We start from the raw sequence: 71,859 nt of genomic DNA on the forward strand, positions 1-71,859 counted from the left end.
AGGGGGCAGCACCTCTAATAGGATCCTTCCAAATTCTGGCTATATTACCAGAGTTCAAGGTCACTTTCCTCCCTTCCAAATACACTTCCTTTACTTTCATAATAGCTTTCCAAATGAGGGAATCCGCAAACTTACTTTTCACCGAGGGGATCGTGTCATTTTTGAAATATTTAGCACGAATCACTTCCTGCCAAAGCCCTTGATGGGTTTCCAATTTCCACCACCATTTGGTGAGTAGGCTGATATTTTGTCTATGCATATCGTTAACTCCCAGACCCCCTTTGTTTTTGGATCTATAGATTCTAGACCACTTTACCAAGTGGTATCTTTTCCGACCATCAGTCTCCTGCCAAAAGAACTTTTTTCTGTGTTTATCTAACTTGTCAATCACTTTCTTAGACAGCATGAACATAGACATGTAATAGAATATGATGCTCGTAAGAGAAGAGTTGAGTAAAGTCAGTCTCCCCCCAGAAGATGCTGCATTCCCAATCCAAGATTCACAACATTTGAGGAACTTATCATCCACAAAATCCCAGTCTAATGCACGAAGAGTGGAGTAACTCACAGGAACCCCTAGATATTTCATAGGAAAATGCCCAATTTGGCAGTTAAAGAGCTCTGAGTAAAAGGTAAGTATGTCATCATCACCCCCTATGCATAAGACTTCACTTTTAAGGAAATTTATCTTAAGCCCTGACATGAGTTCAAATATATAAAGCAAGAGTTTCAAGTTGACTGCAGCTTCCTTGTCATGCTCAAAGCAGATGACAGTATCATCTGCATACTGGAGGATAGCAACACCCCCATTGATCAAGTCTGGAGCGAGACCTGTCAACATTTTTTCTTTCTGTGCATTAAGGATCATTTTCGATAGGGCTTCAACAGCCATATTGAACAAGAAAGGCGAGTGCGGATCCCCTTGTCGCACTCCCTTGCAGCTTTGGAAGTAGGGGCCATTTTCGTTGTTCAACTTGATGTTAATGGTCCCATTCTTAAGGATACTATGAATCCAGCCACACCACACAGGGCCAAAACCTCTATTTTTATGGCATTCAAGGAGGAAATCCCAATTGATTTTATCATAGGCTTTTTTGAAATCGAGTTTCAGCACCACACCAACTTTTTTCTTACGCTGCGTATGATGCAGAATCTCATGAAGGGTCAAAATACCGTCCATAATGTACAATAGTTAGTACAAAGTTGAGTCGTCTATTTTGGAACGGAGGGAGTAGTAGGCTGCATTGCTAAGTAGGTAATACAAGGGAAGAACAGGTGTACACTCATATAAAAGGCAGCTGATGGTGCATTAGGTTGATACCATGTTCTAATTAAGACAGCAAACTATAGTTCCACTTCCACCACAGGTGATATAACCTAGAGTCAAACTGTTTCTTGCTTACACGGAACAAGTCAAGGCACAGAAAAATTCACAAGACAAATGACCAAAGGGTAAACAGAAACAATTATTTATCAGAAGCTCACTATCCCCAAAGTTGAAATGAGATTTATTGGTGGCTTAGGCTGGTCGTAATGGTAGTATCATAGCTAGTATCATGCATGTCAACTAGACTATTTTGCTGAGGTGGCATAGAATTAAATAAAGAAAGAGAGTGTTGAGTATCATATCATGATATTGTATCATATTAAATGCTATGCTACTATGTGTCATGCATAGCAATAAATAAGGTTAGTTATGATACTAGTATATGATACTATACATTACGGAGGTAGTATCATAGCTTAGTATCATGTGCATGATACTAAGGTATGATACTACCCATTACAAGCAGCCTTAGAATGATTGTTGCAAGGTCAGTTGAGAATCTGGGACATTTATGGTGTAGCTGGAGAGAAGTTGGATGATTGTGAAAGGACGGCCAGTGACAAGAACTGTTGTCGGAAAACTATTGTGCTGCTTCACGGAACCTGTTAAACATTGTATAGTTGTGGCGTGTGTGTTGTAATCTTGTTAGGATAGGTTAGGTATTGAGATAAGATCCTAGTAGTTAGTTTAAAGCGATCTATCTCTACCTAACCTAAACCCTAACTTATCCTGTACTCCTATCGCCGCCACACCCTGGCTATATTAACATGCAGCGTGCCCCTGCAGATGCATGCGCTTCAGCACCTCTTTCTACATGGTATACAGAGCCTAATTCTTCCATACGTCTAGATCATGTCTTCCTCCTCTTCCTCCCACGCCATGGCCATGCCCTCCCTCGCCTCCCTCGGCCACACCATCACCGAAAAGCTTACCCGCGAAAATTTTCTGGTGTGGAAGGCTCAAGTGCTCCCGCATGTCAAGGCCGCGGCGATGACAGGCTATCTTGACGGCTCGATCAAGGAGCCCGCCGCTGTCATCGTCACCGAGAAGGACAACGCTGGGAAGAAGGAGATCACCGAGGCGCCCAACCCAGAACACGCGATCTGGGTCACTCAAGATCAACAGGTGCTTACCTTCTTGCTCGCCTCTCTATCCCGCGAGGTTTTGATGCAGGTGTCCAACCACACCACCGCCGCGGGAGTCTGGCAAGCCCTGGTGGAAAGCTTTTCTGCCTAGTCCCGGGCGCGCCAGATACAACTCCGTTCTGCGATCGGGAACGCACGCAAGGGCGACCTCTCCACTGCCGCCTACTTCACCAAGATGAAGGGGCTCGCCGACGAGCTCACTGCTGCAGGAAAACCGCTTGATGAAGACGACATCGTGGAGGGTCTCATGCATGAGCCAGACTACAGCGGCTTCGTCACCGCCATCTCCACGCGCGCCATCACCGATCAACCGATCGGCCTCAGCGAGCTCTTCTCACTACTGCTCGCCGCTGAGTCTCGGATCGCCGCCCAGCACGTCGCCTACACCGCCCACCACTCCGTCAACCTCGCCGCCAAGGGTGGTCGAGGTGGCTACGGCGGCAGACGCGGCGGTCAGGGTGGTGGACGCGGCGGCTATAACGGGGGCAACTACAACGACAACTCGGGCGGCGGTGCGCCGCGCCAGCAAGGTGGTGACCGCGGTGAACGCGGTGACCGCGAGCGCTGCCAAATCTGCAAGGAGGACGGCCACGCTGCGTGGGCTGCAAGAAACGCTACGACAAAGGCTACAACAACAACGTACGCAACCCCGCAGGTGGAGGTGGTGGCGGCGGACACGGCGGCGGTGGGCGCGGTGGCGGCGGCAGCAGCGGCAATTCTCGCTCCGCCAACTCTGCCCACTCCTATGGTGTAGATACTAATTGGTATCTTGACACCGGCACCACTGATCACGTCACCGAGGAGTTGGAAAAACTAGCTGTTCGAGATCGCTACACCGGCACCGACCAAATCCACACAGCAAGTGGGCAAGGTATGGACATAGAACACATTGGTCATTCGGTATTATCCACTCCCTCCGGTTCCCTACAGTTAAACAACATACTTCATGCTCCTAGTGCCGACCAGAGCCTACTTTCAGCTTATAATCTTATGCGAGATAATGATGTTTTCATTGAACTTCACCCTGCTTTCTTTCTTGTCAAGGATCAGGCTACCCGGAGAACTATCCTTCAAAACAAGAGTAGGTGGGGGTTGTTCCCCGTGACCGGACGGCAGAGTGCTCCCCAACGCCAAGTCCTTGCTGCCATCAAACCATCTACGTCTCGATGGCATAAACGCCTAGGGCACCCAGCTCTTCCGGTAGTTCAAAAGATTCTTCGCGACTTCAATCTTCCCGTTTCAAATAAACAAGATCACCTCCTAGTGTGTGATGCATGTCAACTGGCCAAGAGCCATCAGTTACCTTATTCTCGTTCAACTAGTGAGTCCACAGCTCCTTTAGAGCTTATTTTTTCAGATGTTTGGGGTCCTGGACCCGTCTCTGTAGGAAGATAGAAATACTATGTCAGTTTTATTGATGATTTTAGCAAGTTTAGCTGGATATATTTGCTCAAAAATAAATCTGATGTCTTCGAAAAATTCCGTCTTTTCCAAGCTCATGTTGAACGTCTGTTTGATCGTAAGATCATTGCCATGCAAACCGATTGGGTGGGGAGTACCAACGGTTGAACTCTTTTTTTGAACACATTGGCATCACACACCACGTTTCTTGCCCACATGCTCATCAACAGAACGGCTCCGCGGAGCGGAAACATAGACACATCGTAGAAGTCGGCCTTTCTTTGCTTGCTCATGCATTTATGCCACTCAAGTTTTGGGATGAAGCATTCCTCACTGCGGTCTACCTTATAAATCGCATCCCAAGTAGAGTTATCAAGAACCAAACTCCTCTAGAACGACTATTTGGCACCAAGCCCAACTACTCCTTCCTTCGTATCTTTGGGTGTGCCGTTTGGCCAAACTTGCGTCCTTTCAACAAGCATAAGCTTGAGTTTAGGTCCAAACAATGTGCCTTCCTAGGGTACAATACTCTCCATAAGGGCTACAAGTGTCTTGATATCTCCTCCGGTCGTGTTTATGTTTCACGTGACGGTGTCTTTGATGAGCAAGTCTTTCCCTTTGCAAGTCTCCACTCCAACGCCGGCGCCCAACTCCGCAAAGAATTGCTTCTTCTACCCTCTCATCTCCTGCCATCTCCTAACTTTGCTCACGGGGGAGCTGGTTTTGCTGCTGAAAATGTGTCCGTGTCTAATGCTAATGCCCATGCTGAAAGTGTGCAGGAAACAGGCCAACCAAACGGTGAAGATTTTGGTGAAAATTCCTATGATTTTATGCAGGAAATGACAATTTGCATGCAGCCACAGAGGATCTCTCGGTGGCCTCGGGATCAGCCGCGCCAGGCGAATCGGCCGTGGGATCGGAGCCTGCAGCAGCCGCAGGCGAATCCACTGCGGGATCAGCGCCTGTCGTGCCAGGCGAATCCACGCCGGATTCCGCGTCCACTGGCGGGCGCCCTGATTCGCTGCCTCCGCGTGGGCCTGCGTTGGATGGCGTGCGGTCCCCGGGCGGACCGACCAGGCGTGGCCCCCGTGCCTCCCACGAGGCGGGGCGTGTGGCTCCCGGCGCTGCCCATGAGGCGGGCCCCGGCGCGGCGCGGTTCCCTTCCACTCACGTGGCCAACTCCGAACTGCCAAGTGGCAGCGTGCCCATGGCTGCCGCACCAGATCCTCCTGGTTCGCTGCAAACAGAGGATTCGGGATCTTCTACTGCTGTGTCTGCGTCTGACTCTGTTGTTTCCTCTACACAAAATCGCCTCCAACTACAGCAAGCTCGACCAGCTCCACCTCCTCCTGCCCGATCGCATACTCGGTCCCAGAGTGGTATTGCGAAACCCAAGGTATATAACGATGGTTGTGTTCGTTGGGGCTCTTTCTGTGCCACAGGTGAACCGAAGAACCTTCATGATGCTCTTGATGACCCCAAGTGGAAGCAGGCCATGGAAGAAGAATTTTCAGCTCTTGTAGCAAACAGGACATGGCACTTGGTGGCTCCGGTCAAAGGGAGAAACGTGATTGACTGCAAATGGGTGTACAAGGTAAAACGCAAATCTGATGGCACGATAGACAGGTCTAAGGCACGTCTTGTAGCCAAAGGATTTAAGCAAAGGTATGGCATTGATTATGAGGATACCTTTAGCCCTGTGGTAAAAGCTGCTACTATTCGCTTGATCCTTTCTGTTGCAATATCTAGCAATTGGTGCATACGACAACTAGACGTAAAGAATGCGTTTTTGCATGGTGTTCTGGAAGAAGAAGTATATATGAAGCAGCCTCCTGGGTATGAAAGTTCAGCTTTACCACGACATGTTTGCAAGCTTGATAAAGCAATCTATGGTCTGAAACAAACACCTAGAGCGTGGTATTATCGTTTGTACTCCAAGTTACAGTCCCTTGGTTTTGCTGCATCCAAAGGAGATACCTCATTGTTCTTTTATCATCGGCATGGAGTCACTATTTTTATGCTTATTTATGTTGATGATATTATCGTCACCAGCTCCTCCTCTCGAGCAGTTGAAGCTCTCCTTCAGGATCTCCGCATGGATTTTGCGCTCAGGGATTTGGGCGACCTTCATTTTTTCCTTGGCATTGAGGTAAAACGTGTGGGCAGTGGCATCCTTTTATCTCAAGAAAAATATGTGCATGACATCCTTGAGCGAGTGGGCATGAAATGCTGTAAACCTTCTCCAACTCCACTGTCTACATCAGAAAAGTTGTCTCTCCATGATGGACAGGCGCTTGGGGCTGAAGACTCAACCAGGTACAGAAGTGTTGTAGGAGCATTGCAGTATTTGACTTTAACCAGACCAGACATTTGTTTTTCAGTAAGCAAGGTTTGTCAGTTCTTGCATGCACCTACCAGTACTCATTGGACAACAGTTAAGCGAATACTTCGTTACCTCCAAGCAACTAAGAGTCATGGTCTCAAACTTGCTAAGTCAGATTCCACACTCGTCGGTGCTTTCTCAGATGCAGACTGGGCAGGTTGTCCTGATGATCGGCGATCCACTGGAGGCTTTGCGGTTTTCTTTGGAGGTAACCTGATTTCTTGGAGTGCACACAAACAAGCTACTGTGTCACGGTCAAGTACAGAAGCTGAGTATAAGGCCCTAGCAAATGCCACTGCTGATATCATTTGGGTGCAGAATTTACTGACAGAGTTGGGTATTCGTCATTCACCTGCAGCTTCTCTTTGGTGTGACAACCTTGGAGCTACCTATCTCTCTGCCAATCCTGTTTTTCATGCAAGGACAAAGCATATTGAGATCGATTATCACTTTGTTCGTGAGAGAGTTGCAAACAAGCTTTTAAACATTCGGTTTGTGCCTACTGGTGATCAAGTGGCAGATGGCTTTACCAAGCCATTATCATTGCGGCAGCTGGAGGCCTTTCGACACAATCTCAACTTGGATAGTTGTGATTGAGGGGGAGTGTTAAACATTGTATAGTTGTGGCGTGTGTGTTGTAATCTTGTTAGGATAGTTTAGGTATTGAGATAAGATCCTAGTAGTTAGTTTAAAGCGATCTATCTCTACCTAACCTAAACCCTAACTTATCCTGTACTCCTATCGCCGCCACACCCTGGCTATATTAACGTGCAGCGCGCCCCTGCAGATGCATGCGCTTCAGCACCTCTTTCGACAGAACCTAGTTTCTCTAGTACTTGCAGATGCGAGTGGACGGACCCAGCTGTTCAGTGCAGTTTCAGTCTTCTCTAGAAGAATACTACCACAACTCCCCACCAAAAAACAAAACCTAAAAAAAATACTACTACAACTCCTGGAAGGAGACAGATATAATCATGTCCAATTCTCGCTATAGTGGCGAGCTTTAGTCTCCATAAGACCTACCTAACCAGATGCAATAGATGCATGGAGAAAACAGAATTATAACATGACACCTCATTGGCAAGTTGACTATTATGATGCAATATGGAAGCATTCGATTTAACTAGCAGTGCTCCAAGGTATCCTAGAAGTCAGGTGCAGCTTGCAAGTCAGCCAAGATGCAAATCTGCCAATTCTCATTGTCAGCTACAACAAAAGGGTGCAAACAGGAAACACACTAAAAAAATGAGTATTAAGAAGACCACTAGATCAAGAGGTAAGATCAGTTCTTCGGTTCAAGAAAGAGGTACAATGCATATATAGATTGCAAAAAATTGAGTACTGAGAAGACCACTATATATAAATGGAATAAAATACTTAAAACGCAGAGTACAATGGCCTGGTAATTTTAGCATCAACACAAGCAGCAGTCACTTCATCCCGGAAGGAAAGGGTATCGAAACAAGCATAGGTTCAATGCAACCACATAACACTCACTTCTGATCATAACATTTTATACATCAACAGTTCAACACAAAAAGAAGAAGTCACCATGCTCATAGACACTGCAGCTCACGAGGATACGAAAACCAGGACGTTAAGAAGCACCACCTCACTCAACAACCATCAGATGGAAGGGATGAAAGGGGAACCATTCACAGCATAACCTTCTAGTGCCTTGAAGAAATCATGAGGAACAAGAGTTTGCTTCAGCCGTTGATCCCAGGAATGGCAGCTCCGTAATGTAGAAACCAGTTTGCCATCAGTGTCAATGTAAAACATCGAACGACCAAAACAGACCAGCAAGAGCGCGTTACCACCATCACCCGAAACAACGTCCAGAAACCAACCACCAGCAGGACCTTCAGGCCTCCCCCTGATTCTCGCGATCGGCAATCGAACCCGGTACTTCAAGTCCCAAGCCTCACTTTCGTAGTTGTGTAGCACCCATATGTCAACAACTTGGCCGGTGGTCATGCTGTTACAGGTATAGATGCCAAGCATGCCATCCATCTCAAAGATGTATGACTTGGTGGGAACAAGTGGAGCACGCATCTGCCGAAACGACTCGGCTATGGTGTCGAATACTACCAGTTTGCTTCCAGTGTCCTCCTCCGATGGGTTGCGATAAAACACTCGGTACCAGTGCAGGCAATCACGCAGCCGGACAGGTACACCGGCTTCAAAGATCGCCGACGCTAGCTTGGTCTCGGAGCCGCACCCGACGTGCCTCGGTGGCTGGTGGGAGCCCAGCGCAAGGACATAGAAGCCAGTTCGGTCGGTAGGCGTGTCCCACTGCGTCGTCTCGTGCTTCCTCCCTTGCAGTAGCAGCCGGTACTCGCGGGTAGGGCGGTGCGGGTACATCCCCAGGATGTTGAAGTCCAGCAGTAGGCCGGGGGAGGCCATCTCACGCGTGGTGGGGTTGCAGACGGAGAGGCCCGTGCGAGAGGCATTCAAAATGCTATGCCTGGTTGAGAGGAGGAGGAGGCCGTCGCAGCAGGCCTCCAGTTGGTAGGGACGGTCAAACCGGACGACGGTGTCGAGCTGGGCGGCCTGGTGGTCGAGGAGGAGGATGTCTTGCTTCCTGTCGCCGCCGATGTACTCACAGTGGGAGAAGATGGAGAGGGCGGGCTGGCGGGCATGGTGGGCGAGGAGGAAGGGGCGGGTGGAGGTGGCGCTGCGCCAGCCGCGGCGGACGGCGCGGCAGCGGAGGAGGGACTTGGGGTCCAGGCGGACCAAGATCTCCCAGAGGACGATGGCATCTGGGAGTTGGCGGAGGAGAGGAGCCTCTCCTGCTGCCGCCGCCATGGTCGCCGGCTGGGACTTGCGCTGCTGCCGTCGCGCGGAGGGGGTCGATATTTTATTTTTGAGGGATCGATAATGGCTAGGAATGTAGGACGTCGGCATGTGGGAGTCGGACCTCATGATCGATAGTGACTAGGTAGATGTTGTCAATACCTATGATGAAATCTAGCTGTTCCTCAATTAATTATGAAAAAAGTCTATTTTACTCCCTCGAAGAAAATGAATTGTTCGCATAACCCCTTGAACTTTTTTTTAGTTCACTTAACCCCCCGATCTATTCAATACCGTTCAAAAATAGTCTTGGACGGATTTTCTTGGGTGGTTTGCTGACGTAGACACTGTCAAAATGGTTTGTTGACCAATGAGGCCTTGTGGTTAGGTGAACAACACAGCCTGCGTTCAGTTCATGCCGATGGTGCTGTCGTTCTTCGGCCGCGCGGCTAGCGCCTCGTCCTCGTGTTGAAATCTTGTCCAAGAGGTTCACCTCGCTCAGCTATACATTCCTAGAAAATGAATTTCTTCAGGTCGCCGCAAATCACCGTCGCCCATGTCTTCTTCCTTGCCTCAGGCATCGACCACCGCCATCTCGATCTCTTCCTCTGGTGAGCCCCGATTCTCCTCCTCTTCTTCTCGAGCACCATCGTGCTCCCCTGAAGCTAATCGCCCCCTTCATCTGGAGCAGCGTGTCCTCAGGGACCTCTTCCCGCATGGCCAAGCTCTGGCGCCCGCTGTAGTTATTTGTTCGCGTGGCCAGCGCCTCCTCCTCGATGTGAAACCTTGTGTGAGAGTTTCGCCTTGATCCATTACACATTCCTGCCAAAGGAATTAGTTTGAATAGCTGTAAATCGCCCTTGCTCATGTCTTCTTCCCCGCCCCCGACATCCCCAACCGCCTCCTTGATCTCATCCTGTAGTGACCCTTGATTCTCCTCTTCTGGTTCCCAGGCACCATGGCGCTCCCCTAAAGTTGACGGGCTAGTCTATTGGAGCCACACGCCCCCGAGGACCTCTCCCTGCACGGCCATGCTCCGTCGCCCGCTGCTGCCGTCGGACACGACAACCAGTGCACCGGCCTGCTCCGATGCCCCGCCGTCGCTGTCGTCCAGCCATCTCCCCATCCCCCCTTGGCCTCTGCTGACGCCGCCATGCCCATCATCAGTCGACGCCGCCGACCGCCCTGCCCGATCCTGTCGTGGCCCCTGTTGTTCCCAGACACCATGAACCGGATGGGAGGACGCGCCGCATCACAGGGGACACTCCGATGGTCGTAGCTCTGCCGGGGGTAGCCTGTGCCACCGAGACGAGCGCCCGAGCTCCTCTCTGTCCCGCGAGCGAGCGACGGATGAAGGAGACAGACCTCCCAGGTGGGCCCGCCTCCTCTAGGCCTCACCCGTCAATCTCAGCCACACCTGACAAGGGAGGCCCACCCGCAGGTCAATACCACCGTTGACCAATGCCACATCAGCAGTAAGTGGTGACAAACCATCCAGGGGGGGTCTTTCATCCGGTATGGGTTTGTTTAGGGGGTGATAGGAACAGAAAAATAGATGAGGGGGTAATGTGAACCACCAACTTAATTCAGGGTAGTAAAATGGACTTTTTTCATTAATTATCATGTTTGGAATTTTTTCGAAGGTGAAGAAAGAAGAGAAGAAGCTAAAACAACAGTCTGCGGCGAAATGGTCCCGACCGCCTTCAGGATTCTTGAAGGTCAACACATGTGGTGCTCTTCAAAAGAGATCCAACACTGGAGGTTGGGGCTTTGTCATTAGAGGTGAATATGGTGAAGCTAAGGCTGCTGGCGCAGGCAACCTGGAGAGAGTCACGGACGCATTACATGCTGAAGCTTTGGCAACGTTGTCCAGCAGCACTATATAATGCAATACATTCAAAGGATACAACAAACACGTAACATTCCGACACAGAGCTAAGCAAACAACAGATACATAGCGACCTCGATGGAGAGGTGTCCTTCCTGTACAGAACCACAGACGAAATGGAGCGTGCAATCCGCGTACGTACAAAATAAGGAGGAGGCAGGTCCTGACAGTTCACATTTGCACCCCTCCACAATAATAATTACACAAGATACAACATAGACATACGTGATGAAAGAAAGAAGGCGCCAGGCGTCTCACCAAGCAAGCACCACCCCGGCCTTCAGCAGACGCCGGCCTTCTTGTTCCCGGCCAGGCCCTTGAAGGCCTCGGTGACGGCGTCCACGGTGCTCTTGGAGGCGCCCTCGGCGGCGGCGGCGGTGGACAGCTTGATGGCGTGGACGGCGTGCGCGTCCAGCTCGCCCACGATCTTGTTGATGTCGGCGAGGAGCCGCTGCGCGAGGCTCCGGTTGAAGTCCTCCCGGATGACGATGCGGAGGACGGCCACGTGCTCCGCGTCCGCCGGCATCGTGTAGGCCGGCACGATCCACCCGAACCGCCTCAGGTTCTCCGAGATGTCGAACACGCTGAAGTTGGTGCTGTCCTTGAGCCTGATGGCCACCAGCGGCACGCCGTCCGCCTTGGACAGCACGTCGAACCGCCCCGTCGCGTCGATGCCCTCCTTCAGCACCGCCGCGTTCAGCTTGCAGTTCTCCATGATGTGCTTGTACCCCTGTGTGAAGTGGGTGAAGAAAGATGTCAAACACTGAAACAACACTTGTGCCAAATGTATTGTATCATTTCATATATCTTGTACATAGGAATTTTTCTTGTTGGATCAAAATTCTCTACAGTTTGCATATGAAGGAAAATGGAGGCTGACGACGCATACCTCGAAGCCGAGGCGGATCAGCTGATAGTATTGCGCAATGATCTGGCTAGCGCCTGCACATAATTCACACAGCACACGCCTAAGTTGTTGTAACATCACAGAGAAATCATGCTGAACTAGAGAACGATATACTGACCCTTGGAGAAGTTCAGTGTGAACGTGGGCTGATCTGTTCCTAGATAGTTTATGTGGAAGATGAGTTCGTCGGGCAGATCGGCTTTGCTCCGCCAGATGACCCATCCAACACCAGGGTACACAAGGCCATACTTGTGCCCACTAACGTTGATGCTCTTCACCAACGGCAGCCTGAAGTCCCATTCAAGCTCAGGCTGGAGAAAAGGAGCGATGAATCCTCCACTGGCAGCATCAACATGGATCGGCACATCCCACCTGCATTATGTGTATGATGGTATGAAGACATATGTCAAACCATGTTATCCATCACTATGATGACTAAACATATGTCAAACTGTGCTGCATACTTTCTGCACAATTTCAATGATATTTTTCCATCACTATGATGACTAAATATAATTGACAGCATAGAAAATACATACCCTGTTTCCTTGTTCTTCGCCACAAGAAGGTCATTCAACAGTTTCACATCTTCGTACTCTCCAGTGAGAGTAGATCCCAAGATGGCTGCAACACATATAGTGTTCTCATCCACCATTTCAACAGCCTTCTTGGGATCCATGACATAGTACCCTTCAGTTAACTTGACCTCCTTCAGTTCCACCTCGAAATATCTAGCAAATTTCTCCCAGCAAACCTACGAGCACATGAGAGGTTACAAGAGGCACCTTTCCTGGCACATAAATACAGTGGTAAAGTTTAAAAGATTTTACTTCACGGAACAACAACAACAGGAAAAATACCTGAACATTTGCGCCAGTAACAATGTTAGGTTTGTCGCATGGCTTCCCCTGCTCCTTCATTTTGTTTGCCCACTTCCTCTTGAACGCCAGGCCCGCAAGCATTATCGCTTCCGAGGACCCCACTGTTGAGACTCCGATAGCAGTCTCATCCTCACCGATCGGTGCATTGAACAAGTGAGCTATCATGTTTACACAACGGTTCTGCGAAATTACAAACAAGTGATAAGCAAATGCGTATAGTGCTTAAAATCAACAGCTTGTCCATGCATTCCGAGATATAGGAATATTGGTTGTTAAAATCGAACAACAACAGTATATGATAATAAGCGTATTACAGGAAATAAGTGGATTAGAAGCAGTGCTCTGCTCCATGGGTTTGTAACAGGTTTTGCATAGTCGTCTTGCAATTACCTGGCATGGTGCCCACCAGAAATCGCATTACAGTGTTGTTTGCACTGCGTGTTCTTAGAAACAGCATAAAAAATACAGTCACTATAACCAAATTCCCTACCAGGTGATGCCTAAAATAGGAAGATTTCTTAAAGTGTACTAGTTCCAGATTCAGCCAGACCGAACCCAGACCAAAACCATCCATCCGTGTCACAACCAGTTCAAGGTTCAACCATATGGATAACAAAACAGCCATCACTTTCCCGTTACTGAAGCAAACTATGTTCTCAAGAAGATTGATAGGCCGGTGGGTCACAAACAGTTACTAGTAAATGAACCACACCAAACTAGTATGGGATGTTCCACTACTATGCACCTGTGGCTGGCTAGCATCAGGTGGTTATCTGCAGCTCTCAAGAAGCCTGATGGATACGTTCTCCTATTCAGATTGTGGATTAGCGAATTCATTCATCTCGTCGGGTCAAAATTCACTGGTGGCTGAGGAACATCAGCACCGTTATCTAAAGCCTGATGGACATGTTTTCCTGTTCAGGATATGGATTACCATGCACAGCCGTTGGATTTTCTCCTCTGCCGCGCTCCGGTTCGCCGGAGCCACCACCGCCGGCGGAGGCAGAATAGAAGGGAGCAGCAGAGCAGAACAGAGTAGAAACAGAGCGGTACCAACCAAAACCTCCTGGCTGCTGGGATCTCGGACCCTTCCATTTTTAGGAGATTTGCTACTAGTACTTGTGAACATATTAGTATAAGTGTTGGGGATTGTCCCCTTGCCCCGAAATGGTAAGGAAAAACAAATTAAAAAAGGAGAGTGGGATCTGGGGTGTGCATCCCGGCCGGACCTGGAGCTCGGTGGTGACGGGGTACTCGTCCATGTCGACGTAGTTCTTGTTAACGGAGTCCATCATGAGCTTGCCGCACTCGGGCTCCATCCAGGTGGTGACGAAGGACGCCAGGTTCAGCCGCGGGTTCCCGTCCAGCATCAGCTCGTCGCTGATGATCTGGTACGCCGCCTCCTTCGGGATCGATCCCTCCGGCATCCGGTACCTGCACCCAGCAACGTCCGTCAGATCTCCGGCCAACATCCGGTACCTCCGGCCGCTCTCTCTCTCTCTCTCGTCCTCACCGCGGGAGCTCCTCGCGCACGTAGCGCGAGGAGAAGGTGGAGTAGACGGCCTCCCCCGCGCTGGAGCTCGCGTGCGAGATCACCATCGCCGCCGGCGCTCACCGCTGCTGCTCTCCGCTGGTGGATAGTGTGTAGCGCAGTGCAGGCGACGGGGGGTGGATGGAATAAAGGATGAGATCGGGCAGTGGTGGTGTCACACCGACGGTGTGTGCGCTGGTGCCTTGTAGTGGAGTGGTGGTGGACTGGTGGTGGGGTAGTGGGTGGCCGGTTACCGCTAGCCGTACTGGCGTGGTGTGTGTGGAGGAGAGAAGGAGGGGAGGGGACTGACCGGGGGAGCTGGTCGCGGACGTAGCGGGAGGCGAAGGTGGTGGAGTGCAGCGGCTCGGCCGTGTCCGACCCCGTCGCTGCCACAGTTACGACCATCGTCCTCCTCCTCGCTGTCGCGGGCACCACCGGGAAAGTGACGGCGAGTCGGCCGGGAATCGGTTCGCTTCTCCACGAATGAATGGAGGCGGAGGCGGGCGTGGGTGTGCTTTCTCTCTCTCTCTCTCTCTCTATCGGTCTCCGTCGGCGGACCGGCGCGGCGATGGGACTCATGGGAGGGACGGCCCTTTCCTTTTGTTTAGTGCAGCGGGGCACACGTACGCGCGCGCCGTGGCACGCGTCGCGCCGCGAGCTGGCGAGCTGGCCACAACATAGTCGGCCGCCCATTTATTATTTTTGCATTAAGACGGGAGGGTGAAATGCGACGCGCCCGGCGGGAAGGTTGACGCGTGCCGGTGCCAACAACATGTCCCCGTTGGACAGAAAACATATTTAATTTGCCCCGTCAGACTGAGATTCAGTGAAACCTCGGTCTGTTCGATGAGCACTTCTTCTTATCCCACGGAGTGATTCCATTAGAGCAACTCGAACGGGACAAAGCTTTTATCCGTTTTTTGTCCGTTTGAATCGACCCGGCGGACACAAACGTCCGGCAATATATTTGGGTCGGCGTGAGGCTGGCCCGCCCCATTTTATCGACGCGTCAAAAAATGTATTGCAAGCATTTTGAAAATAAATACATGCATTTAATTAAATATAAAAGCCGGTCACGAAGACCGGCGAAAGTTCATATTATATTAATTAAAATACTAAAAACTAGATGACGCGTTGCGCTAGGCGTCTGCGTCAGGACCGGTGAGGTTGATCAACGTCGGCGCAGGGCCGGCCCAGGAGAACGTCGTGTTCCAGACGGCGGTGATGTCGGGCTTTGTCGCCGCTGCCTGGGCCTGACACGCCTCCTCTTCGGCCTCGCGCTCGAGCATCTGCAGGCGCTGGCCCTCCCGGCGGTCCTCGGCAAGCCGAACGCGGCGCCAGTGGTCGAGGTAGGCCGCCTCCTACTTCTCCATCGCCCCGAGCCAGATCGGCGGAGCGCTGACCCACTCGCGGACTACTCTAGTTCAGGAGTAGCGCTCGATGTTGGCCGGCTCCTCCGGCTCGGCTTTGGGCGGGGACGGCGGGGCCACCGGCGGCACGACGCAGTCGCCCGCCGCGAAGAGGGCCATGGCCTTCGCCATGGCCGCCTCGAAAGCCGCCTCGTCCGCCTCTCTCCACCGCTCCTCCTCCTCGCTCTCCTTGATGGCCGCCTGGTAGGCGGCCTCGGCCTCCTGATCCTCATCGCGGACTAATGGGTTTCGTAGTAATTTCAAAAAAAATTCTACGCACACGCAAGATCATGGTGATGCATAGCAACGAGAGGGGAGAGTGTGATCTACGTACCCTTGTAGATCGACAACGGAAGCGTTAGCACAACGTGGTTGATGTAGTCGTACGTCTTCACGGTCCGACCGATCAAGCACCGAAACTACGGCACCTCCGAGTTCTAGCACACGTTCAGCTCGATGACGATTCCCGGACTCCGATCCAGCAAAGTGTCGGGGAAGAGTTCCGTCAGCACGACGGCATGATAATGATCTTGATGTACTATCGTCGCAGGGCTTCGCCTAAGCACCGCTACAATATTATCGAGGACTATGGTGGAAGGGGGCACCGCACACGACTAAGAATATGATCACGTGGATCAACTTGTGTCTCTAGGGGTGCCCCCTGCCTCCGTATATAAAGGATCAAAGGGGGGTGCGGCCGGCCAGGGAGGGCGCGCCAGGAGGAGTCCTACTCCCTCCGGGAGTAGGATTCCCCCCCTTTCCTAGTTGGAATAGGATTTGGGAGGGGGGAAAGAGGAGAGAGAGAAGGAAGGGGGGCGCCGACCCCCTCTCCTTGTCTTATTCGGACTAGGGGTGAGGGGCGCGCGGCCCAGCCCTGGCCACCTCTCCTCTCTTCCACTAAAGCCCACTAAGGCCCATATACCTCCCGGGGGGGTTCCGGTAACCTCCCGGTACTCCGGTAAAATCCCGATTTCACCCGGAACACTTCTGATATCCAAATATAGGCTTCCAATATATCAATCTTTATGTCTCGACCATTTCGAGACTCCTCGTCATGTCCGTGATCACATCCGGGACTCCGAACAAACTTCGGTACATCAAAACTCATAAACTCATAATATAACTGTCATCGAAATCTTAAGCGTGCGGACCCTACGGGTTCGAGAACAATGTAGACATGACCGAGACACGTCTCCGGTCAATAACCAATAGCGGAACCTGGATGCTCATATTGGCTCCTACATATTCTACGAAGATCTTTTATCGGTCAGACCGCATAACAACATACGTTGTTCCTTTTTTCATCGGTATGTTACTTGCCCGAGATTCGATCGTCGGTATCTTAATACCTAGTTCAATCTCATTACCGGCAAGTCTATTTACTCGTTCCATAATACATCATCTCACAACTAACTCATTAGTTGCAATGCTTGCAAGGCTTATGTGATGTGCATTACCGAGAGGGCCCAGAGATACCTCTCCGACAATCGGAGTGACAAATCCTAATCTCGAAATACGCCAACCCAACATGTACCTTTGGAGACACCTGCAGAGCTCCTTTATAATCACCTAGTTACGTTGTGACGTTTGGTAGCACACAAAGTGTTTCTCCGGCAAACGGGAGTTGCATAATCTCATAGTCATAGAAACATGTATAAGTCATGAAGAAAGCAATAGCAACATACTAAACGATCGGGTGCTAAGCTAATGGAATGGGTCATGTCAATCACATCATTCTCCTAATGATGTGATCCCGTTAATCAAATAACAACTCTTTTGTTTATGGTTAGGAAACATAACCATCTTCGATTAACGAGCTAGTCAAGTAGAGGCATACTAGTGACACTCTGTTTGTCTATGTATTCACACATGTATTATGTTTCCGGTTAATACAATTCTAGCATGAATAATAAACATTTATCATGATATAAGGAAATAAATAATAACTTTATTATTGCCTCTAGGGCATATTTCCTTCACGGACGACAAGCACGGGCGGCGGCAGGCTGTGGTCGACGCCGCGGACGCCGCGTCGCCTCGCCTCCTCGTGCTCGATGGTCCAGTTGAGCGAGTCGACGGCGAAGCGCGGGTCGGTGCGCTGCTCCTTGCTCAGCAACGCCCGCCGGCGCCGCACCTCCTCCGCATGGGCCCTAGCCGTCCACAGCACCGCCGGCACTGGGATCCTCTCCGGATCCAAATGTCAGTCGTGCGGCAGCGTCACGTCCAGGTACGGCAGAGGCACGCGGTGGTGCCAGTGCCACTCGGCCTGGTGCACCGGCACGCTGATGCGCTGCCTCAGCCGGGGAGCGCGCGCCGGCGCGGGAGGGCGGGGAGGGAGGGGGAATGGCGGGCGGGGCTTTGCCCTTGCGGCTGCTGCCGACGCCGGAGAAGAAACCCATGCTGGCGGTGGCTAGGGTTGTCGCCGGCGTGGGGGCAGGGGTGGCCAGATGGGGACGGGGGGCGAGTGGTAGTGGATGAGGACGGCCCCGCCGCACGCCCGGCTTAAAAAAGAACAACCGCCGTCGCTGACGCGTGGGCCCAAGATGGGCGGTCGTCATAAATTATGTTGACCGTAGCGGTTGGACAACCGCCAGGTGGGGACGCGGCGGACGGCGAGGAGACGCGCGGCGCGTCCACTTCGCGTCCGCACCGACGCATTCCAGGCGCAATTTTGGGCCGGAAATGGATCGGCGCGGACGCCGGACATACACGATTTGAGTTTGGGTCGGCGCGTTGGGCTACCACTTTTGTCCGCACCGACCCAAACGGACGCGGACGGACGAAATGAATCGCCCCATTGGAGTTGCTCTTATAAACCTTTGAAAAGATTTCACTGTAAAACACACGTGCAATAAAATGAGTGAATTTACACTCTAAAATGCATTTATTTACATCCGTATATAGTTCACAATAAAATCTTTACAAAAACTTACATTTAAAAATAAAGGGAGTATATGATTTAAATGTTGACGTTGTAGAGATCGTCGAAAAAACGAACCCTCATCTTCAAATACCTAAAATCTGTACCCTGGCCTCTCTTATCACGATCATTTTAACCTTGCGGTCACATCTAAACATGGATTTCTTTTTTGCAACAGGAAAGGCCGGGATTGGTGGATTAGGCAGCACATGTGTGGGGTCCACTCGTCAGTAAGAGAAAGAAAGAATTCGAAAAAGAGGCCTCTGTGTTGAACTGCGGAATGTGCGCACCAATCTAGCTAAGGGCGTTTTTAACCGATCCCTTATAATGGTTTGCTCCACTAACCGGAACATTAGCTGATCCCTAATTCGTCGTAAGGGAGTAAAATTTTACTCCTCTCCATAAAAATCTCCTTATATTTACTTCGCCGTTTGGCTGAGTAAAAGCCGCGCCTCTCCTCCACTGCCACCCCATCCCCTCTCGTGTCGCATCTGCGGCAGTGCCGCCCCTCCCGCCCCCCGCCCGCGCCGGCCCACCGCCAGGGACGCTCAGTAGGCTCCACCGTTGTCCCCTACCTCTTGGATTTGCGCCGCCTTGATGCGACCGTATCTATTACGGTGGCAACGGACATTTCGAAGGCTGGCCAAGGGCAGAAGGAGATATATGTCGTACCAGCTCGACGTCGGGCGAAAATTGTACATGCAGTTATTCAAGATGACACTCGTCAGACCGACAAAGTTCGGATCATACCGGAGAAGGGAGTGAAGCCGACATTCAGGACTCCATACAACTTTTTGACAGTGGGCAAAATTCATCTGAAGTTAAATTGAAGTCAGGTCAACTTATTGTGTGCTTTTTTTATTTTTAGGTTCAGTAGTACGTGCGTGTACTAGCTACACACCTAGGCAAGTATCTAAATTAGTAGTACTACTAGGACAACACCCTTGCGATGCAACGGGGCATGCCTATTCTATGCAACACCAATCAGTTGCAAATAAGAAGTAATTTTGACAACATGACTTATCTCCAAAATAAAATAAAATGCAGTAGTCATAATAGTCCTGCGGTGATGGATAAATGAGGAAACTGAGTTTGATTTCCTGCCATAATCGACTTACACTGGCTCCAGATCGACATACAAGGCCCTTGAAACGTGTTGAATGCATCCGTTGCAACCCGGCCCAACACAGCTATCACTACGAAAGGATGGCACAACTTAGGATTGGGCAACATAAAGCAGGACTTTATCGTTGTTACAAACCAAGACACTTGTTAGTATGAAATCCAGAGAAGATTGTTTTAGAAAAGTAAAAAATAATACTGGGTGCACTATCAATTCATAAAAGTACCCAGATGCCTACTAAAATTAAACTGGATCAACAAATCATCTAGCAAAAATCCCTGAACATTACACCTTTTCATCATTCGCCAATTCAATTATGAAAAAACAAATCATCAATCAATGATATGAAATAGTAGCAGTATGCTGCATTTGGGCTATAGTTTCTGCAGCTGATGGAGCAAGTGCAAAAGATACCCAACACTCCACACGGCAAGGCACATCTTATTCCCTATTTTAGCTTTTGGACCAAGACCACACAGAGAGACCCGTCGTCCATGGCAAGAACTGTCCTGGCAAGGATTGAAAAGATTCAAGGCCCTACAATGGCGATGGATCCCAGTGCTAGCTAAATATGTCTTCTAATCTACTGAATGCCTGAATGCAATGCCCTAATCACGGATCGGCGACTTTTGAATGTGATGCACTAATCTCACGACTCCTCATGTGGAGGCGGCAGATTAGCGTGCCAGGCCGCCACCGACGTCCGAGCTCTATGCAAACTTGTGGGATCCTGGGGGAGTGAGCGCCCAGGATAGTACAGCACCTATGCATACACACACACCAGTACAAGAAGTTCTCCGAAACGTCGCAGAACAGCGGATCAAGCCGCCGTGTCGACCGCCGAGCCCTCCTTCCACGCTGCCGCAGATCAGTCGGTCGTCCCGTCATCGTTGACCGAGCTCTCCATTAGTGCCACTGTAGAGCAGCCTGCCACATCGCCGCGCCAAGCTCTCCATCCGACCCACCACATAACTTTGCCTTGTACTCTAAGAATATAATAGTTAGCAAATCAATTGGTTGTCAAGAAATAAACAAGCGACTGTCTTCTGTATATTACTGTCAGTTGTTCAATGAAGATGGCTGTGCATTGTGGAATTACTCCACTCAAAATACTGGAATGCCCAAACTGAAGACCTAGACACCTAACAACTATTTTATAGAGAACCCCACATAGTTCTTTTATAGAGAACTTCGCAAACCTCGACTAATCTATATCATGCAGGGAAAGTATCAATCATATATATCTTCAGAATCCCCATACACATCAAGAAGCATTATATCCCTTTTCTTACTGTTAAATCATTCTTATTTCCTCCTTGAACCAAACTCGCCATGCCTATATCCTTCGAGCCAAGGGAATATTGTACTATGCAGAGGAGAAGATTAACACTCCATATTGAGAGAACAAATCAAGTTTAGTATAGGTGGTACCAGTGCCATGTTTGAGATCATGTCGTTGCTGCTGAACCTTGTACTATGTCATCTAGCAGAACACGTAATTCCTTTGCCTCGTATATATTTCCCTTGATGCATGGATGGAGCTGAACATGCCCTGAACTCTGCTCTCCTTTCCTGTTTTGACTTCAATAAACTTGAGTACATAGTATTCACACTACTACTACTGTACAACATATAATTGATATTTTACTGTGTGAAAAGAAATTAAGTCAAGACCCTGAAGAATGCTACAAAAATATCTAAATGTCCACAGCGATGTTCTTAAATTCTGGACAAAGCTTGTAACCCAGATGTAGATTTCAAGCTGGAAGTTTTATGCACAATCCTTCATATGTTTGGCAAGAAAAATAATATCAATGAGCTTCTAGCTTCTGCACCAACGAATATATACCAGAATCTAGCCTTTTGTAGCCAACCAAACCTAGAAAACAAAGTTTAGAGGGGGGTGGGAGGGGGAAATAGTCTGTCCACTTGCTCTGTAACATTAGGAGCCATGATACGCCAGTTTTCTGCTCAACTATTCGAAGTATAAACCAGTTTTACTACTGAGTGCCAACTCGAGAAACAAAATCGCATATGTCATCTTACAACGTAGCAGTAAGCGTTAATTAAGAAGCAATATCTCATATTGTGTAGCTAGAGGAAATGAACATATCAGTCATGAAAGTTGACTCACAGTATTCTTCCTGGGGGCATCCAGCCCTAGTTGATAGCAAGAATTCTTCATGCAATCTTCTCCTTGTTGGTCACCTTTCCGCACGTCACCTATGACATAGTCATAACCTGCACGGGCGAGTGCCAAGAACCCAAAGTTCAAGATCAAATTAAATTAATCGCCAAATAACAACTTAGAACTTGTGAAGAAGCACAAAATGCTAGAGTCCAGAAATAGAGGCAGATTAATTCTACTAAAGTTTTAAGATATTGAAATATTTTTGGTTTGATAACATGTGAATAGAAATTTCGAAAAAATGGTGGCAAGTCATACAACAGACAGATAAATTTGTCCAAGAACTGATCCTCCATGTCCGGAGAGAACAATCACAGCTACATGGAAGATTTCAACATGTTTAATTGAAAAACTTTGAGCATATTAACATCCTCCGAAGTCTGAATCTCTCCACCTTCCACTCTATGGGCATTGTCTTCCATGCGATAAATGTAACTATTTCGCATGAAAGGTATAATATAAACTCCCAACAGAAGGTCAGAATTAACATGTTCAAATCCTGCACTTGTATTGATGGACAAAAGGTTCATGACTTGCACACAGACAACTCTTGTGGGCAAGAAAGGGACCCATTCGTTGCTGCTTCTTTGTTTCTCTGATCAGCTTTTGCTAGGACTGAACTAAAGAAGAGGCCTTTTAGATTCAGAACCTAAAACCTTGCTCGTTGTAGAATCCTTCTCTGAATTCCAAACTTTTTGCAAGAGCAGTCATTGTAGATCATAATTTACCATGTGATTCATCGGAAAAAGAAAAGGAATGGAAAAATGCCATGCTACAAACATAATATAACTGAATATCGCATTGTCATATACAGTACGGATTATAAGATGCATAGCTCTAATATCATCATTTTGCAGAGGGAAAGGCTTTAGACTTTTAGTGCATTAACATCAGAAGATAGCGCTAACAATAGAAAAGAAGTGGCTTATATTTAGAGAAGTAGAACATAAATAAAAGGGAAGCAATATACATAAATAGCAAGATATTCTATGATACACACACACATCAGGTTTCTGATGGTCCACACAACATCAGAAATAACAATATATATCTAGAAAAGAACTATGTAGGGTTCTGTTTTCTGATCAATTGAGAAAGCCACAGCCTCCTTCCCACGAGAGAGCATGATCCATGAATTGCAGCAGCTAGCCACTACAACATGAGAGGATCATAGTAGCTCGGCAACCGTCGGTGACCCAAGTGCAATGTAACTAACTGCTTGTGTGACCTTAATATGATTTAAATTGATGTACCCAATATGTTTGTCAAGAAAAATCCGAAAACAAAACTGCTTGTGCGACCATACGGATTAAATTGCTGAATCTCAGTATAGTGGAAAAGATATTAATAACCTACAGGGTAAGATTTCCAATCCTAATGTTTGCTAGCATGCATAACAATGTGACTCCCAGCATGCACCAACAATACGAAAAGATTAGAGCTGGAAGGCATCTGAATTCCTAATACAGAGAACATGATGAGCAAAAACTAATTCAAGTTGAACAGAACCAAATCCTACAGCTCACCCATCTTATGAGGTAAGGGTTCCTGCTTCCAAAATATAATTTTCTTTGCAAATTCAGATGACCATTATAAGAATAATTAATACATGGCATGGCCATAAATTATATCCGGAACAAAATTTGTTGAAGCAAGAACTTGAGCAACTATTTCCAACTGTGTGGGTTACCTCTGATCTCTGTGGGGATGAGAAGGTCCTCAGTGAAGGACGAAGCGGCCACAGTGGATCCATGACCTGAGATGGCATCCTGTAGATGCCAAACCATAGAATACAGAGCATGTTTACCAAAAGATCGCAGCACCTCCGATAGCTCAATTTGGTCGGATGAAGGTAAACAACAATTAAAACTAAAAAGGCGCAGCAAAGATAAATGGAGGTGCCGTGTCTAGGCAAAAAAAAGGTCAACACCTAACTGTAACTTCTTCATACAATTAAAGAAAATCTGCAGATATACATTTGTCAAGCAATAGGAGTCGGCGTACCCATGTGTCTTGAGACTCCACATGATGTAAATTAATTAGCAAACCATTATTCTAGTAACCTGATTCACTCCCACCATCATAACATGCTTTGAATCATATGGAAGGAGATTTAGTCTCATGATGTATTCATGTGAGAGTTTACCTTAAGGATCTGTGACTGAAACTGGCTCGGACAAACACACAAACACCTTGTGTGCAAAAAATAACTGAGAACAAACACAAACACATGCTCGTCCAAATTTGAGGTGGAGGGCGGTGCAGAGGGGACGGCCAGGTCGCCGGCAAGTGCAACGACGCCCAGCTCGTGGTGGCTCTGGTCGAGCGGCGAGTGCAAGCCCTCCTGGGCGGCGCACAACAAGGAGCTCAGACGCGCGGGAGAGAGGAGGAGCTCGGGTACGCGGACGCGGGGCAAAGGGGGAGCTAAGGTGGAACGGTGGTGCAGGGTGCTGCCATTACCGGCGTCGTCCGGCGGCCGGCGGTCACCGGATCGAGCGCCGCGCGGGCCGCGGGCCTCCTGGCGGCTGGGATCAGGAGGCGAGGGAGAGAGGAGAGCCCGTGCAGCCGCGCTCGTGTCTGTTCACTTTTTTCATTTACAACCCCGGATGAAACGATTTTTCACTTTAAAATAGGGATTGCGGGTTGATTTCTTAGAAACAGAGGGACTTTGATGCAAAATTACTGACGTAGGGAAAGATATATATAGTAGTAGTATATACGGGTTGTCCGTCCGACTAGTCTCTACTCCTAATGTCTCAGTTGGTAGGGCGCGTTCCGGGTTTTATTTTCGTCCCACCTCACCCCGTCTTTTTTGGTACTTTTTTGGTACTTGCTCCCACCTCCCGCTCAGCCGAAACGGTTTATTTTCATACTCCCTCCCCCCTCCCCGGTAATTCCCTCCACGCAAAAGAAATCGAACCAACCAATCTCTACTCCTAATGTTTGGTAGTCTCCGTTTCGGATTTTTTTCGTCCCACCTCCAATGGTTTTTTTTCGTCGGCTTTTTTTCATCGGTTTTGTTTCGTCACATCCCGCTCCCACACCTTTGTCCACCGGTTTTCAGAATCGCAAAGGAAAAAAGTTCTCTCTCCTCCCACCAGCGGCCTCGATCTGGGATCGACAGGGACGCCGCCGCGGATCCCACGGCGCCACCTCGCCACTGCTGGTCGCCATGGCGTGGTGTCACCCCGCCGCCACCTCAGCCAAGCACCGCGCCGCCCCTCCAAACCCTAGCCCGCCCCCTCCGCCTGCCGACGGATCGCTTCCGCCCCTCCACGCGGCGAGCCACGGTGACCTCCGCCTCTTCAAGAGTACGTGGGCGATTCCGGGCGGGTTTTGTTTGGATCTGGGAGGCACTGACTCTCCCGTTCGTCGCGTCGCAGGGCTAGTGAGAGATCTGGATCAGGGCAGGGGCCGTCCCAGGGAGGTCGTGGAGGCGGCCAAGGACCAAGGTCTCGTGGCGCTGCACTTCGCTGCCGGGAAGGGAAGGCCACGGGTGTGCAGGTACCTGGTCGAGGAGCTAGGGGTCGATGTGGACGCCGTCGACGATGGAGGTGCGTGCCTCTGCCGTTTAATTTGCCTCTAAACTGTAAATGTGTCTGAACTGTACTCCTATATGGCTCGCGTTCAGAATTGGGCTATAGGAAACTGTATGTTGACCAGGAATTTACAACCGTCATGCTATGTGGATCTCGGCGGCGGCGGCGGCTCCTCCCTCTACCCGCCTGCCGCGCTACCACCTCATCTCGCGCTCCTGACATGCCGAGGGGGCGAGAGGAGTAAGAGAGCAGGGACGAGTGCGCAGAGAAGAAAGATGCTTGCCGCGAAGCTGCCAAGCGGGAAAACAGATGAGGAGCGACACTTGCGGAGGCGGCCGAGATCGGGTACTACATCTTAGATCTTCACCGTCGTCTAGGTCAGGCCTCCCTCAGATGCCCTGATCCTCCATCATCAGGTTCTCCATCTTCTTAGATCTCGCCCTCCCTTAGAATAGTCTGATCTCTTTACTTTTGGGTTTCTAACATATATGATTGCCTTACTACCAAGATTGCTCTGACTGTGTCTTGGTATTTACTTAGATGAAAAGATCCAGTTCTTTGGCGACATGCAAAGCTGCCGGTGGTTGTTTGATCAATTGTGTGAGGTATCTCACATGGCACCTGAATGCGTATTAATGGTGTCAATCTGTATCTACATGTCGTGTGGTTCAAAAGCCAAAAAGGAGCAGCAGGATGGCCGGTCCAAGCTTGAGCAGATTCTGTGTTGGGGTTCGATGCTGAAATTCATTAGATTTCAGTTCTGTATAGTTTCAGGTTGGTTGCCAATGAAATAGACTGTCCAAGGCGCCTGAAGAAAATGTAATCCAATGGTAACACAATTAATTATTTGAAGTTGATTAAAAAATACAGAGAGGGTGGCTCTGCTTCGTCTTCTTTGATTACGAGCTCCTAGCATGTTTATTTATTTATTTCCCTCCAGTCGAAATTGCGCCATTGCTGGCCCTTCCCTTCCGATCCAACGGAGCACTTGCTGCCTCGTGTAAACGCCATTTAAATTTGTGCTTGCAAGTGACTGAATCCCGCCGAGTATTATTAGGCGGAGGAAGGGACAGAAACAGGGCACGCCACTCTGCATTTTTGGTCTCGCCAAAACGACTTCAGTATCAGCCAGGGGGCTGTGCATCACTGGGAATTTTCCATTTGGAAGGTCCAATTCCTGACCATGATGCTATATGAACCGCAACCTGGAACAGTGAATCCTGATAGCGAATGTGCCCGCGGCGCAAGAGAGGAGGGGGCATCAGCTTGAGTACAGCCAAGTGGCGGGACAGACAGGCGCGATGGCAATGGCAATGGAATTGGCCGACAAATTGCTACTGGTGCTCCAGAGCTACTCGCTGCCAGTTTGGGCCATAATAATCTCGGGGCTCTTCGTCGCCGTATCACTCTCGCTGTCCATCTACTTGCTCTTGAACCACCTCTCGGCCTACAAGAACCCAGAGGTCGGTTGCTTGTTATCATCAGTCGGTGTTGAATTTCTTATTTTCTATACAGCAGGGTAAATTGTTGCTGGAGCTGTGTTCGTGTTTGGACTCACCGCTGCTGCGTTTCTTTTTTTCCAGGAGCAGAAGTTCCTCGTCGGCGTCGTTCTGATGGTGTCGATATACGCAATCGAGTCGGTAAGGTGGCTATGCCATGTCTTGTTCAAGTGCGCGGTCACAATGTTGTTGGCTGGGAGAGGTCGATCCAGCCGTTAACTCTTGGCGTGGACCAGTAGGTTCAATTTCAGCTTTTATGTAATCTTTGTGTTGATTTCTTTTGAATTGCAAAATCATTTGCTGATACTTTTCTCCCCTTTCAGTCATAAAATGTAAGGTGACCTTCCACATTTAGTCCGATATTTTGTTCATACCTTGATTTTACTTCCGAACCGCCTTTTCTTTTAAGATTATCAAATGATATCTTTAACTATTTTATAAGGTACAGTTTCAAATTTAGTCTGAGAATTTTTTTATCGTACTTTGAGTTTAGTTATGTGTTATAATTGATATAGTTCTTAGCTAATTTGACAAACAATGATGGCTCCAATGCCTATGTCGCTTCTTTGCTACAAAATGTAAAATGTGATTTATCTTTTGCCGATCTTCGTGAAAGTGTTTTTGTTTATACATTGCAGGAACCCATAAGCCAATAGTATTAGGTTTAGATGGCTTTCCAGGGATTGAAGTGGTTGGAGCTGCAGGCCGAACTCAAATTATTTGTTTTTTCAGTACCATTTGTTAATTCAATTGCAAACATTGTGCTAATAGGTAAAGCTTCTGTTATTTACACCTTTTTTTATTTAACAAAATTGAATGTACAATTAGGCGTTTAAGTAAGTTTTCTTTGTGTAGATACACCATCTAGCCTTACTCACGCCCAACTCTTTTTATCATTCACTTCCAACTATATTTTTCACTTTGTGTAGATAAAGACATGTCCCAATCTTCTTGATCTGCTCACGTATGGTATGCATGAATCTCTAAGAATAATGTGGAATCATCTCATCTTCATGCTACTTCGCCAAGCAAGCTTACATATTTTTTGATCTATAGTTCATTTTTAATACAGGAGGCGATCTGAATTAAAGGAAGAACTCTATGTTGTCTGCTTGAATCAATTGTTCATCTCTACATTAACGAATAGGTATGGAGTTGCTTACTGTTACTTCAAATTATCAAGATTGTCTAATACTTGGTATTTAGTGATTAACATACCACTAAATATAATATCTCAGTTGGTAGTCTCCGTTCCGGGTTTTTTTTCGTCCCACCTCCCATGGTTTTTTTTCGTCAGATGACATTTGTTTTGTTATTTCTGATTAGAGCTTGCTGTGTCCATGTATAAATATTTTTGGGAGCGTACTATGACATTTTTGTGCCACGACACATTTGGTTTAAGTTTTTTAGAGCAAATAGGTGTATATATCATGATAATCATTTTCTAAGCATGTTCATGAAAATTACGTTTATGCTGGATCATTCCGAATTTTACTAACCTTGCCGGTAATGCATCTGTGCATGATCTTAATTGTTTGAATATTATCATTCAACATGAATGGGTGGCCTCACAACCAATATATAGTTGTACCCCAGTGGAACAACTTCATGTTAAACTGATGTACCAATCTGGCATATTGGCCCATCTGTACGTGGGAGGTTTTTTGGTGATATAATCATGCAGGTTAACCATCCATGCAATTGAAGTGACACGTCTAGATTTTTGGGGAAAAGCTGTTGTATATTCCCCGCATCTGCTCTTCATTGTCATAGCTACTTTGCTACCTCCCTGCAATCTGTATGAGTTGTGCGGTCTGAAGCTTTGAGTGAGAACACGCCTGATATGATTTACTTCTTTCTGCCCTGAATTAACAAGATGCTCAGTAACATTGTCTTGAAAAATAATGCATGCAAATGTGGATGTCAGATTGTTTTAAGGATTTGATTATGGTAGTTTTACCTATGACGATAACAAAATACAAAACACACACGAGTACTACTGAATTATGTTTTTCTATAGGTCATCAGATATGTTTGTGGAGGCGTTGGCTAGCAAATTTGTTAATTTTTGCACATAGTATCCAATTAGGTTTGCTAGATTTATTTTTTCATTCTATTAGTTGCAGGCCTCATATGATAACTTGCTTTCCTTTTGCCCGCAGGATCTTCACTAAGATATATCGAGCAGAGCTCATCACAACATCCTGTGACGTTCTCAACCATGTTATCCTTCACGATAAACATATTTTGAGGGAGACAAGAGAGCATCCAAGCACGACCATGTTGAACTTGATGTCTTGCTGCAGTACAAGCGGCTGTTGTCCCTTGATCCAGGTATGATTTCTGAAGATTATTTCACTAATTAGCTATACCCAGTGACCAGTGTAGATCTGGCACATCCACTTCTAAATGAACAAGATATTTCAAGGTGATGCATCGTGTCGTGGTCGTTGTCTGTGCTATCCGTCTTCCTCATTTGTGCTAATTTGATTACTCTTTTTTGAAGGCAGTGCATCGTCGGGTTTCTCATAACATGTTGGTAGATTTTATTTATTGTCTTCTTAAGAAATAGATCGACCCAAAACATTGTTCATATTTACAGGTTGATTATTTTCATAGATTTATAATCCAAATACATGACCCACTACAAGATTACGAGCTTGGAGTCGTCCTTCTTGTTTAGGAGGGCAGATTTGGTACTAAACACTTAATTGGTGTTGATAGACTTGTACTGTGAAAAATAATGGTAATATGAACAGACTGATAGTGGTACACATAGGGTGACAAGGAGTTATTATTTTCATTCCTATATGCAACTTTTCTGGCACTAACCAATAGCATTGTGCTGCCAGAACACCGTATGCTTAGTACTGATTAAATTTTATTATCAGCAAGTCATATGCCTTGGTTTGGTGGTGCACACCGCAAGAGCTCCTTAAATTTAGGGACCCATCAAGCCACAGTTTCATGGTTCTCAAGAACATTTATCTCGAGAAAATTCCAAATATTTTGGTACCAAATTTGTCTTTTCGTCATCCCATTTTTCTGATGTAAGTTGGATGACCTTCATTCAGTTAGAAGTATAAGAACCGCAACAGCTGCTGAAGGGTTTGATTAAGTTAGAAAAAAACTTCCACAAAATCTTGTCACCAATAAAATTTACCTATAAAGGAATCATTTTAGAAAATAGATACAAGATCCTTATCAGTTTGAGATGTTCAACTCCCAACTTGTCTTCTTTGTTCTGTTCTGTGCAAGTGTATCTTGTTGATTATGTGGATGGTGTACTTGTACATACTAAAATTGCGGGCAAAACAAAGTGATGGATGGTCTACAAGATGATATTAATGAATTAATCTTCAGGGTAAAATAATCTAACCAACATGCATCTGTTTAGTTTGAAATAATATTGCCTTCAAAATGTATGAATGCAGTCTTCGCATCTAATGTTGTAGAATCAAACATTGATGTTGCCTTACTAAGCATGTATGTAAATTCTCTTGGGGAGAAAAAATATTCACTTGCAATTTGCAACATTGTCCTGAAATACATGAGGTTCACACATATAATCATCTGTTTTATGTGGTTTGTTATTTGTGATCAATGCAAATGCTTAGGATTTTAAAAGCGTGATCAATGATCTCTATTTATATCAAGATAACTAATGGAAAATTGTCTTCGACAACTTTAAACCTAACTCTCGACACATTCAAACTTATAAAGTATGGTACCATCTCATATGATGAATATTACTTTGGCGCACACCTCGTCCCCCTTGATAGCGGCGGTGGATCGACATGAACACTAGGGGAGGGGATCAAGGCGGTGGATCGACATGAACACTAGGGGAGGGGATCAAGGCGGAGAGCGGGGCGGTTGGCGGGGGACTCCTCCTTGGCTGTCTGTACGGAAGTATGGTGTGAAGGACAGAGGGTGCCATGGTGATGATGAGGTGGGCGCCATCTGATTTTAAAGGAGTGAGCTTTCGGGAGAAATGTCTTGCTATGGCGGAAAACCAAGCGGGAAGGGGAGGGTTCGACAGGAAAAGGGAAGGGTATGTTGTGGGGTGAGTTTTTTTTAGGACCGAGTGCTGGAGACAATATGGTAGATAGTCCGGACACGGACTGTCCAGATGGTTGGATTTTGAGGAGCCTGCTGGAAGCTTGTTTGATATCCTACACGTTAGGACGTATGCGGGAAAAGGGAACTTCAACCTTGGAGACAACCTAATCGTTTCGTTGATTCATTTATGTGAACCGTAGCCCGTAGCAACGCACGGGCGTTTTACTAGTACTTTGTTAGGTGTTTTGTTCGGTTCAGCTTGGGCTGCCGTTTTGGTTTAGGAGTCTGGGTCTAAGTCTATCTGGTCGGCCATATAAAAGGTCAGGGCGCTGCCTTTGTATGAACATTTTTTTATTGCGTGAGTAAAACTAGGACGCGGCGGACGGCGAGAAGATGTGCGGCGCGTCCGCTTCGCGTCCGCGCCGACGCATTCCAGGCGCAATTTTGGGCCGGAAATGGGTCGGCGCGAACGCCGGGCGGACACGATTTGAGTTTGGGTCGGCGCGTTGGGCCGTCACTTTTGTCCGCGCCGACCCAGATGGACGCGGGCGGACAAAATGGATCGCCCCATTGGAGTTGCTATTATAAACCTTTGAAAAGATTTCACTGTAAAACACACGTGCAATAAAATGAGTGAATCTACACTCGAAAATGCATTTATTTACATCCGTATATAGTTCACAATAAAATCTTTACAAAAACTTACATTTAAAAATGAAGGAAATATATGATTTAAATGTTCACGTTGTAGAGATCGTCGAAAAAACGAACCCTCATCTTCAAATACCTAAAATCTGTACCCTGGCCTCTCTTATCACGATCATTTTAACCTTGCGGTCACATCCAAACATGGATTTCTTTTTTGCAACAGGAAAGGCCGGGATCAGTGGGTTAGGCAGCACATGTGTGGGGTCCACTCGTCAGTAAGAGAAAGAAAGATTCGAAAAAGAGGCCTCTGTGTTGAACTGCGGAATGTCCGCACCAATCTAGCTAAGGGCGTTTTTAACCGATCCCTTATAATGGTTAGAGTTGCTCTAACTTACTTCTCTATTTTTTTAATATACTACTCCTCTATTTTTAGGGAATTGGTTAGAGTTGCTCTAACAAGCATTCGTCTAAGTGAACAAAGACAGCTCTTCTATAGGAAACAAAAGGCATCGCTCGCGTGATGGCGTCCATGTCCACGGGGTTGCTTTGGTCTAGGGCACGCGGCCATCATGTCTAATCTGATGCGGCACGAAGGCATCGTAGGCACCGAGTAGCTGCACCAGGGGTCAGCGAGGAAGGAAGAAGGTGCCTGGTGCAGCTTCGATGGCTGCAGTGCTGTGGCCACCTCACCGTTAATTTAATTTTAATTTATTATTTCTATTTTTCAAATTCATGAACATTTTTCAATTTCATGAACCTTTTTTTAAAGTTCATGATATTTTTTAAGACCATGAATCCATGGGAAAAAATAATTCATGCTTTTTTATACTAGTGAACTTGTTAAAAATCTATCAATTGTTTTCAAATTCATGAACCTTTATGAATAACATTGCTAATTTCAAATCCTTGATTTTTTTAATTCATTATTTTGTTTCTTAAATTTATGAATTATTTTCAGTATGAAAACTTTTTATAAGTTTTCATGTTTTTAAATTCCTTTTTTCCGAAATTTGGGTTTCTTTATTTTTCAGAAGTAGCAGCTACTGGTTTTTTTTAACGGCGAGCTGGGCGAGCGACACGGGCATTCAGCGAAGAACCTAATGGGCTGCCCAGGTGCCTGCCCTGCGAACATGAAAACAAACAGTGAGGCAGCACACGGGAAAAAAAACAGCATCCTATTTTTCTTTACATCTTTCATTTCCAATCTATTCCGGCATGCTTTATTTTGATAAAAGATAACTACGAATCTAAAAAAAGATTTGTGTATTTGAAAGTATTTTGGAATTATGAAATTATTCAAAAAATGAATACCTAAACAATTTTGGAATTTGCGAACAATTTTTTGAATTCATGAACATTTTTTGCATGCACACTACCTTGTTTGTAATGTGCATTGAATATCTTAAAATACAATGAACTTCTTTTAGTTATACAATGAATATTTTTTAATACAAACAGTAAACATTTTTAGTATATGTTGAACATTCTTCATATACAATGAACTTTTTAAATTATATGCTGATTTTTTTAATACACACTGATCTTTTTAAATTATACGATGAGCATTTTTTAATACACACTGAACATTGTTCCAATACACGGTGAACTTTTTTTTTAATATACACGTAACTTTTTTTGAAACATATACTGAAAAATTTTGTAAAAATATATTTTTGATTGTATTAGTTCTTTAATTTTGTAAAAGATCATGAATGCAAAAAAAAATTAAGAAAAAGAAACCGAAAAAGGGAAGTGGAAACAAAAATGTTCATAAATTTAAAAAATGTTCACAAATTTAAAAATATATTCATGATCTGTTTAAATGTTCACAAATTAAAATATATATATTAGCAAATGCTCGTGGGCGGCAGAAATGGGCGATGGGGTGGCAGAGTTTCTCATGGCGGCCGGTGGGATGGCAATGGCGGTGTAGGGGGACCGGAATCGAAGGCGGCGCCGATAGCCGATGAGGCGGCTGCGGATGGGAATGTTCAATGGGGCGGTTGTGGTTCACGCGGGCAGTGTCTTTGTTTTGCGGAACACACTCATGCACGCGACTCTTTTAAACAGGATCCCTTTTTCCTTTCTCTCTCTCCCGAAGTCCCAAGTTCATTGTCGCCTCCGTTGCCGACGATTGCGACCGGCTCCTGTTGTCACACCTTCGGCTGGTTTTCTTGCTATCTCCCCCGCGGCACCCCCTCCTAGTCCGTGACCTTGTGCTCCTGTGTGCTCGCCGGCCATGGTTACGTCAATTGGTTCTCGCTGTCGTGCGACGGTGTGGTTCGGTCTCGGCTACGATCTAGCGAGGTGAGTTATTGATTTTCTCCTCTGTTTATCCTCTGTTTTCTAAGTTTTGGGACCTAGCGCTTGAGCAACAGCCACTATACGCTGGCCATCGCGAGACGAGGTGATTTTTTTGGCTTTGGTAATGGTGTTCGGTTGGTCGCTGTGCATGTTATGGTTCATATCTATGGAAGTAGTATCATTCTTGTGCTTGCTTTGTTGTCCTGGCATGCTTGGTTTGTTTGCTTTGGTAACTGGATCATGTATGTTCATTACTGGAATAACAACTTAAAGGAAATATCTGCTGCATGCATGGGATTATACTACCTATATTCAACAAATATTTCCAACTTCACAATAATCTAACACAACATACAATTTGTATTTTTATTTTTCCTATTTATTCATCCAAATGTTTCATAAAAACAAATATTACTGAAATCCATTGCAACATATTCCGCCGCAACACACGGGGTCTCATCTAGTAAGGTTAATGTCCCCCTTCAAGGTAGGTCACAATCAACATGCATCTTAAGAACTTAAATAACAGACGAAACTTCGTGATGTTTCTCATCAAATTTTGAACCTTGCAAGCGAGCATTACACCTGAGTAGACCCGGGCATGAACAGCCTGGCCCAGACAACCCAACCCGAAAGCACGACATCCGGGCCGGGCTTGGGCTTGGGCTTAGCTTTTCCGCCAGAAACCCGTCCTGAAAGCTTGAAGATAAGCCTGAACAAGGCACACATTGTTATTTTATTAGAAACTAGTAATAATGTACGTGCAATGCACATTTATATTAGGTAGGATATTAGTTGCACGTTATATTAGGTAAGATATATCTGTTGCACATTGGTATTTGGTAAGATATCAATTACTTTTTCACGGAAATGGTAGGATATTAATTACATGACAGATTTCAAAGGATAGCGTTGAGTCAAAACGTGTTTATAACCAATGACAGTGGTGTGTAATTAGAGCGTTAAACGTGTTTGGTGCTCAACATTGAAGCGATTTGAACTGCTAGATAACATGATTTGATGGTCAAAATGATTTAGATCTGTCCATTTGGATATTTTTATATTGGTATAGATATAGATATAGCTATAATATATATTTGAAATATCCCAAAAATCATTAAAAAGGCACTGTTCATGTATTCAGGCCAGGCCAGGCCAGGCTCAAAGCTTGGGATTTTGAGGTCGAGCTTTGCAAAGCCCGTCCCAGAGAATGCCCAGGTTTGACCTCGAGTAATTAAGCTTCTTGAATTCATATTTTTGTGAAAACTCTATTTTTATTCTCTACTGTGAAACGAAACGTGAAGCAGGTTTCGGACACTCATCAACGTGGAGACGCACTAAGCTCGTGGTCGTAGCTGCACGGTTTGATCTCCATCGGGCGGCTGCAGCTCATACGTCTTCGGTAGCGAACAAAGGATAAGGTGCGTAGGAGCCGGTACCCGGTGGATTGTTTTTTTTTTTTTTTGAAACGGAGGCAAAAATTACCTTATATATTAATTAAGCAGAAAAAAATTACCCAGCTAATTACGGAAAACGGGACAAAAACCGGTCTGGCGGATCGTGAGCGTGACTGCAAAATTTCTCCGAGCCCAGAGTCCAGAGAGCTCTCGGTTTAAAAAAGGGTCGAGATAGCTCACCTTCATTTGGCCTCCCATCTGAACAGGGCCGGTCCTGAAATTTTGGGGGCCCGGGGCGAATCCAAAACTAGGGGCCCCTAGAATAAAAAATATAGTAATAATAAAAGATATATGCACATATAAAATATTACCGATAATCACTTAAATACATAAAAACAATATACATATGAGATAATTATAGATTTCACCTTTAAAAAATTCTAAAATTCCTCGATGTATAGTCACTTACGACAGGGCCGAGGTCAATCTCATCAAATAATTTCCTCTTGATGCATAATTTTTCAAAACCATTTAAACTTCGTAGTGTCATTGTTGATCTCAAATAGTTCTTCAATAATTCTATCTTTGAAAAATTTCTTTCGACCGATGCGACAGTTATATGGAACTGTAAATAAGATGACAAGCAACACAGGCATTAAGATAAACGTCGACTTCACATGTTTGAAATCACCATAGTAGACATTACACTATCTGACAAAGTGAAATTGATAATCTTTTTTATTAAAAAAAAGCAAAAACAGATGATCATCAACACTAGCGGTTTGTGTTTGTGCACCTGTTCAAATAACTATACTATTAGGGCTAGTTACATTTTTATCACTGATATTGATATCAACATTTTCGTCTTGTTCATATTCAGAATTCCCGTCAATTTGTTCCTCTTCCTCCACAACAATCCCTGATTCACCATTTGGGATCAACGAAGCACCGGTATTAGTTTTGAAATTTTTATCAAGAGCACCCCTCTGATTGTATCAACTCATCTAAACACCGTATTGTCTGTCTTCAACATGTTAAAAATAAAGAAAAAATGGCATCAAAGATTAATCGGTGCCAGCTATGCACCATGTATGCAAAGGATAAATTACTTAATCAGTAGTACTAAACTCATCGAGAGTAGGGCGTAGGGACTAGTAGTAATATAATATACCTTAGATAGATCATCGTTGGTGGTATGTAGGGCGTTCAGCGATGGGCCTATAGACGATGTGGCGCTCGACGAATCGGCGATGCCTGTGTGCATGTTCGTCGCCTGAAGTCGGGAGAGAAAGCAGCGCCGCCTAGTACTGACTGCATCTTGCGATCCGGAAGCACAGGAATAGAGATCGGCATCGACGAGGCGGCGAACTGGCGACCGGACTCAGGGCATCTCCAACAAGTTGTATGCTAGTTTTGTTGGTAGAATGTCCATGTCATTAACCAACAAGGTATCATACAACTATTCTAATGGATTGTATTTAAGATGGTAAGAAAATAAATGTGATTGTTCTCTATTTCACCTAGGAGCTTGTGCAAATGTTGTTGGTTAAACTACATACAACTTTGCTCTTTTTCTACATTTATTACATGCCACATCATCACTATGTCCTAGGTGGCAAATTTACCAACACCTATCTTATAACTGTTGGAGATGCCCTTAGGCTAGTCCCAGTGCTCCAACCTGGATCGGTGCTTAGCCTGCCATATCAGCAAAATTCATAAGTGGCGGGTTAATTAAGGAGGAGAGAGAGCGAACCGGTAACCCCACGAAGGAACGACTCCAAGCACACGACCCTAAGTGAAAACGCAGTAAATTCGATCCGGTGTGAAGCGCCGTATACCTTCGTCTCTTCTGTTTTTATCCCCTTCTTCCCATCGACCGAGCGGCGCCTTCGCCTCCTCTTCCTCCTCGCCGTGCGCCGCCGCCCCAGCGCAGCCACTTCGTCCTCACCGCGCGGTGCTGCCACGCCTCTCAATTGTCGCGTCAGCCGTCGTTCCCCCTAGTCGTTGAAGCTCCGGCGGATCCTCGAGTCTGCATGGACCGTCCTGTTCAGTTCAGTTCGCCATTGGCGCCACAAGTTCAGTTCGCCGCAGCCGGGAGCTCCTCCGGCCACTCACAGACGGCTCAAAGGTAATTATTTCTTTTCACAAAAGTAGATCTGCTAGTTTGTTTCAAAACGTTCAATTTCACCCTGTGCTTGCTCTTTCCTGTCCATGCTTAGATGGGTTTTTTCTCTGCTTCTTGCTAATTGATAGTTTGAACCATATGTAATTGATAGACTGAACCTTAGCATCGAGACTCTAATTTGAATAGCATATCATTTGAACCATAGATAATTGATAGTCTGAAGTCTGAACCATGCAGAATTGAGTCTGATTTAAATAGTATGTGATCTCAACGGCATGGCCTAGTCACAGAAATTTAGTATGAGAATAGTATCAACATTGATGCAATGTACACTAGCTTGTATCAGGATACTACATAACTAGCTCCGCCGGCCAGCCACAATCTGCTCGATGGTATCTTCCTTTCACAAATCAGAATACTCTTTTGTTCTGTATCCTAGTGCGCCTCATGCTTTGTCCCTCCCATTCTTGCTTAGATGAGATTTTTCTCTGCATCAGACTTGGGCTGTGGCCAAAATTTGACTGATAACTGGCCAAGAAGACCTAGTTGATTTCAATTCATAATTTTTGTTCAGTTCAGAAAGTTCTAATTGATTTCAGAACGTACTAGTTCAGCTCATAATACACAATGGTTTAGTTCAGTTTAGTTTGGAGTTACTTGTAGTTGGAAGGGACGTAGTTGATTATACTACATCTAGATACGTCTGTAGCAATCCTTTTATATAGGATCAAACTGAGTTCAGTTCAGTTTAGAACCAACAATTAATTTGAAGGTATTGCTATCTACTCTTACGAATTATCAGGCAACAATTTTTTGACAGAACCAAACTGAGTTTTATTGATCTGATGGAAATGCATAAGGATCTATTGATCTGAAGTTTCAGATGTTGTACACGGACAATTTGAAGTTCTATGAGAAATTGATTCAGACAGAATAAGATTAGGGTGTACAAAATTACTCTGATTTTAGTAGATGAAGCAAAATCAAACGCAATTCTGTTTTTATCACGAGAAGTTTGTCACTTAACTTGTTCGATCTTATTCTGATGTGTACAATTGTTGTCTTGTTTGTTACATGTTTCAGGCCTATGTATAACCATCCACCAGATGATCCTGATGATACAGATCAACAACATGATAGTGATGCCAGAAACACTACATATCCAACAGAGTTATACACACTTGATGAATTCCTAGCCGAGGAGGACATGCTAGACTCCTTCATCGAGGAGATTGCTGTGGAGTTGAAGGGAACACTTGAGGCTCTTCAAGCAAGATCACTTAGCAGGAGTGGTCCGAGGATATACGTGAATAGACCGCGTGAAGAAGCACATCAACAGCTTGTACGAGATTACTTCTGTGACAATCCTCTCTACCGTGCCAAAAAATTTCGGAGAAGATTCAGGATGAGACGACCTCTCTTTCTTCGCATCGTCAATGCGCTAGGTGAGTGGTCTCCATACTTCACCACAAGGACAGATGCGCTTAACCGTGAAGGGCTCTCTCCACTGCAAAAGTGCACGGCGGCAATACGCCAATTGGCTTATGTCACACCTGCAGATAGTCTTGATGAATATCTCAAGATTGGCGAGACTACCGCAGTTGATTGCTTGAAGAACTTTGTGCAAGGAGTGATTGATACCTATGCTGCAGAGTATTTGCGAAGCCCCAACACTGAAGATACAGAGCGCTTACTCTGCATTGGCGAAGGTCGTGGGTTTCCTGGCATGTTAGGAAGCCTGGATTGTATGCATTGGCGTCGGGAAAATGTCCTATTGCATGGAAGGGCCAATTTACTCGTGGCGATAAAGGGTGGCCTAGTCTTATTCTGGAAGCAGTTGCTTCGCAAGATCTCCGAATATGGCATGCCTACTTTGGTATTGCTGGGTTAAACAATGACATCAATGTGCTAAATCAATCGCCATTGTTTATCAAGCAACTGAAAGACCAAGCTCCTAGAGTGAACTTTTTTGTAAATGAGAAGGAATATCAACATGGTTATTACCTTGTAGATGGGATATACCCAGAATGGGCAGCTTTTGTGAAGACAATATCAATGCCACAAACAGAGAAGCACAAGTTGTTTGCTGCACATCAGGAAGGGGCAAGGAAGGATGTGGAACGTGCTTTTGGTGTTTTGCAGGGTCGATTCTCTATCTTGCGTCGTCCTGCACGTTTGTATGACCGGGGTGATATTCAGAAGGTCATGATAGCTTGCATCATTCTTCACAATATGGTAGTCGAGGATGAAAAAGAAGCGGCGGCTAATATTCTTGATTTGAACAAGGAGGCGGGTACATCCATTGTTCTACCATCAGTATTCACACACGGCGACATACCGGTATTCGCCCAGGTGCTACAAAGGGATGCAAGAATCCGAGATCGTGGGACTCACAGAGCACTCAAAACTGATTTGGTAGAGCATATTTGGAAAAAGTTTGGGACAAAATAGATTATTATCATCATTTATTTTAAGCATCATTAATTGTAGGTGTAATTTCATGTATTTTCATAATATCTTATTGGCACTTTATGTATGGATTCAAGTCAACTATATTTCCATGTGTTTTCCTCAAGGGATATTATTTGCTTAATACGTAGCACAAATATGCCACAAAGTTTATATACTACAAAAGATCCTTGGACTAATTAAATGAAGAGAGCTTAGCTACAAGAAGCTAAGCACCTATGCATTGGGGAGTTTGGTTGCTAAGCTATTTAATATGCTTAGCACCCCATCTAAGCACCGGTCCATTGGCAGCAGCCTTAGGAAAGAAATTAAGAGAGAAAAAGACGGCGTAGGATCTGGAGATTGCTCCATGATGGAATAGGAAGGATCGCTACCTTTGCATGATTCCATGGCACATACTTTAGGCTACATACTTGGGGAGGGCCCCCTCAATTTTGAGGGCCCGGGGCGGCCGCCCCCCCTGCCCCCCCTCAGGGCCGGACCTGCATCTGAATAAAAAATATAATAAAAGCTTTCCTTTGCAATGTGGGAGTCCGGGCACCCGCTCGTCGCACCGGGCCGAGACAGAAAGCAGTACCGGACGCCCTCAAGAACAGCTTTTGTATATTCTAATGAGCAGCTCTCAAGAACAGACAAATTCAATTCAGGATTTGGTCAAGGTTTGTGAATATGTTTATGAGCAGTGGTGGAGCCAGGATCTGGACACAACCAAGCGAAAGCACGCACCGTAAACACGACTAATACAAGATGAATATACATAGTATTGCTAGTGCAATAACATTTGTTCAACAACAACCACCGTTACAAATATCTCCGAGGTATATAATCTCAATGACTAAAAAGCGCTAACTACAAATATATAAGATGAATAAAAGGAGTATTTGACAAAAAACTATCACATTAGGGGTTACCGTCCCACAGAACTACCACTTTCAAAAAAGTGACCGATAACTATCAAAAATTCTAATTTTGTGACTAAAAACTACCACTTTTGAAAAATGACCAGTTTAGACGATTTAAACACATTTATGACATGCGGGACCCGCCCATCAAGGCTGACGTGGCGGCAAAGTCAATTTCGTTTATTTTGGTTTATTCATCGCAAGAGTTAGCATCTATTTATTCGGTCAAAATCCAATTTTTTTCTCTAATCTTTCCCTGTCCAATAATCACAAATCACATAGTTTAATATCGTACATGCCACAAGTACAACATAATATATTCACCACAACGCATTGTGAACCACGAGTAGAGGCATTGCAAACTGCACAGGACAGAGTGTAGTTTTTATTCGACTTCATCTCCGACTAGAGCGTGCGGCATGCCATCACCGGCAGTCACCGCCCGCACGCCGACCACCTCAAGCATGGGCATGCTTACGAGGCTGTGTTCAGCATGCCGCCGCAGCCTGAACCGCAGCCCCCTGACTTGGCATGGCTCATCTTGGAGCCTTCCATGACCATGCCGCCACAACCGCCGCCGCAGCCGGCGCCACAACCTGAACCGCAGCCCCCTGACTTGGCATGGCTCATCTTGGAGCCTTCCATGACCATGCCCCCACAACCGCCGCCGCAGCCGGCGCCACAACCTGAACCGCAGCCCCCTGACTTGGCATGGCGCATCTTGGAGCCTTCCATGACCATGCCACCGCAACCACCGCCACAACCCGAACCGCAACCGCCTGACTTGGCGAAGCCAATCTTGGAGCCTTCAATGACCATGGCGCCGCAGCCACCGCCACAACCTGAACCGCAACCGCCCCCACAGCCCGAACCGCAACCGCCAGACTTGGCGAAGCCGGTCTTGGAGCCTTCCATGACCATGCTGCCACAACCACCGCCGCAGCCTGAGCCACAGCCGCTAGACTTGGTGCAGCTAGTTTTGGAGTGTTCGATCAGCATGCCGCCGCAACCACCACCACAGCCCGAGCCACAGCCGCCTGACTTGGCATGGCCATTTTTGGAGCCTTCAACCACCATACCGCTGCAACCGCCACCACAACCTGAACCGCAGCCGCTAGACTTGGCAATGCCAGCCTTGGAGCCTTCAATGGCCATGCTGCCACAGCCTCCTCCACCACAACCTGAACCACAGCCACCTGACTCGGTGTTCCCCTCTTTGGAGCTTTCAATAACCATGTTGCCACCACAGGAACCACCGCATCCTGATCCACACCCAGCAGACTCAACATGGCCATTCTCGCCGCCTGCAACGATGCCACAGCTCGCATGACCATTCTTGTAGCTCATGGTGACCACAGAGACACCGCATCCACCACCACAACCTGATCCACAACCACCGCACTTAGAATCAGCCACCTTGTCACTTGCAGTGACTGAGCTGCCATAGCTAGCATGACCAGCCTTGTCACTTGCCATGACCATGTCACCGCAACCAGCCGTGCCACAAGCGCCACATTGCGCCGAACCAGCAGTGGCACCTGCTGCTCCACCTTTCACCGTCTGAGAAACCACTGTAGTATCAGGCTCAACGGTTTCAGCCTTCTGTGCCATGGCACCTTCGATGAGCTTCGCACCATCTTTGCCAATGGAATTCAGGAACAAGAATGATATCGCGATCCAGGGAAGCAGGAACCAATCCTCATCCACCTAAATTTAAGTAAGAACACCATGATGAGTATATCTGAGATGCGAGGAAATTAACTTTGACTACTTAGAAGGATATGGCATTAGAGCTGAGCATTGTACCGAGATAAATTCCGATTCAGTGTCAACTAGCGCGACTGCTTTGCCATAGGGGTGTTCAGCTGAGAACTTCACAGCAGTAACTGCTGCAGTATCATCAGTATGCTGACTGCAGCATTTGAGTTCATATGCTAGTCTCCTTCCCTTGTATAGTTTGATCTGCTTTGTTCAAAGAAGTACTAGAGCTGTGAGTATGCTAAATGCATAAACATTTATTTATTTACATATGACTTCTGAGCGAACACACGCTGCATGTATGCATGAAATGAGCTGTAGTTGCCTTACCAGTTTGTTGTCGTATTTGAGCTCGTTTATGCAGCCATCCTTGCTTGGTTTCAGGTCAAGAGTGATGGATGAGTTGGAGTTGTTAAAAGACCATTTGTTTTCTGTGAATTCTGCAAGCTGAAGTGGCTGCTTTGATGACTTTGTTACTCCGACCAATTCCCGAGTGAGAGCCATGCCACTCTTGGCCTTGTGCTCCCTGAAGTAAAAGGGAGGAATTTCTCATTAGACCAGAAGAAACTGATATATTTTTTTCTTAAATATGGTAAATAGAACTTTCCAGTGTCCACTGGAATAAATTTGGATCTGCTTTGAAGGCAAAATACAAATACTGCTATGTAAGTTGAATGTTAATTCCTGCAGCTAATACAGTACCAATTTGCAGTTTGAAATGAAGATGTAATATAACCATATGTTATTAGCAATCATGTATCCTATAGTAAAATAAATTACCAGTAAGTATCATGCAGGACTTACTAATTAGCAAAAAAATGTGTTCTAGACTCACTGTTCAGTTCTTCACATATACATGTACCAGTCGATACCATGGACAAAAAACATACCTTATCTGAAGACGAATGAGTTCAGTACCACAATCATACACGAAGCGAGTCCAGGAGCTCATATTTTGATCCTTGATGGAATGTGGCAATAGACAGGCCTTCAGAGAGCAAGGCTTCACATTGACCATGCCAAGAACGTGTGGAGCCTGCCTTGGGACGGTACAAGATGCAGCAACACGAAGACTGACAGGAGGGGAACCGGCATACGCACCACAAGTTTTCAGTTCAAACCACCTCTCAAAGGAAAGCTTGGAATCATGCTGCGTAAGCTCTTCAACAGAGATCGAAACCTTCCCCAACGGTTCTGGTTTCTTCGATGATGATGATGCCCCAAAATAGGCCTGATCAATCATTACTGTAAGAATGAGATCGCCAGTCGGTTCACATTGGAAACCAGCTCCGATGCTCTTCCCTGTTTTGGTAGAAATATCCAACCTGCCGCCATCACGGATGAATGCATCTGGTTTAGTCTTGGTGAACCATACATACACGCTTTTCTCTGGAATTGAAGACGGTAAATTCTTGATGTCCACAATCTGTAAATGTAACTGCAAAAGGATGAAAATATTTTGAGTTTTCATAATAAATTCAGTAAACGTCTCTAGGTAAAAGAAGCTCTCAATCGTGTTTTCAGATAACCATTATCAGGCGTGCTTCCAAATCAATAATAATATCAATAGTACATCTAGATACATCCATTTCCGCGACAAGTAATTCCGAACGGAGGGAGTACAACATACCACATTTCGGGTTATTTTATTAGATCAGAAAATTCTTTGGAACCGAAATTATTGTACCAACTGTTGCTTCATGGACAGCAATTATTAAGATGTAAAAAGAGTATCATACCTCCACAACTGTTGTTTCAAGAATAGTAAGATGCTTCTCTGCTTTATCGGCACCGGAAACACTATCATCCTCACTAGTACTGAATATCTGTGGAATGGATGTCACAGGAGATGGCAAGCTTCCACGGTACATAGCGCCAGCCTTCCAGTATCTCACACCAAAGCTATTCTCAAACTGCTCGGTGGTCCCTGAAAATCCGGTGTCGAGCTTCTTCCCTTCGGCTCGATCATCATCTGTGTCATCATGCTCCAGAACTTTCCCAAGGAGACACAGCATGTCATTGCAGTAGGCAACAGAATTCAGTTGGTGGGTGTGCCACATTAGATCCACATCGTAGGTTGGCACACGAAAGAGGTTCATTCCTTTCTCCTGATTCATCTTGATCAGATACAAAAAGCCTTTGTACCGAGCTAAAGCGTCTTCAAGAAAACGGCGATCATGCATGTTTGGTGTTCCAACCTGCCAGAAACAAAGGAACTCACTGACTTTCTGTACATATTTATTGTTCTTGCATATATTTTCTTTTACAGAAAGATTAGTAGTACATCAGAGCAAAGGTTAGTGGTGTAACTAGCTACCTGGTAGACGAAAGTAGACTGTCTCTTAACAGCTGAGATCAAATCATAGGAAATGCCCCCTGCAGTTCCATCATCCACATAAACAGAATCGTCAGAAGGGCTTGTGTACTCCAACTCAAAAGGCTCCCCAGGATATAACTCAGTCCAAACTTTCTCAGACTGATCCTTGGACTTTGCATGAATGGAGGACCTGACATTCTTAGAGTCCAGCATCCTGCCATATAATCTCTTGCAGTCCTTTATGTATCGAGTCTGAAACCATACAAGATGATTTCGGTTTAGAAATTATTTCCAGCCATGTTCAAACTAGTATTTTCTTTTATGAAGTGCCGCAAGCAAATACGAGTAGTTCTCTAATGTGGTGTTGACAGATTTTGAACTATACGCGAGCATCTGTGAGTTAATATGCAATACCGGGTTAAGCCGATGACAGTGCCATATCCATTCACAGTCAAGGGGAACAACCAAAGGCTCATCTGCAACAGCGGCCTCATTGTGCTTGGCAAGAAGGGGAAGCCAGCAAGCTTTGTACCTAGCACAACAACAAAGTCGGTCAATATTTCGAAGTTGTCTATACGACAGAGAACATAAATTAATTTAGCATCAGTGATTTTTATTTATTTTACATAGCATCAGTGATTTCAGCATGATAGGGACTTTGAACGTTAATAAACAGCCAGATTTAATTTCATGCCAAAATTGTAGATAAGGACATAACTGTGGCACCAAATTGTAACTGAAAGCACAGATCAGTGGATGGTTTCAGAAAAAATCCCCCAACTTAATTATGTCAAGGTTAACTGAACAACTAGTGGTTTTGTCTAATTTTCCTCGAGCAGGTGTTTGTCAGGTGATTCACCAAGAGTTTATCGAAACATGGCAAGGATTAATCACTGAGAAATTTTATTTCCCAACACAAGACACGCCAGAGAGGGTAGAGACTGTTGACCAACAATACCCCGACAGAAAAAGAATGAGACACCTCATCAGAAAAACAAACTAATTCCCAGACGCAATGGTCTCTTGTGTTGCTGAAGAGGCAACGAGATGGATGGCGACAGATTGATACCTGCGTATGGCCCTGTGGAGCAGCGGGCCCTCGTAGAGCCACCGGCGGCGGTCGACCGCGGCGAGGAACTCCAGGTGCCGCAGCGCGGCCGGGACGAGGTCCTCGCCGACGCCGATCGCCTGCGCCGCCGCCCACCGCGACTCCTGCTCCGCGTCCATCTTCTTTCTCCCCCCTGGCTCCGACCCACCTGCAGTTGGGATAATAGATTGGGGTAAATAAACCACGGGAATGGAACGATCACTAGACGGCGATCGTGGGCGGGTTCTTGGCGCCGCAAAAGATTATATCAAACTAGAACAAGAACCTGAGAGAGATTGCGCTACTGACAGACAGCTCGCGCTACGGACTCTGTCACCACGGCTGCTGTCCCGCGAGTCCCTATTTATACAGGGAGGGAGTGGAGGATGGAGCACGCAATGGATGGAATGGCGAGGCAAAACAAAACAGGGCCTAAACATAAATTGTTGACGAACAGAAATTCTAGCATCGATCGCTATCCACAACGACGCGACGCCATAATGTCATTATGTATGAGCTTTCAGTTAAGGGCGGGCCGGCCGGCACTCGTCGCGTGTGCCGCGCAACTCTGCACACTTTCTGAACCCATATCCATCCATGATCGATCCATCTTTCTTGCCAACTCTGCACACTTGTTGCTATTGGTACAAAGCAAATGAATGTACTACTACGGAGCCAGAGGAGTACTGTACGAGCATGTCTGTACTACACTAGTCCTTTAGGTAATACTCCCTCCGTTTCTTTTTACTCCGCATATAAGATTTGGTCAAAGTCAAACTACTCAAAGTTTAACCAGATTTATATGAAAAAAATATGAACATCTACAATACTAAAACTATATAGTATGAACATACATTTCATGATGCATCTGATAATATTAGTTTCATATTGTGAATGTTTATATTTTTTTAATATAAATTTAGTCAAACTCTACAAAGCTTGATTTTGACCAAATCTTATATGCGGACTAAAAAGAAACGGAGGGAGTACCCTTTGCAGCTCATCAGAACTCTGGAACGTAGAAAAATATATACCTGCTATAAATATTGTGCACACCATAACAAGTACTCTGTACTCTCTCTCCCTCCGTTCACAGATATAAGATGTTTTGAATATCTCAACATGAATCACATACCGACTGAAATGAACAAACAAACACACTGAAACGTGTCTATATACTTTTCATTCGGGAAAAGTGGTAGTATTAAGCATCTTATATTTGTGAACAAAGGGAGTACAACTTTTTCAAGGGAACGAAGGGAGTGCAACTTTAGCCTGAATTGGGTAGACCCATCACCAACTGTAGCAATAATTCAGGAGGACCCTAGCTACTCCTTGGAAAAATATTGTTGCTTGCAAACTTAGAAAACCATGCACTGCACATCCCACTTGGATTCAATAATGGAGATGCTCTCTCTGGCTGTGCGGATCATGCCACTTTCGGAGCATGCGCAGCACCACAGTAGTACACTCGTACTGCACTAGTACAGAGCTCAAGGCGTTTGATCGTACGGTACGTCACATGGCCATGGTTTCTGCCAGGTCATGTGTGCCCCGGATAAACAATTCTGGAGCGGAATTATTCTAGCGCAGATTAGAGCATCTCCAGCAGTTCCGTAAAATAATTACAGTTTAGGTGAAGTTGGGGGCAAAAAGCTCTTCAACCATTTCCGTAAACACGCAAAAAAAATACGAATCCCATATAATCTTCGACAAATTTCCTTCATCTACGGGAAGATGGCCCTTTCCGTAAAAGTGCCACACGAACTAAACGCCACTGGAGTCCACCCTCCCCCCACCACCGACCGATGTGCAGCTCGCTCGCCGTCATATGATGTTAGACACCCACCGCCGCCGAACAGGCGAACACCATCGTCCACTATTAGTTGGCGTCGCGCCACCGTCAAAAACTACTTTTATGAAAAGTTTTCACTGAAACTGAGAGAAGACTCACCTGAGAACCTCCTCTTAAGTTATATGGGTACCTCGTAAAACCACTTTTACAGAAAGTTTTCACTGAAACTGAGAGAAGACCTCACCAAAGAACTTCCTCTAAGTTATATGGGTACCTCGTGAAACCACTTCTGCAGAGTTTTTTTTCAGAAACCACTGGAGATGCACATCTGTTGGGTTAACACGATGTTCTATTGGGCTTATTCTTGGCTTTTGCACTTTGGCTTATAGTACTAAAAAAAGGCATCTATTTATGAGCTTCCGGCTTTGGCTTTTGGCTTATAATCATCATGTAACAATACTGAGTCATAAATCAAAAGCCTATAATAGGTCATTTTCTGGCTTATAATCCAGTCCAATAGCTAGAAACAAGATCAAGTCTCACGTTGGTTAACGGAGGAGGCAGAAGACAACTTATAAGAATGAAGTGTCCCCTCTTATAAAACTAGTCTTTGAGAGAAAATCTTATTGGACCCTCTTTTAAAAGTGAAATTTTTGTTTTTGTCACTCTAGCTTTTGCCCATTTTTCTTATATCACTCTAGCTTTTGACATTTCACTTTTCACACTCTTAGCTTTTGACAATACAACACAATTTTCATTCTGGTCAAAAGCAAAATAATTTCATTTCACTTTTGCCTATTTTGATGTAGGTTCTAAGGCAGAGTAACGGAGACCAAGATCGAGCAAAATATCATATAATCTAGAGGGATATGTGATGACCCACAAGTATAGGGGATCTATCGTAGTCCTTTCGATAAGTAAGAGTGTCGAACCCAACAAGGAGCAGAAGGAAATGATAAGCGGTTTCCAGCAAGGTATTCTCTGCAAGTACTGAAATTAGTGGTAACAGATAGTTTTGTGATAAGATAATTTGTAACGAGCAACAAGTAACAAAAGTAAATAAGGTGGAGCAAGGTGGCCCAATCCTTTTTGTAGCAAAGGACAAGCCTGGACAAACTCTTATATGATGTAAAGCGCTCCCGAGGACACATGGGAATATCGTCAAGCTAGTTTTCATCACGCTCATATGATTCGCGTTCGGTACTTTGATAATTTGGTATGTGGGTGGACCGGTGCTTGGGTGCTACCCTTAGTTGGACAAACATCCCACTTATGATTAACCTCTATTGCAAGCATCTGCAAATACGACAAAAGTATTAAGGTAAATCTAACCATAGAATGAAACATATGGATGCAAACCAGCCCCTTACGAAGCAACGCATAAACTAGGGTTTAAGCTTCTGTCACTCCAGCAACCCATCATCTACTTATTACTTCCCAATGCCTTCCTCTAGGCCCAAACAATGGTGAAGTGTTATGTAGTCGACGTTCACATAACACCACTAGAGGAGAGACAACATACATCTCATCAAAATATCGAACGAATACCAAATTCACATGACTACTAATAGCAAGACTTCTCCCATGTCCTCAAGAACAAAAGTAACTACTCACAAAGCATAAACATGTTCATAATCAGAGGGGTGTTAATATGCATATATGATCTGAACATATGATCTTCCACCAATTAAACCAACTAGCATCAACTACAAGGAGTAATTAACACTACTAGCAACCTACTAGCACCAATCCCGGACTTGGAGACAAGAATTAGATACAAGAGATGAACTAGGGTTTTGAGATGAGATGGTGCTGATGAAGATGTTGATGGAGATTGCCCTCTCCCGATGAGAGGAGCGTTGGTGATGATGATGGCGATGATTTCCCCCTCCGGGAGGGAAGTTTCCCCGGCAGAACAGCCCCGCCAGAACCCTAGATTGGTTCCGCCAAGGTTCCTCCTCGTGGCGGCGGAGTTTCGTCCGAGAAGATGGCTTATGATTTTTTTCCATCGAAAGAGTCCATATAGCAGAAGATGGTCACCAGAGGGCCACCAGGGGGCCCATGAGGTAGGGGGCGCGCCCAGGGGGGTACGGCGCGCCCCCACCCTCGTGGGCAGGGTGTGGCCCCCCTGGTGAAGTTCTTGCGCGCAATGTTTTTTTTAATATATTTGTAAAACATCATCCGTGAAGTTTCAAGACTTTTGGAGCTGTGCAGAATAGGTCTCTAATATTTTCTCCTTTTCCGGCCAGAATCCCAGCTGCTGGCATTCTCCGTCTTTATGTAAACCTTGTAAAATAAGAGAGAATAGGCATAAGTATTATGACATAATGTGTAATAACAGCCCATAATGCAATAAATATTGATATAAAAGCATGATGCAAAATGGACGTATCAATATGCTAAAATTGGTAACATAATTCATGATGCTTGTGTTGTATCTAATGCCAACGTAGAGTAAGTGGAGATTGGGCGGAATCAACAACTTACCAAAATTGTGTAGGAGAACCATCACATAAGCGTACATGCTCATCCAAAATGGTACACATACGGGGAGATTCATGGACTCATTTTACGGGAAGTCGTGGCTTCCTCCCAACCACAAAACTGCCCCCGCCCACCTACATGGAATTGAACTTAAAAAATACTAAATATACTAAATTAATGCCTGCGAATAAGTTGATTTCTTTCACACTGGCGCCTTTAAGTTGGAATAAACATGCTTGCGCAATCGTAATTAAATCACCAGAACTAGTGAACACTAACAAAGTAATTGAAACATAACATATTATTATATAGTTTTAGGTTCTATGTACATCACTAACTGCAGCTACCAACAAAACTCAAACCACCATTCGAAATTGACTATCAAAGAAACAAAAGTGACAACTGGATATACTGCTCAAACTACAAGTTTCAAAGTGTCCATTGGTTTAACAAGCATACTGCTCAAACCACAAGTTTCAAAGCATATTGTTATTTCACTCCCCAAGAGTACGGTTGCTTCTTTTCTGTTTGTTTTAGGTATCCATCACATTATATATGTTGTTCTATTGGTGGCAGATTTGAATTATCTAGGATTGTATGGTGTGCCAAATATTAGTTGCATGCTCTTGCTAGGATGGATTGCTCTTGTCTTGCACCACTTTTTTGTGGCACTGGATGTAAATGATTCAAAGCCAAGTACAGTGTAGGCAGACATGCAATACCATTGGATCACTTAACCTAGAAACCGTAAAAACATGCATGCCCATAAAAAAACAAAAAAGTGAGGAACATCAATGATTCAAGGGAAAACCACTCATAGTCATTTTATTTACTCTAGAAATTTGAATTTTCTAAATCAGTAGATTTGTAATTATTTGTTCTATTTACTTACACCTGGAAAAAAAATCATGCACTCTAGAAACCTCCATCAACTTTAGATATTTCTTCCATGGTACTTTAGATACTATATAAAAGACACAATGATATAGATATACTTACAATTTTACTAAGTGTCTCATTGGAGTAGGAAAAAGTATGTGACTTTTCTCTTTTTGTCTTTTCTTTGCTACTATGGTGGAATTCTGTTTTGCCAGGAGCTTTTCAGGGGAACTGTCTAAACAATTAAATAACAGATGCCACTTTTTTATGTATACTATATTCTATAAATTGAATGCGGGTTTAATTTGTTTGATATATCTTAAAATTGTATAACAAGAGTATTTTATCGTAATATTTAGTGGCATTGTCGAGAAACTAAATCAATAAAGATCATATGTCGAGATAATGAGTTATGAATAAGTAAAAAAAATAGTATAAATAAATGAAGATGATTTAGATTATCTCATATGGTATTGTGCAAAATGCAACCGGATTGGGCATAAGGTAACATGCAAAAATATCAAAGTAAGTTGTTGTAAATAATGAGTTTGAGTCATAAAGGCGATATGAAATCGAGACTTAATTGAGATAAAAATATGTTGCATGTGAAAAATTGTATATTTTTCTTAATATCTAGGAAAATCAAAATAAAATTTTAACATTTTTAAACTTTGCAATTATTAATTTTATAGATTATAGTCAATCTCCTGAAAACATTCTGCAGTATCTGAAACAATAAAATGAGTGGGGTAGAAACACAAAGAGACCGGATAGAGATAAGTCACCTAAAAAACAATTCGGGTATGTCCACTTTTCTCAAAATCAAAAATTGACTTGCAAAAATTGACTCGACACTTTGCAACCATAAAACAAAAGCTCACCAGATACTTGGGCTTGATCTGAAACATAATGATGCGGAGCATCCTACGGACATCACCATGTCAAGAGTCCGTTTGGCAAGTGACACGTGCGACATCTACTTCACATACGTAAAGTTGATTCATCTCCTTTACACGTGTTCACTTGACCCCTTCGAGGATGGTATACTACCTGACACTCCACTCGTGTGCATGCATAGGTATTTTCGGAACGTTACGGACGATGAGGAGGAGTGCAAGCGCCAATGAACAACTACACCATCCGCGAGGGAAGCGTGGAAGCGAAGACGGAAGAAGATGGAGCTGTAGAGTCTACAACGGCCATACGACCGACGTGCCATAATTGCTTAGTTAGTATGCTTGAAGTATTATTATTTTTATGTCAATATGAACTTTTATCTTGAATCTTTTGGATCTGAATATTCATGCCACAATTAAGAAGAATTACATTGAAATTATGCCAAGTAGCACTCCGCATCAAAAATTCTGTTTTTATCATTTACCTACTCGAGGAAGAGCAGGAATTAAGCTTGGGGATGCTGATACGTCTCCAACTTATCTATAATTTTTGATTGCTCCATGATATATTATCTTCTGTTCTGGATGTTTATGGGCTTTATTATACACTTTTATATCATTTTTGGGACTAACCTATTAACCCAGAGCCCGGTGCCAGTTTCTGTTTTTACCTTGTTTTAGAATATCGCAGAAAAGGAAAACCAAACGGAGACCAATTGACCTGAAACTTCATGGAGCTTATTTTTGGATCAGAAGAAGCCCAGAAGACTTGGAGTGCACGTCAGGGGATCTACGAGGAGGCCATGAGGCAGGGGGCGCGCCCACCCCCCTGGGCGCGCCCTCCACCCTCGTGGGCCCCTCGTGGCCCCCCTGACGTATTTCTTCCGCCTATATACCTCCATATACCCTAAAAACATCTGGGAGCACAATAGATCAGGAGTTCCGCCGCCAGAAGCCTCCGTAGCCACCGAAAGCTAATCTAGACCCATTCTGGCACCCTGCCGAAGGGGGCAATCCCTCTCCGGTGGCCATCTTCATCATCCCGGTGCTCTCCATGACGAGGAGGGAGTAGTTCTCCCTCGGGGCTGAGGGTATGTACCAGTAGCTATGTGTTTGATCTCTCTCTCTCTCTCGTGTTCTTGAGATGATACGATCTTTATGTATCGCGAGCTTTGCTATTATATTTGGATCCTATGATGTTTCTTCCCCCCTCTACTCTCTTGTAATGGATTGAGTTTTCCCTTTGAAGTTATCTTATCGGATTGAGTCTTTAAAGATTTGATAACACTTGATGTATGTATTGCCGTGCGTATCTATGGTGACAATGGGATACCACGTGATTCACTTGATGTATGTTTTGGTGATCAACTTGCGGGTTCCGCCCATGAACCTATGCATAGGGGTTGGCACAATTTTTCGTCGTGATTATCCGGTAGAAACTTTGGGGCACTCTTTGAGGTTCTATGTGTTGGTTGAATATATGAATATGAGATTGTGTGATGCATAACGTATAATCATCCCCACGGATACTTGAGGTGACATTGGAGTATCTAGGTGACATTAGGGTTTTGGTTGATTTGTGTCTTAAGGTGTTATTCTAGTACGAACTCTAGGGCTGTTTGTGACACTTATAGGAATAGCCCAACGGATTGATTGGAAAGAATAACTTTGAGGTGGTTTCGTACCCTACCATAATCTCTTCGTTCGTTCTCCGCTATTAGTGACTTTAGAGTGACTCATTGTTGCATGTTGAGGGATAGTTATGTGATCCAATTATGTTAGTATTGTTGAGGGGACTTGCACTAGCGAAAGTATGAACCCTAGGCCTTGTTTCAACGCATTGCAATACCGTTTACGCTCATTTTTATCATTAGTTACCTTGCTGTTTTTATAATTTCAGATTACAAATACCTTTATCTACTATCCATATACCACTTGTATCACCATCTCTTCGCCGAACTAGTGCAACTATACAATTTACCATTGTATTGGGTGTGTTGGGGACACAAGAGACTCTTTGTTATTTGGTTGCAGGGTTGCTTGAGAGAGACCATCTTCATCCTACGCCTCCTACGGATTGATAAACCTTAGGTCATCCACTTGAGGGAAATTTGTTACTGTCCTACAAACCTCTGCACTTGGAGGCCCAACAACGTCTACAAGAAGAAGGTTGTGTAGTAGACATCAAGCTCTTTTCTGGCGCTGTTGCCGGGGAGGTGAGTGCTTGAAGGTATATCTTTAGATCTTGCAATCGAGTCTTTTAGTTTCTTGTTTTATCACTAGTTTAGTTTATAAAAAAAAACTACAAAAAATGGAATTATGGATGCCTCATATGCTTCATCTTTTTAATGTCTTTCGTGAGAATAAGGATTCCGATAATTGTGCTCAAGTGTTAGAAGAAGAATGCATTAAAATGTTTGGCACTAAATATTTGAATGATGAGCATGATTGCAATGTTGTTAGTATGAATTCCTTGAATATCCATGATGATAATGATATGCAAAGCCACAATCTTGGGGAAGCTATGTTTGATGAAGATGATATTTTTTGTCCCCCAAGATTTGATGATCAAATTTATTATGATGAAAGCATGCCTCCTATTTATGATGATTATATTGATGAAAGTGGATTTCGAGAGGTCATGACTTTATTTTGTGATGAATCCACTATTTCGGAAGAGGTTCCAATTGATTATGAGAACAAAGTTGTTATCTATGATGATTATTGTGATGACTTGTATGCTATAAAGAATAATGATATCCATGAAACTTGTTATCATGATTTTAGTTTTCAATTGGATTATGTGTAGGGGAACGTTGCAGAAAACAAAAATTTTCCTACTCGTTTCACCAAGATCATCTAGGAGTTCATCTAGCAACGAGTCATTGGATGCATCTACATACCTTTGTAGATCGCGCACCGAAGCGTTCAAAAGAACGGTGATGATGTAGTCGAACACGACGTGATCCAAATCACCGATGACCAAGCGCCGAACGGACGGCACCTCCGCGTTCAACACACGTACGGGACGGGAGACGTCTCCTCCTTCTTGATCCAGCAAGGGGAAGGAGAGGTTGATGAAGATCCAGCAGCACGATGGCGTGGTGGTGGATGCAGGGCGTCACAGTAGCAGGGCTTCGCCTATACTACGAGGAAGGGAGACGTAACGGGGGGAGAGGGAGGCGCCAGGGGCTGGTGTATGAAGTCCCTCCTCTCCCTCACTATATATAGGGGTGCATGGGGGGGGCGCCGGTCCTAGTAGATGGATCTACTAGGGGGGGGGCGGCCTAGGGTGGGGGGGCTTGCCCCCCAAGCAAGGGGGCGCCCCTTCTAGGGTTTCCCCCAACCCTAGCCGCATGGGCCCTTGGGGGGGGTGGCGCCCCAGCCCACTATGGGCTGGGTTCCCTCCCACTTCAGCCCATGGGGCCCCCTGGGATAGGTGGCCCCACCCGGTGGACCCCCGGGACCCTTCCGGTGGTCCCGGTACAATACCGGTGACCCCGAAACTTGTCCCGATGGCCGAAACAACACTTCCTATATATAATTCCTTACCTCCGGACCATTCCGGAACTCCTCGTGACGTCCGGAATCTCATCCGGGACTCCGAACAATATTCGGGTTACTGCATATACATATCTTCACAACCCTAGCGTCACCGAACCTTAAGTGTGTAGACCCTACGGGTTCGGGAGACAAGCAGACATGACCGAGACGACTCTCCGGTCAATAACCAACAGCGGGATCTGGATACCCATGTTGGCTCCCACATGCTCCACGATGATCTCATCGGATGAACCACGACGTCAAGGATTCAATCAACCCCGTATGCAATTCCCTTTGTCAATCGATATGTTACTTGCCCGAGATTCGATCGTCGGTATCCCAATACCTCGTTCAATCTCGTTACCGGCAAGTCACTTTACTCGTACCCATAATGCATGATCCCGTGACCAGACACTTGGTCACTTTGAGCTCATATGATGATGCATTACCGAGTGGGCCCAGTGATACCTCTCCGTCATACGGAGTGACAAATCCCAGTCTCGATCCGTGTCAACCCAACAGACACTTTCGGAGATACCCGTAGTCTACCTTTATAGTCACCCAGTTACGTTGTGACGTTTGGTATACCCAAAGCACTCCTACGGTATCCGGGAGTTACACGATCTCATGGTCTAAGGAAAAGATACTTGACATTGGAAAACTCTAGCAAACGAACTATACGATCTTGTGCTATGTTTAGGATTGGGTCTTGTCCATCACATCATTCTCCTAATGATGTGATCTCGTTATCAATGACATCCAATGTCCATAGTCAGGAAACCATGACTATCTGTTGATCAACGAGCTAGTCAACTAGAGGCTTACTAGGGACATGTTGGTGTCTGTTATTCACACATGTATTACGATTTCCGGATAACACAATTATAGCATGAATAAAGACAATTATCATGAACAAGGAAATATAATAATAATGCTTTTATTATTGCCTCTAGAGCATATTTCCAACAGTCTCCCACTTGCACTAGAGTCAATAATCTAGTTACATTGTGATGAATCGAACACCCATGGAATTCTGGTGTTGATCATGTTTTGCTCTAGGGAGAGGTTTAGTCAACGGATCTGCTACATTCAGGTCTGTATGTACTTTACAAATCTCTATGTCTCCATCTTGAACATTTTCATGAATGGAGTTGAAGCGACGCTTGATGTGCCTTGTCTTCTTGTGAAACCTGGGCTCCTTGGCAAGAGCAATAGCTCCAGTGTTGTCACAGAAGAGCTTGATCGGCCCCGACGCATTGGGTATGACTCCTAGGTCGGTGATGAACTCCTTCACCCATATTGCTTCATGTGCTGCCTCTGAGGTTGCCATGTACTCCGCTTCACATGTAGATCCCGCCACGACGCTTTGCTTGCAACTGCACCAGCTTACTGCCCCACCATTCAAAATATACACGTATCCGGTTTGTGACTTAGAGTCATCCAGATCTGTGTCGAAGCTAGCGTCGACGTAACCCTTTACGACGAGCTCTTCGTCACCTCCATAAACGAGAAACATTTCCTTAGTCCTTTTCAGGTACTTCAGGATATTCTTGACCGCTGTCCAGTGTTCCTTGCCGGGATTACTTTGGTACCTTCCTACCAAACTTACGGCAAGGTTTACATCAGGTCTGATACACAGCATGGCATACATAATAGAACCTATGGCTGATGCATAGGGGATGACGCTCATCTCTTCTATATCTTCTGCCGTGGTCGGACATTGAGCTGAACTCAATTTCACACCTTGTAATACAGGTAAGAACCCCTTCTTAGAATGATCCATATTGAACTTCTTCAATATCTTTTCAAGGTATGTGCTTTGTGAAAGACCTATGAGGCGTCTTGATCTATCTCTATAGATTTTGATGCCTAATATAGCTTCTCCAAGGTCCTTCATTGAAAAACTCTTATTCAAGTAGGCCTTGATGCTGTCCAAGAGTTCTATATAATTTCCCATCAAAAGTATGTCATCTACATATAGTATGAGAAATGCTACAGAGCTCCCACTCACTTTCTTGTAAATGCAGGCTTCTCCATAAGTCTGCGTAAACCCAAACGCTTTGATCATCTCATCAAAGCGAATGTTCCAACTCCGAGATGCTTGCACCAGCCCATAAATCGAGCGTTGGAGCTTGCACACTTTGTTAGCATTCTTAGGATCGACAAAACCTTCCGGCTGCATCATATACAATTCTTCCTTAAGGAAACCATTAAGGAATGCCGTTTTGACGTCCATTTGCCATATTTCATAATCGTAGAATGCGGCAATTGCTAACATGATTCGGACGGACTTTAGCTTCGCTACTGGTGAGAAAGTCTCATCGTAGTCAACTCCTTGAACTTGTCGATAACCCTTAGCGACAAGCCTAGCTTTATAGATGGTCACATTACCATCCGCGTCTGTCTTCTTCTTAAAGATCCATTTATTTTCTATGGCTCTCCGTTCAACGGGCAAGTCAGTCAAAGTCCATACTTCATTTTCATACATGGATCCTATCTCGGATTTCATGGCTTCTAGCCATTTGTCGGAATCCGGGCCCGCCATCGCTTCTTCATAGTTCGAAGGTTCACCGTTGTCTAACAACATGATTTCCAAGACAAGGTTGCCGTACCACTCTGGTGCGGAACGTGTCCTTGTGGACCTTCGAATTTCAGTAGGAGCTTGATCAGAAGTATTTTGATCATTATCATTAACTTCCTCTCTAGTCGGTGCAGGCACCTCAGGAACATTTTCTTGAGTTGCGCCATTTACCGGTTCAAGAGGTAATACTTCATCAAGCTCTACTTTCCTCCCACTTACTTCTTTCGAGAGAAACTCTTTCTCTAGAAAGGACCCATTCTTGGCAACAAAGATCTTGCCTTCGGATCTGAGGTAGAAGGTGTACCCAACAGTTTCTTTTGGGTATCCTATGAAGACGCATTTTTCCGACTTGGGTTCGAGCTTTTCAGGTTGAAGTTGAAGTTTCTTGACATAAGCATCGCATCCCCAAACTTTTAGAAACGACAGCTTAGGTTTCTTCCCAAACAATAATTCATACGGTGTCGTCTCAACGGATTTCGACGGAGCCCTATTTAAAGTGAATGCGGCAGTCTCTAAAGCATAGCCCCAAAAAGATAGCGGTAAATCGGTAAGAGACATCATAGATCGCACCATATCTAATAGAGTGCGATTACGACGTTCGGACACACCATTACGCTGAGGTGTTCCAGGCGGCGTGAGTTGTGAAAATATTCCACATTTTCTTAAGTGTGTGCCAAATTCGTGACTCAAGTATTCTCCCCCACGATCTGATCGCAAGAACTTGATTTTCCTGTCACGTTGATTCTCAACCTCACTCTGAAATTCCTTGAACTTTTCAAAGGTCTCAGACTTGTGTTTCATTAATAGACATACCCATATCTACTCAAGTCATCAGTGAGGGTGAGAACATAACGATAGCCACCGCGAGCCTCAACACTCATTGGACCGCACACATCAGTATGTATGATTTCCAATAAGTTGGTTGCTCGCTCCATTGTTCCTGAGAACGGAGTCTTGGTCATTTTACCCATGAGGCATGGTTCGCACGTGTCAAATGATTCGTAATCAAGAGACTCCAAAAGTCCATCTGCATGGAGCTTCTTCATGCGTTTGACACCTATGTGACCAAGGCGGCAGTGCCACAAGTATGTGGGACTATCATTATCAACCTTACATCTTTTGGTATTCACACTATGAATATGTGTAGCATTACGCTCGAGATTCATTAAGAATAAACCATTCACCATCGGAGCATGACCATAAAACATATCTTCATATAAATAGAACAACCATTATTCTCGGATTTAAATGAGTAGCCATCTCGTATTAAACGAGATCCTGATACAATGTTCATGCTCAAACTTGGCACTAAATAACAATTATTGAGGTTTAAAACTAATCCCGTAGGTAAATGTAGAGGTAGCGTGCCGACGGCGATCACATCGACCTTGGAACCATTCCCGACGCGCATCGTCACCTCGTCCTTCGCCAGTCTCCGCTTATTCCGCAGCTCCTGCTTTGAGTTACAAATGTGAGCAACCACCGGTATCAAATACCCAAGAGCTACTACGAGTACTGGTAAGGTACACATCAATTACATGTATATCACATATACCTTTCGTTTTGCCGGCCTTCTTGTCCGCTAAGTATTTGGGGCAGTTCCGCTTCCAGTGACCACTTCCCTTGCAATAAAACACTCAGTCTCGGGCTTGGGTCCATTCTTTGGCTTCTTCCCGGCAGCTTGCTTACCGGGCGCGGCAACTCCCTTGCCATCCTTCTTGAAGTTCTTCTTACCCTTGCCTTTCTTGAACTTAGTGGTTTTATTCACCATCAACACTTGATGTTCCTTTTTGACTTCTACCTCTGCTGATTTCAGCATTGCAAATACTTCAGGAATGGTCTTTTCCATCCCCTGCATATTGAAGTTCATCACAAAGCTCTTGTAGCTCGGTGGAAGCGACTGAAGGATTCTGTCAATGACCGCGTCATCCGGGAGATTAACTCCCAGCTGAGTCAAGCGGTTATGCAACCCAGACATAGTGAGTATGTGCTCACTGACAGAACTGTTTTCCTCCATCTTACAGCTGAAGAACTTGTCGGAGACTTGATATCTCTCGACCCGGGCATGAGCTTGGAAAACCATTTTCAGCTCTTCGAACATCTCATATGCTCCGTGTCTCTCAAAACGCTTTTGGAGCCCCGGCTCTAAGCTGTAAAGCATGCCGCACTGAACGAGGGAGTAGTCATCGGTACGTGCCTGCCAAGCGTTCATAACGTCTTGTTCTGCAGGGAGAACAGGTGCGTCACCTAGCGGTGCTTGTAGGACATAATCTTTCTTGGCAGCTATGAGGATGATCCTCAGGTTCCGGACCCAGTCCGTGTAGTTGCTGCCATCGTCTTTCAGCTTGGTTTTCTCTAGGAACGCGTTGAAGTTGAGGACTACGTTGGCCATTTGATCTACAAGACATATTGTAAAATATTTTAGACTAAGTTCATGATAATTAAGTTCATCTAATCAAATTATTCAATGAACTCCCACTTAGATAGACATCCCTCTAGTATCTAAGTATAACATGATCCGAGTTAACTAGGCCGTGTCCGATCATCACGTGAGACGGACTAGTCAACATCGGTGAACATCTTCATGTTGATCGTATCTTCTATACGACTCATGCTCGACCTTTCGGTCTTCTGTGTTCCGAGGCCATGTCTGTACATGCTAGGCTCGTCAAGTCAACCTAAGTGTTTTGCATGTGTAAATCTGTCTTACACCCGTTGTATGTGAACGTTAGAATCTATCACACCCGATCATCACGTGGTGCTTCGAAACAATGAACTGTCGCAACGGTGCACAGTTAGGGGGAACACTTTCTTGAAATTATTATGAGGGATCATCTTATTTACTACCGTCGTTCTAAGTAAACAAGATGCAAAAACATGATAAACATCACATGCAATCAAATAATAATAGTGACATGATATGGCCAATATCACATAGCTCCTTTGATCTCCATCTTGGGGCTCCATGATCATCTTGTCACCGGCATGACACCATGATCTCCATCATCATGATCTCCATCATGTGTCTCCATGAAGTTGCTCGCCAACTATTACTTCTACTACTATGGCTAACGCGTTTAGCAATAAAGTAAAGTAATTTACATGGTTTCTCAATGACACGCAGGTCATACAAAAAATAAAGACAACTCCTATGGCTCCTGCCGGTTGTCATACTCATCGACATGCAAGTCGTGATTCCTATTACAATAGCATGAACATCTCATACATCACATATATATCATTCATCATTCATCACAACTTTGGCCATATCATATCACAAACACTTGCTGCAAAAACAAGTTAGACGTCCTCTAATTGTTGTTGCATTTACGTGGCTGCAATAGGGTTCTAGCAAGAACGTTTTCTTACCTACGTGAAAGCCACAACGTGATTTGTCAACTTCTATTTACCCTTCATAAGGACCCTTTTCATCGAATCCGCTCCAACTAAAGTGGGAGAGACAGACACCCGCCAGCCACCTTATGCAACTTGTGCATGTTAGTCGGTGGAACCGGTCTCACGTAAGCGTACGTGTAAGGTTGGTCCGGGCCGCTTCATCCCACAATACCGTTGAAGCAAGATAAGACTAGTAGCGGCAAGAAAGTTGACAACATCTACGCCCACAACAAATTGTGTTCTACTCGTGCAAGAGAACTACGCATAGACCTAGCTCATGATGCCACTGTTGGGGAACGTTGCAGAAAACAAAAAATTTCCTACGGTTTCACCAAGATCCATCTATGAGTTCATCTAGAAACGAGTGATTGGATTGCATCTACATACCTTTGTAGATCACGCGCGGAAGCGTTCAAAGAACGGGGATGAGGAAGTCGTACTCGACGTGATCCAAATCACCGGAGATCCTAGCGCCGAACGGACGGCACCTCCGCGTTTCAACACACGTACGGTCAGCGTACACGTCTCCTTCTTCTTGATCCAGCAAGGGGAAGGAGAGGTTGAGGAAGATGGCTCCAGCAGCAGCACGACGGCGTGGTGGTGATGGAGCTGCAGTACTCCGGCAGGGCTTCGCCAAGCTCTATGGAGGAGGAGGAGTGTTGGAGAGGGAGAGGGAGGCACCAAAGGCATGGGTGAGGCCTCCTCCTTCCCCACTATATATAGGGAGGGCCTAGGGGGCGCCGGCCCCTAGGAGATGCAATCTCCTAGGGGGGCGGGGCCAAGGGGTGAGGGGGCTTGCCCCCCAAGCAAGGGGGCGCCCCCTTTAGGGTTTCCCCCACCCTAGGCGCATGGGCCCTAGGGGAAGTGGCGCCCCAGCCCACTTTGGGCTGGATCCCTTCCCACTTCAGCCCATGGGGGCCCGGCCGGTGGCCCCACTTGGTGGACCACCGGGACCCTCCCGGTGGTCCCGGTACGTTACCGATAGCACCCGAAACTTTCCCGGTGACCAAAACAGGACTTCCCATATATAAATCTTTACCTCCGGACCATTCCGGAACTCCTCGTGACGTCTGGGATCTCATCCGGGACTCCGAACAACATTCGGTAACCACGTATATCTATTCCCTATAACCCTAGCGTCATCGAACCTTAAGTGTGTAGACCCTACGGGTTCGGGAGACACGTACACATGACCGAGATAACTCTCCGGCCAATAACCAACAGCGGGATCTGGATACCCATGTTGGCTCCCACATGTTCCACGATGATCTCATCGGATGAACCACGATGTCGAGGATTCAATCAATCCCGTATTCAATTCCCTTTGTCTAGCGGTATAGTACTTGCCCGAGATTCGATCGTCGGTATCCCGATACCTTGTTCAATCTCGTTACCGGCAAGTCTCTTTACTCGTTCCGTAACACATCATCTCGTGATCAACCCCTTGGTCACATTGTGCAAATTATGATGATGTCCTACCGAGTGAGCCCAGAGATACCTCTCCGTCACACGGAGTGACAAATCCCAGTCTCGATTCATGCCAACCCAACAGACACTTTCGGAGATACCCATAGTGCAACTTTATAGCCACCCAGTTACGTTGTGACGTTTGGTACACCCAAAGCATTCCTACGGTATCCGAGAGTTGCACAATCTCATGGTCTAAGGAAATGATACTTGACATTAGAAAAGCTTTAGCATACGAACTACACGATCTTTGTGCTAGGCTTAGGATTGGGTCTTGTCCATCACATCATTCTCCTAATGATGTGATCCCTTTATCAACGACATCCAATGTCCATGGTCAGGAAACCGTAACCATCTATTGATCAACGAGCTAGTCTACTAGAGGCTTACTAGGGACATGGTGTTGTATATGTATCCGCACATGTATCTGAGTTTCCTATCAATACAATTATACCATGGATAATAAACTATTATCATGAACAAGGAAATATAATAATAATAACTAATTTATTATTGCCTCTACGGCATATTTCCAACATGGCAGGCCCGCCTTCGGCCATAAGACCGACTTCTGCTGCATCCAGCAACCGAGTGATTCTCTTAGTGATGGATTCTATGTCCTACACCACATGCTGGAGTACATACGGGATCATCAGGACCTTTGCATGTCACCTAAATCCGGCGATGCCCATATTCTGCAATGGGCAAAGAACATAGGAGATACCCCGGATCATCGACTTCGAGCTGAGTTCTATCACATCCAGCATGAACTTGCCCAAGTCATCATGAAGGAGGTCCTCGACAAAACAGGTTTGTTCTACGAGGAAGGGAAAATGTCGTGGGAATACGTCTGAACACGCTTAGCCGCTCAGCGTCTCGACCTGAAGCCTTTCTCTAAGCTCGGGGACTATCTCCCTGACTTGGATGGATGGAACGACATGTTGGAGTGATTGTCGATATATGACAATGTGTCCGTTCAGTCCATACTTTCTAATGACGAAACTTTGAGTTATGCGTGACGAAATTTTATTTGTGATGTAATTAAACCGTCCTCCTCAACTAGCGAAGATCACTCTGGCTAGGGCATTTCGGTTACGTTGAACTTTGTTATTTATGCTTATGATATGTTGTTTCTATTTTTGCCAAGTCTGTCTTTTTCTGTTGCTCAACTATGTATGTTGCATATCATCGACTCATGTGATAATGCAGGTGCATAGATCATCGATGATGAAGAAGTGCAACACCAGGAGTATAGACGAGTGGTCAGAGTGTCAGGCCCAGGTATACTGGTTTCCGGTTTCCGAGCGACAGCCCATAGTTAGTTTAGGTTCACGCTAATGCGAGAGAGGGATACGAACTCATATACTGCTTTAGTTCCGCTCTCACTCATAGTGATAGCTCTTCTCGCGTATATCATTGTATATATGGATGACGATGTAGTTGCAAGTAATCGAGACTTGTATCGCTATTTTCGAGATGATGATGATAGACCACTTTGTATTGGATGATGATTATGATGATGACATGATTTGATGAGACTATCTGTATGTATATGCTATGATTACATTTGTATGTGTTTGATATGCTAGAGATTATTGTATAAAGCCTGTTCAAATACAAAACAAATATGCAGAAAAAAATAGAAACTAATAAAACTAGCAGTAGCGAGGGGAATAAAGTTAGCAGTAGCGCTCTCTTACCAGTAGCGCGTCCTGGTCAAAAGCGTTGCAGCTATTAGCAGCCGCGCGTGGCACCAAAGCCCGCTGCTGCTAGCCATGTATAGCAGTAGCGTGGGATGGCACGCGCTACTGCTACACGTTAGCTGTAGCGCCTTATCAGTAGCGCGGCACCCCGCGCTACTGCTAGGCAAAATACCCGCGCTACTGCTAGGCTTTTCCCTAGTAGTGTTATTGTTTCTGAATTTAATAGTGGCCTTGGCTTGGAAGTATTTAGTATTAGCCTCTCCAAGTTTGATCTTTCTGATAATAACCCTCTGCTGCCAATATAGTCTCTGGTATGTCAAAATAGCTGTTAAATGGGCCTTTAAGATATTTCTGCCATTTGCTTCCTCCAGAGTTAAATCTCTAACTTTCTCAATGATATCATATCAAAGAATCATAAAATTGGTGTTCTCAATGATTTTCTTAAGATCAGATAGATTCCTTGTCCAAATTTCGAGTCCCTTTCTCAGCCTTTTGAATTTTGTGGCTATGATCTTAGCATTGTCACTGCCTGATACTGTTTGTGTCCAAATTCTCTTGACAACCTCAAGGCAAAAACTACTTCTGACCAAATCCCTATCATGGTGAAGATTGGTACTTCATTAAGTTATTGGTCAAGTACTCTTATCGGGTTTTTATGGACCCGCAAGGCAATGAAGATATGTCCTATTAGTTGGTCGGCCAACAATTTTCTAAGCATTACAAAAAAAATCACCCCACCTCTAAAGTTCAACCTTCCTATTTATGTTCAGAGAAGAAACAATTTCCTTCAAAACAAGAAGAAAGCTGACAATTTTTTTGCTAGCAAAATCTCAGATCAAACCATCAGATCAGAAGGTTCTTCTGAATGTTAATTTTCAGATCACAGCACCTCTAAAAAGTGAATAGCAAGAGAAGCATTCCCAAACCAGAGGTCCTCCAAAGACTTGCTGCACCTAGGGTCAGCATTCCATATGCAGAAAGCAGCTCTAAAAAATGTGCACTGTAGCCGATGCCATTGCCTGCACCTGAAGTTCCTATCACTGTCAGTAGAGGAACTCTGTCAGAACCTGCTAGTTCACACAACACCGACTGGACATGACTTTCTGTTGCTGTCAATAAATCATAACTGATATGCACATACTGCACTGCCCATAACTAAGACCCCCGTACCTGCATCTATTTTTGAACTTGTTCACATATCATCGTTGCAACTAAAAACCGTATAAAAACACAATTTGTTCACCAAGTCATTGCTGGGCTAGCGAGCATGTCAATTGACGTTCTATGGTCCAATGTATTCATCATAGTAAACTGAGCAAGAAGTGCTGAAGTGAAGAAAGATATGCTTACAAAGTACAAAGTGAAAATATTTCTGGATATTCATTAAAGTACACTGAGTTATTCAAGGTTCAGCCTCATTCTTCTGCGTTCCCATTTCTTGTGCCTTCTTTTACTTGGTGTAGGTGTTCTAGATAAAGCCACATGATGGTCAGCAACTCACCGCCGCTGCTGAGTTTCCTTGCATGCGCCTCCCTATTGCACCGGTTGGCTGTGTAGGCCAGGAAGTCCAACCATAGCCTCGGCAGAGCAGTAACCACATTTTCCTCCCTGCCAAGCAGCGTTTCACCAATGAAGCTTGCATAATTGAGCCGAGGATTTGCAGTGTTTGTACGTCCCTCCTTCAGTATAGCACTGGCGATCTTCTTCTCAAGTTCAGAAGGTTTCCAGTCACGATGATGGTGTGAACGGAACAAGTTAATGAGCACAGAGCAGACACTGCTTTCAGCAGAACCGGCAACATGTTCACATATCGTGTCCAGTTGTTTGTAGGTTTGCTCATACAGCCAGTTTTGGGGAAGGCCTGGTAGCATGTCGGGGGAGTCCACAAGCAGGAACATCATGTAGTTTGATAGTACACTGACCACCTCCACATCGTCGTTGCCCCATTGATCTATTTGAACAAGGATTACGCTGGTGGCGATATGCCAGCAGATGACGCTCTCATGGAAGTCAACTAACTTATAACCGTTCAACTTCTCCAATAGCCGAGGGTAGCGCTTCTCATTCAGTGCCAGTTCACCCCATTTAGTCCTCCGCAAGCCCATTGTGTTCATATCACCTCTTGTGATCATCCACTCCTCTGCACATTTCTTGACCTTCTCACAGACATCGATGGTCCATAAGTGCCTGTCCCACCACTCACCGAGTCTCAGCGCCTTGGACATATCGCCGAGGCATCGACTCACCAGATCCACCTGTCTGACACGAAACCTCAACATGTTGTGTTGCCCCATGGTGCCTGACCACCTCCTCGAGCTTCCTGTCATCATCATCTTGCCTGGCCAAGACCGGCGAAGAGAAACAAGTGCACGACGAAGCCCATGCCACCTTCCAGTACACAGAGCTGAATGTTGGAGCCAATCCCATTCTGTGACACACAAGAAGGCAAGAGCCCAGCTTGACCCTAGTGCGCCAAGGAGCGATTTGGTCTCCAGGACCAAGGCGCCACCCAACAAGATGCAAACAAATACTCCCTTCGTCCGAAAATACATGTCATCAAATGGATAAAAAGGAATATATCTAGAACTAAATTATGTCTAGATACATCTCCTTTTATCCATTGTGATGACAAATATTTTTAGACGGATGGAGTATATATTAGGCAGGTTTCAGGCAGAGCCCAGGCGAGGCATGCAACGGCCAGACCACTAACCAAACACACTCTTCCTGCGGAGACGCGGCCATGGGTGGGTCCCGCTTGAATTGACCATTGGGATATCCGAGTACCGGGTGAGCACTAGAGTTGGCTAAACGGGCCCGACCGACACGACACGGCCCATGCAGGACGTGCCTCGCTCCATGGTCCATACATGACCTAGTTAGTAAACGGGCCGGTCCGTGGCATGTTTAGCACACTAGAGTTATGCTGTGACGGCCCGCGTGCCTAGCCTCTAGGCCCAGACATGGCCCCAGGCGTGCTGCATGCCGAGCACGGCCTGTGCGTGCCTGGCCCATGGCGAGTAGTGCTGGTGTGCTCACAGCCGGCCTGGCTGGCGCAACCCAGGTGGCTGCGTTTCATGAGCACCACAACCTGGGCATGGACAGGCCTGGCTCGGGCTTGGGCCTGGCTTGGACCTTAATCTGTAGCCCAAAAGATAATTTGGGCCACTAAACTTTCCCACAATGCTTAGATAGTTTTATTGATTTTAGAGAGTGTTTTCAAAACATTCTGAAATTTTGTATTTTTAGGAATTGCCAAAAATATGGGCAGAAAAAGAAATTTGATGGAAAATTTCATTATTTTAAGAAAAAAATCTGAAACTTTTCCAGAATGATTATAATTTTTTCTTGATTTTACATAATTTATTATTTTTGTAGAAACTATGATTTGTTTGTCAAAATTTGCGCTGATGTGGCTTGATGACTTGATGGTCAACGGGTCAAACCTGATCAAAAGGGTCAAAATTAGGGTGTGAGGAGAGTAGGGTTGAATCCTTGTCGGTTTTAAGAGTTCGGGTTGATTCTTAGCTGGTTTAATAGATCAGGGTTGTATATTAGACTAAGGCAAGAGTTCAATGTTGAAAGATGCACTTCTCTCTAAGACTTTTTATGATGTGGCATACTATGAATGAGGAGTGAGGGCAAAGTTGTATGTACATGAACCAATAACCCTTGCACAAACTTCGGTGTAGAATGATAGAGCACCTTGGGGCATCTCCAAAATCTACCAACAATTATCTTAAAGCCATTAGAACTGCTCTTATTTACTTTCCCATCTTCTATTCGGCGAAAGTAGATACACTCTATTGGAGTATAGTTGTATGATAACTTGTTGATTGATGACATGTTAGATTTTACCAACAAACTAACAAATAAAGCGGTTGGAGATGCCCTAATGAAATCAATGGGAAAGACATTTCCGAGTGCTAGGCTGATGTGTATCTACGGTTGTAAGCGCACAAGTAATCGTGTACATGCAATCCATATTAATATTAAGGAAATATATTATTTGCATTGCAAATTAATATCCAATGAGTGCTGATAGTTGGTATGCTATTTTCTAAGTAAGTCGGTATTGTATTAATTAGGGGAGGATGCTAAAAACTTTTAGCGCTAAACACTAGAGGGACATATACCATTGGATATATCTGGTTCAACGGATGAGATATTTTGGGTCTCCAGGATTCACTCTTTATATAAATTACAATATAATAAGTATAGGTGCAGATGTGATACATCACTCAGAGGATCTCATGGGTTGATGTTTATATTTGGATGGATAGGATTGTTGGATTCACTAAACTCACTCTTTTATTAGTAGTAGAGATATTTGGATGGATATGATTGGTTGGATTCACTAAACTCGCTCCTTTATCGGTAGTATACAAATAGAAACTAGTCAAATTTATCTACACAACTTGTATATCCATGTCCTTGTTTCATGTTTCTTCAGTTTTCTTCCAAATTTGCAGAGATGCACATCGTAGTATGCATCACGTGACATGTTTTGGTCTGTCTAAGTAGAATTCTCGGGCTTTCAGGCCGGGCCTTGGTTTTCAGCCTTTTCATTAGGCTGGGCTTGTGCTTGTATTCACTATAATTCTCAGGCTTAGGGATGGGCTCAAGTTGGTTATTGAAGGTCAGGATTTTTGTATCCCCGGCCTGAAACCTAGCCTAGCCTGAGAACTAACGAGGTTTTGTTTCTAGCATCCCCAGTGTTCATCCTTCCCCATCCCCACCTCTTATATTACATTAGAGATACCCTTGAAGATTTTTATGTTCCAACAAGACCCCTTAGATAGGCTCTGCCCCAAAGTTCCTTACTGATCAATGAAATTTTCACCTGTGCAAGATGGCAGTAAAAGCATCACCGCCATCCACAAAGCCCATGCCATGTCATATGAGCTGCATTGGATTGAGCTCTAGCACCCCTACCCCTCCTTACTCGGCATGGTACCCCGAGCTCACCGTGGCTGCCCAACCTCGGGCATAGTCATGTCGCATTGACCTATGTACCACTACTACAGCAAGCCCCATGCATGGCTCTGCCCGAAGCCCGAGTTCCTCTATGCTATCAAGGTGCTCGATGAAATGCCTCTAGTGTTTGGTATATTTTTCATTGACGCAATCAACGGGTGGTGTGTGTTAGATGTCAATGTAGTTGCCTACATAGCTTTGTGCGTATGAGATTGCTTGTTTAGTTTTTTGATGATTCATTGTTGGACCATGACGATGTATACCAACGATGTTGTTTGCTGAGATTATGACCAACAAGAGGCCTTGCCATGGTGGTTTTATGCCAAGTCATTTGGTAGTATGTAGGAACAAGCAGGCTGCCATGCATAGGGAGTAAACTTTGCAATGTTTAATTTAGATTACATGCATTTTGACCATATATTATATTTTAATATGAATTTGATTTTTGAATTTAATTTGAAATTTACGAATTTGAAATGATGTTGAATTATGTGCAGTTGGGAACACAATTTTTTGAGTTATTGTGATAAGAAAATAGAGTTGAATATAGTCTTTATACACAAATGTGGAATGAACTGGCAATTATTAGGATATGCAAAATCACCTCCTTTGGTATTGGTAATCCAAAAGGTGGTACTATGTCAGCCCCGTAACAACCTAGTAGGGATGGATTTGAGGGTCCGTTGGAGATGCTCTGCCCCCCTTCTACAACCATTCAAAATTTTGCTTGTAGTTTCGGTTGTAGCCAATGTTTCTCAACCCTCCGATTTTACTAACACTAAAGTCTATCCATTAACATGTAATTTTTTCAAAATTTTCCTTTGCCTTCCCTTATCCCTCGCAAGCGCACAAACAAGGAGTTTCAGAGGTGGTGCAAGGAGGGGCGTAGGAGTGCCATCATGTGAAGAGGTGATGAAAGAGGCCGCGGGGCTATGCAGACTGGCTACAGAGCTTACTATCACATGGGCACAGGAAGTGTTGGCCGGGACCAAGGGTGGATGGTGCATGGGAAGATCCTGTGTGGCTTGTGAATCGGTGACGGGAGGCGAGAAGATGTCACGGGATCGCTATTCAGCATGGAGGAGACCGCATGCAATGGCCTCACTCCCACTACAAGGAATTCACTGATCTATGCTGAATTTGTGATGAAATTCTTAGAAACGTCATTGATTCGCCTAAATTATGTGATTTTCATAACTGAACAAAAGTGGTCTTCTAGGCTCAGTTAAGTGACACATTTTATCATGAAGGAGGATTCTCGTCATAGATTTAAACAAACACAAAATTGCTAAAGATCGGTTCATGGCTTAGTCTACCACCCAAGGCAAGCCCAAGTCGCCCCTTCCACATTATTGATTTTTTTTTTGTTTAGAAAAATAGTAAATCCGTATTTGTGTTTTAAAAATCCTATATAATTCATAATAACTCAGAAAATTATGAATAATATACGGAAATTTGCACAATATTTCCATCTACTTATTCATTTCATTTCCATGTATTCTATAGTAAGATTTAGCACACTGTTAACCGATGCTATAAATTATTATTCCAATCATAACTCGAATAAGCCTACCGTGCATTTGAATTTTTAATATATTTTCTCGATACGAGCTAAGAGTGTATTGGATTACCTAAATATGAAATCTATTTTAATTTACAACCCTTATTTGTGATACACCTTGTTCAAATTTGAATTGTAAATATCAGTATATTAATTTAATACCTAAATGATAGCAAATGAACTCACAGAGAAGTCCTAACTTTGAAATTGACAATATTATGTAGTATGTTCCATGTATCCAAAAGTTCAAGCAATTTAGATAAATATTTATCTGTAATGTAATACACTGGGTGTCCTAACATAGTATTTAAAAAAATGAAAATACAATTACTACAATGATGTAAATATTTATCTCAGGGTGTCCTAACTTACTATTTCAAAAAACAGAAAAATACAATTATTACATTGATGGAACATCAATGTATGTTTGTGCATACTGATGTTAAAGGATGCTGTACTAGTCTTAATGAGTGAAAATGATGAATATTTTTTTGTGGGTAACTTAATAGCTGCCATAGAATGGGGAGCACCATCGCTAAGTGCACACCATTTTTGGTACCCTAAAAAG

General features: G+C 45.1%; 3 protein-coding genes, 2 long non-coding RNA genes and 1 pseudogene across 6 annotated transcripts; 3 read left to right on the forward strand and 3 right to left on the reverse strand.

Moving 5' to 3' along the window:
- Positions 1–10,988: 10,988 nt before the first annotated feature.
- On the reverse strand, positions 10,989–14,716 carry LOC125542343 (glutamate decarboxylase-like). Of its 2 annotated transcripts, none has more exons than XM_048705337.1 (7): positions 14,570–14,716; positions 13,958–14,162; positions 12,708–12,908; positions 12,387–12,601; positions 11,966–12,219; positions 11,830–11,882; positions 10,989–11,670 (listed from the first exon to the last, which is right to left on the reverse strand). In XM_048705337.1, the coding sequence occupies exons 1-7, from the start codon at positions 14,662–14,664 to the stop codon at positions 11,221–11,223; spliced, it is 1,473 nt and encodes a 490-aa protein (XP_048561294.1). In that variant the 5' UTR covers positions 14,665–14,716; the 3' UTR covers positions 10,989–11,220. The 2 variants fall into 2 exon arrangements, with proteins under 2 accessions (XP_048561294.1, XP_048561295.1); XM_048705338.1 differs by lacking the exon at positions 14,570–14,716 and adding an exon at positions 14,242–14,515.
- Positions 14,717–19,943: 5,227 nt separating this feature from the next.
- On the reverse strand, positions 19,944–25,073 carry LOC125546457. Its single transcript, XM_048710713.1, has 6 exons — positions 24,998–25,073; positions 24,046–24,476; positions 23,590–23,668; positions 21,846–21,952; positions 21,143–21,292; positions 19,944–20,697 (listed from the first exon to the last, which is right to left on the reverse strand). The coding sequence occupies exons 1-5, from the start codon at positions 25,071–25,073 to the stop codon at positions 21,191–21,193; spliced, it is 795 nt and encodes a 264-aa protein (XP_048566670.1). The 3' UTR covers positions 19,944–20,697; positions 21,143–21,190.
- Positions 25,074–25,567: 494 nt separating this feature from the next.
- LOC125547579 lies at positions 25,568–27,308 on the forward strand. Its single transcript, XR_007300710.1, has 3 exons — positions 25,568–25,854; positions 25,979–26,901; positions 27,022–27,308. It is a non-coding gene; the product is annotated as an uncharacterized LOC125547579 (long non-coding RNA).
- A 50-nt stretch (positions 27,309–27,358) lies between these two features.
- LOC125547580 lies at positions 27,359–30,506 on the forward strand. The gene is made up of 3 exons (XR_007300711.1): positions 27,359–27,906; positions 28,010–28,084; positions 29,100–30,506. It is a non-coding gene; the product is annotated as an uncharacterized LOC125547580 (long non-coding RNA).
- A 6,678-nt stretch (positions 30,507–37,184) lies between these two features.
- On the forward strand, positions 37,185–39,962 carry LOC125547581 (annotated as a pseudogene).
- A 1,149-nt stretch (positions 39,963–41,111) lies between these two features.
- Positions 41,112–46,611, reverse strand: LOC125542344 (glycine-rich domain-containing protein 1-like). Its single transcript, XM_048705339.1, has 9 exons — positions 46,296–46,611; positions 45,992–46,178; positions 45,337–45,454; positions 44,923–45,174; positions 44,345–44,803; positions 43,496–44,043; positions 42,936–43,131; positions 42,654–42,809; positions 41,112–42,554 (listed from the first exon to the last, which is right to left on the reverse strand). The coding sequence occupies exons 1-9, from the start codon at positions 46,447–46,449 to the stop codon at positions 41,322–41,324; spliced, it is 3,303 nt and encodes a 1,100-aa protein (XP_048561296.1). The 5' UTR covers positions 46,450–46,611; the 3' UTR covers positions 41,112–41,321.
- Positions 46,612–71,859: the final 25,248 nt, after the last annotated feature.

Source organism: Triticum urartu, chromosome 3 (genome assembly GCF_003073215.2).
Source record: "Triticum urartu cultivar G1812 chromosome 3, Tu2.1, whole genome shotgun sequence".
NCBI lineage: Eukaryota > Viridiplantae > Streptophyta > Magnoliopsida > Poales > Poaceae > Triticum > Triticum urartu.

Coding starts and splice junctions, on each gene's coding strand:
- LOC125546457 (XM_048710713.1), bottom strand. CDS start 25,073: ATGGCGACCAGCAGTGGCGAGGTGGCGCCGTGGGATCCGCGGCGGCGT. Junction 24,477..24,997: donor ATCCCAGATCGAGGCCGCTG/GTGGGAGGAGAG, acceptor AAAAGTGAACAG/ACACGAGCGCGGCTGCACGG. Junction 21,293..21,845: donor ATGCCCCCAGGAAGAATACT/GTGAGTCAACTT, acceptor AGTTTATTGAAG/TCAAAACAGGAAAGGAGAGC.
- LOC125542343 (XM_048705337.1), bottom strand. CDS start 14,664: ATGGTCGTAACTGTGGCAGCGACGGGGTCGGACACGGCCGAGCCGCTG. Junction 12,909..13,957: donor CCGTCACCACCGAGCTCCAG/GTCCGGCCGGGA, acceptor GTAATTTCGCAG/AACCGTTGTGTAAACATGAT. Junction 12,220..12,386: donor GCGAAGAACAAGGAAACAGG/GTATGTATTTTC, acceptor CACATAATGCAG/GTGGGATGTGCCGATCCATG.
- LOC125542344 (XM_048705339.1), bottom strand. CDS start 46,449: ATGTTTAGGCCCTGTTTTGTTTTGCCTCGCCATTCCATCCATTGCGTG. Junction 45,455..45,991: donor CTCCACAGGGCCATACGCAG/GTATCAATCTGT, acceptor TTGTTGTGCTAG/GTACAAAGCTTGCTGGCTTC. Junction 43,132..43,495: donor CTCATTCGTCTTCAGATAAG/GTATGTTTTTTG, acceptor CTTTTACTTCAG/GGAGCACAAGGCCAAGAGTG.